Source organism: Mya arenaria, chromosome 12 (assembly GCF_026914265.1).
Source record: "Mya arenaria isolate MELC-2E11 chromosome 12, ASM2691426v1".
Classification (NCBI taxonomy): Eukaryota; Metazoa; Mollusca; class Bivalvia; order Myida; family Myidae; genus Mya; species Mya arenaria.
Genome location: NC_069133.1, coordinates 918,690 through 981,965, shown reverse-complemented (window position 1 = coordinate 981,965; position 63,276 = coordinate 918,690). Strand labels below are relative to the sequence as shown.

General features: G+C 37.3%; 2 protein-coding genes and 2 long non-coding RNA genes across 4 annotated transcripts; 2 read left to right on the top strand and 2 right to left on the bottom strand.

The window, feature by feature from the left end:
• Positions 1-3,354: 3,354 nt before the first annotated feature.
• Positions 3,355-18,110, top strand: LOC128212421 (uncharacterized). Its single transcript, XR_008257449.1, has 19 exons — positions 3,355-3,439; positions 4,085-4,212; positions 4,519-4,632; positions 5,787-5,898; positions 6,543-6,670; positions 6,977-7,090; positions 8,239-8,349; positions 8,994-9,121; positions 9,428-9,541; positions 10,699-10,810; positions 11,456-11,583; positions 11,890-12,003; positions 13,153-13,263; positions 13,909-14,036; positions 14,343-14,456; positions 15,608-15,718; positions 16,355-16,482; positions 16,789-16,902; positions 18,052-18,110. It is a non-coding gene; the product is annotated as an uncharacterized LOC128212421 (long non-coding RNA).
• Positions 18,111-18,834: 724 nt separating this feature from the next.
• On the top strand, positions 18,835-20,616 carry LOC128212422 (uncharacterized). The gene is made up of 3 exons (XR_008257450.1): positions 18,835-18,943; positions 19,250-19,363; positions 20,515-20,616. It is a non-coding gene; the product is annotated as an uncharacterized LOC128212422 (long non-coding RNA).
• A 2,513-nt stretch (positions 20,617-23,129) lies between these two features.
• LOC128212415 (acylpyruvase FAHD1, mitochondrial-like) lies at positions 23,130-29,365 on the bottom strand. Its single transcript, XM_052917872.1, has 3 exons — positions 29,266-29,365; positions 24,121-24,217; positions 23,130-23,824 (listed from the first exon to the last, which is right to left on the bottom strand). Exons 1-3 carry the CDS (start codon positions 29,334-29,336, stop codon positions 23,330-23,332), a joined length of 663 nt encoding a protein of 220 aa, XP_052773832.1. The 5' UTR covers positions 29,337-29,365; the 3' UTR covers positions 23,130-23,329.
• A 1,294-nt stretch (positions 29,366-30,659) lies between these two features.
• On the bottom strand, positions 30,660-31,922 carry LOC128211621 (uncharacterized). The gene has a single exon (XM_052916611.1). It carries the CDS (start codon positions 31,920-31,922, stop codon positions 30,660-30,662), a length of 1,263 nt encoding a protein of 420 aa, XP_052772571.1.
• Between the last annotated feature and the right edge of the window lie 31,354 nt (positions 31,923-63,276).

Below are 63,276 nucleotides of genomic sequence, written 5' to 3'. Positions count from 1 at the left end.
ATCAGGTGTAAATAAGCATCTTATAGACAATAGTGAAGTGCTGTACTCTGAATTTAATGCCAAATCTAGCCTTCAAAACAGATTCTTAAAGTAAATTTTTTTTAAAAATGGGCATAATAATGCTATCTCTGCATTTTCTACATCATGTAGCCACCTCATACATGAAAACACTAGCAGTTGTCATGAATCTTTAAGTTTTGGTGTGTTTTTTGCCATTTCCTTTGTTGCGCCATTTGTCCCGGAAGCCAACAATTTGGCATATAGTGTTGTCTAGACTGTCTATTAACACATTATCACTAAATTTCTTGTGTTAAACTGAACAGTTCTGTTACCTTTGTATATAAGTGGACCAGAAAAGCAAAATTTTGACAAGTTGAGGCATTTCAGTTGGGCTCTATGTCATTTTTTATATAAAACACTAAGCCGATGAAGTGGAAAAAGGCGCAGTATGAAATGCATACAACAAAGAAATAGAGTAATGCATACAACATAGGCAAAGAAGGGTTTTCACATTTGCATACAACATACACAAAGAAGGATGTTGAGAAACGCATACAACATAGAATAAGAACAAAAATATTGACACTGAAATAGTTTATTCACTTTATTTTTGAATTTTGCTTTTAAACTAAAACATAATTGGTTTGTTTTTCAATTTTTTTGTTTTGTTTGAATAGGGAAAAGAACCTTATATGAAATCATTAAAAATAGTTTAATAGCTTGAAGGAAACAAAAAGTTTATGAAAACTTTGCAATTGGATGAAATAAAGATTGTATTCATTGTGTATACTATATGAAACAGAAACATATCATGTCACACTGATTACAATACATCAAAAACTTTTTGTTAAGTTTTTGTCATTAACAGTCAAATTAAGGTTGACCAGCAAGAAACATTTCTGAAACTGGTTCATTATATTTCTTATATTTTCAAGATATACATATTAAGCTGTCACATTTTTCTTTTTCTGGTAATGGTTCTATTTTAGGGATTTTATGAATTCAATTTGCCTCAAACTTTAATTAAAAAAATCTTTTTTTCCTGCATTGGAGTCCTTGATGTTTAATTAGTAATTTTGGTGTTAATGCAGAGTAAAAAAGGTGTTTTTTGGATGGGGTCACTTATCCAATAAAATTAAGGGTCACTTGTCCAGTAAAATACCAGTTATTGTAGATTACTTATGTATATTGTCTGCCATAAGGTGTCCAAATGACATAATCATGATTCATTAATGACATAATCATGATTCATTATATATTTTTCATTTGTCACCTAACACCTATCTTTATGGCATCCCTTAAATTAAAAATGTGTGAATAAAGAACAAAAAACGATTGCATAGCACCTGCTCTCATGGATAATAGGAGTATTGTCTCAGAATTTTGGGGAGTTTATAATAAGGAAGTCAATAAATGAAATCAAAGGATTGTCACAATACAGCATATAGGTCAATAAAGATTAAGACCAATACACAGAAGCTGAGTAAGATACACAGATCAGAAGAAGATAAAGTCAATAAACGAAATAAAAGTTTCTACAGATTCTACACACATGGGAAACACACAACTTAACGATTTTGAATCATTCATGTTAAATTGCTCTAGAAAATCGTATATTTGTTATTTCTCAACTCATTTTATTGGAAAGAAAACACTATAACACGATTTATCCAAGCACTCTGACAAATATTTTGTCTGACTATGTCCTATCACTAAAGCCATTGTTTATAAAAAAAATGATAAATTTATTCCAATCACAAATATTGCAATCAATATAATATGCACATGTAATAACTACAAATTTAATCTAACAGAATAACGAAATTAACTACACGAAATATATATACCTACCCTTTTTACTCATTTTTCCTTTCAATTTATTATTTTAAAAGGATCATTTTATATATTTGGGATTGTTTGTACTGATAAATGTACTGGATACGGAAATATCAAATGCTGTTTTTTTGCATTAAAAGTTAAACTATTAAACAAATTTAACATCTGAGGTTTATCCCTTTACAAAATATATTAATAATTATCTATATTTCTCATTTTGCAATAATGGTAAGAACTTATAAATCCTATTTTCACCTATTACAATACAAATCATTAATTCAGACATTTTTACAATTACCAAAGAATGGTTTAATTTTTCATCTTATGATAAAATGAAAGTTATTAAAAGTAATTCTGTGTTTGGTTTTATAATCCTCATGCTTCTTCAGGTAATCTTAAAATTTCTATTTTGTTATTGTTGTTCCGTGTCTTTACTTTCCCCGATTGCCAAGTTTTCATAAAAGAAATAACAAATTGTTTCTTTATAAATCTAGATATTAAACCATTAAACCAATTTTAATGATTTGAAATAAGGTTATTTTCCCTATTCAAACAAAACAAAAAGTTTAAAAAACAATAAATTAGGTTTTAATTCTAAAAGCAAAATTCAAAAATAAAGTGAATTAACTATTTTTCACTTGACTAAACTCATTAACATAATAATTTATTGATTTAAACAATAAATTTTCACTGTCAATATTTTTGTTCTTATTCTATGGTGTATGCGTTTCTCAACATCCTTCTTTGTGTATGTTGTATGCAAATGTGAAAACCCTTCTTTGCCTATGTTGTATGCGTTAGACTATTTCTTTGTTGTATGCATTTCATACCGCCCCGTGGAAAAACCTTATTTTGCTTAGAAAAAATCTTAAAAGAGTAGGCAGGCCAGTTTTGTGGTGCTGTTCTATAGACACCATTAAAAGCTACAAGGAAAACTTTACTTGGTCAAATTATTCCAATGCATAAGGAAATAATGGCTCTTCAAAGGTTTGCGGCTTAACATTTGAGGGAAATGGCTGTTTCTGCTTTTTATGAAAATACCACAGGTGCTAATACTTGTCTCATTCATTTAGTGTTTGATATATCATTGCCAAACTTTCAGTATGTGTTGCATATAGCCTGAAGCTGAACTATAGGAGTTTTGAAGTCTGTTTCTGAAAAAATGTTGCTTAAATAAGAGGAAGCTTTTGGAGGGGTGGCCTATTTTAAATTGTTATAAATTCTTAATTTATACAGCTATCTGGTTGAAATTTGGCCAGTTGACAGTGCTTAGCCATAGAATATTGGTGTTTGAGTATGAAATGTGAAAATCTTATATTACATAATATAAATTAATAATATATAATTTTCTTATATATTTTTGACATTTTTAAAAAAAACTACTTTCACTTTCAATTTAATGTTTGGAAATAGTTCCAAATGATGGTAACTAATGAATGAAAGCCTCACTTTCAATTCCAAAGTATAAATGGAGGGATTTTTTTAACATAGGAAGCAGACCCAGGAGGAACTGTCTGTTGAAGACCCCCCCCCCCCCCCACCACCACCAAGCTGCCCACCAGAGGCCAAGCTGTACTTGGTGTTTGCCAACATGCTGTAATTTGTAAGTACTTCAAGATAATATATTAGAAAATGGTATCCAAACTGTAGTACAAAGTGAGACAGTTTGGTCATAAAAGCCCATTGAGACTGTTTGTTCCATTCCTAAATGAATTTCTTTCATGTTGTCAATCATTTCTGATGTGGCTTTGATAATAATATTATTTTCTAATGAAACTGCTGACTTGTATCAGTCTTTGGTCTGTATTGTGCATCTATTCACACATTTTGTTTGCTCTTTTAAGCAAACATTACAATAATTGCAAATTCTATAAGCAATTAAACAAAACTTACTGCACATAGGATGCAGAATGATGTTTTATTTAGTGTGCATATGATTTTCAGCTTATGGACAAGAAAACATATACTTTAACAATCACAGCAACACAATGAGATCCCAATTTTAAAGAAATAATGCCACCTTTCATTAATTCATTAATTCATTCTATCAATCATTCATATATATTCATTAATTCATTCATTTATTCAATTTATTCATTGAAAAAACTTGACATTTCTCAAGGCAAAATAAATAAAAAGTGAGCAGCTTTCATAAAGAATAGAGCCTTTTCCCTTAATGCATTAAAAAACACAACCTTAATACAGTATAAATGTTTTAAAAACCCTAATTTATTGCTTATTTTAATAGCCAGCCTGGTTGCTGTAGCCACAGAGGAATTTTCAAGGACAAGAACCAGTGCTGGTAAAACTGTGGTCTCTGTGGTTTTCCATACCGGCTCTCGGCAAGGATTTTCAAGAAAGGAATACCATCTCCAAGTAAGAAGAAATTCTAAGCATGTCTGGTTTGAATGCTTGCAAAATGCATCTGGGTACTCAATAAGATGAGGTTTACCTTTGAGTTGTTAAAAACTGATTGCAAAATGTCCAAAAGACTATATATTCTATTAAATTTGTCCTGAAAATCTTTGAATTCATGAACTTTTCTGCATATTTATCACATTTATGACTATATTAAAGGTTGTGTATGCCTCAAATGAGTGTTTACAGGCCTTTTTCAAACTTTAACAGTAGTGGCAGATAGTTTTATTTGTGTAAAACATTGCTTTTGTGTCTTGCTTGCAGATCATGATGTGCCAATAAGCTCCAGTTAGCTGCGGCCTTTTCCCCAGGCGGTAGTCCTGCAATCTGAATCCAGGAGATGCAGCTCTGAATCCAATATTTCAGAAGAATGAAGATGTTAGTCAACTCTGTAGTGCTTGTTTGTGTGTAAATGATTCCAATGAGTGAGATTTATAGCAAATCAGGTGTAAATAAGCATCTTATAGACAATAGTGAAGTGCTGTACTCTGAATTTAATGCCAATCTAGCCTTCAAAACAGATTCTTAAAGTAAATTTTTTTTAAAAATGGGCATAATAATGCTATCTCTGCATTTTCTACATCATGTAGCCACCTCATACATGAAAACACTAGCAGTTGTCATGAATCTTTAAGTTTTGGTGTGTTTTTTGCCATTTCCTTTGTTGCGCCATTTGTCCCGGAAGCCAACAATTTGGCATATAGTGTTGTTTAGACTGTCTATTAACACATTATCACTAAATTTCTTGTGTTAAACTGAACAGTTCTGTTACCTTTGTATATAAGTGGACCAGAAAAGCAAAATTTTGACAAGTTGAGGCATTTCAGTTGGGCTCTATGTCATTTTTTATATAAAACACTAAGCCGATGAAGTGGAAAAACCTTATTTTGCTTAGAAAAAATCTTAAAAGAGTAGGCAGGCCAGTTTTGTGGTGCTGTTCTATAGACACCATTAAAAGCTACAAGGAAAACTTTACTTGGTCAAATTATTCCAATGCATAAGGAAATAATGGCTCTTCAAAGGTTTGCGGCTTAACATTTGAGGGAAATGGCTGTTTCTGCTTTTTATGAAAATACCACAGGTGCTAATACTTGTCTCATTCATTTAGTGTTTGATATATCATTGCCAAACTTTCAGTATGTGTTGCATATAGCCTGAAGCTGAACTATAGGAGTTTTGAAGTCTGTTTCTGAAAAAATGTTGCTTAAATATGATATAGAGGAAGCTTTTGGAGGGGTGGCCTATTTTAAATTGTTATAAATTCTTAATTTATACAGCTATCTGGTTGAAATTTGGCCAGTTGACAGTGCTTAGCCATAGAATATTGGTGTTTGAGTATGAAATGTGAAAATCTTATATTACATAATATAAATTAATAATATATAATTTTCTTATATATTTTTGACATTTTTAAAAAAAACTACTTTCACTTTCAATTTAATGTTTGGAAATAGTTCCAAATGATGGTAACTAATGAATGAAAGCCTCACTTTCAATTCCAAAGTATAAATGGAGGGATTTTTTTAACATAGGAAGCAGACCCAGGAGGAACTGTCTGTTGAAGACCCTCCCCCCCCCCCACCACCACCAAGCTGCCCACCAGAGGCCAAGCTGTACTTGGTGTTTGCCAACATGCTGTAATTTGTAAGTACTTCAAGATAATATATTAGAAAATGGTATCCAAACTGAAGTACAAAGTGAGACAGTTTGGTCATAAAAGCCCATTGAGACTGTTTGTTCCATTCCTAAATGAATTTCTTTCATGTTGTCAATCATTTCTGATGTGGCTTTGATAATAATATTATTTTCTAATGAAACTGCTGACTTGTATCAGTCTTTGGTCTGTATTGTGCATCTATTCACACATTTTGTTTGCTCTTTTAAGCAAACATTACAATAATTGCAAATTCTATAAGCAATTAAACAAAACTTACTGCACATAGGATGCAGAATGATGTTTTATTTAGTGTGCATATGATTTTCAGCTTATGGACAAGAAAACATATACTTTAACAATCACAGCAACACAATGAGATCCCAATTTTAAAGAAATAATGCCACCTTTCATTAATTCATTAATTCATTCTATCAATCATTCATATATATTCATTAATTCATTCATTTATTCAATTTATTCATTGAAAAACTTGACATTTCTCAAGGCAAAATAAATAAAAAGTGAGCAGCTTTCATAAAGAATAGAGCCTTTTCCCTTAATGCATTAAAAAACACAACCTTAATACAGTATAAATGTTTTAAAAACCCTAATTTATTGCTTATTTTAATAGCCAGCCTGGTTGCTGTAGCCACAGAGGAATTTTCAAGGACAAGAACCAGTGCTGGTAAAACTGTGGTCTCTGTGGTTTTCCATACCGGCTCTCGGCAAGGATTTTCAAGAAAGGAATACCATCTCCAAGTAAGAAGAAATTCTAAGCATGTCTGGTTTGAATGCTTACAAAATGCATCTGGGTACTCAATAAGATGAGGTTTACCTTTGAGTTGTTAAAAACTGATTGCAAAATGTCCAAAAGACTATATATTCTATTAAATTTGTCCTGAAAATCTTTGAATTCATGAACTTTTCTGCATATTTATCACATTTATGACTATATTAAAGGTTGTGTATGCCTCAAATGAGTGTTTACAGGCCTTTTTCAAACTTTAACAGTAGTGGCAGATAGTTTTATTTGTGTAAAACATTGCTTTTGTGTCTTGCTTGCAGATCATGATGTGCCAATAAGCTCCAGTTAGCTGCGGCCTTTTCCCCAGGCGGTAGTCCTGCAATCTGAATCCAGGAGATGCAGCTCTGAATCCAATATTTCAGAAGAATGAAGATGTTAGTCAACTCTGTAGTGCTTGTTTGTGTGTAAATGATTCCAATGAGTGAGATTTATAGCAAATCAGGTGTAAATAAGCATCTTATAGACAATAGTGAAGTGCTGTACTCTGAATTTAATGCCAAATCTAGCCTTCAAAACAGATTCTTAAAGTAATTTTTTTTAAAAATGGGCATAATAATGCTATCTCTGCATTTTCTACATCATGTAGCCACCTCATACATGAAAACACTAGCAGTTGTCATGAATCTTTAAGTTTTGGTGTGTTTTTTGCCATTTCCTTTGTTGCGCCATTTGTCCCGGAAGCCAACAATTTGGCATATAGTGTTGTTTAGACTGTCTATTAACACATTATCACTAAATTTCTTGTGTTAAACTGAACAGTTCTGTTACCTTTGTATATAAGTGGACCAGAAAAGCAAAATTTTGACAAGTTGAGGCATTTCAGTTGGGCTCTATGTCATTTTTTATATAAAACACTAAGCCGATGAAGTGGAAAAACCTTATTTTGCTTAGAAAAAATCTTAAAAGAGTAGGCAGGCCAGTTTTGTGGTGCTGTTCTATAGACACCATTAAAAGCTACAAGGAAAACTTTACTTGGTCAAATTATTCCAATGCATAAGGAAATAATGGCTCTTCAAAGGTTTGCGGCTTAACATTTGAGGGAAATGGCTGTTTCTGCTTTTTATGAAAATACCACAGGTGCTAATACTTGTCTCATTCATTTAGTGTTTGATATATCATTGCCAAACTTTCAGTATGTGTTGCATATAGCCTGAAGCTGAACTATAGGAGTTTTGAAGTCTGTTTCTGAAAAAATGTTGCTTAAATAAGAGGAAGCTTTTGGAGGGGTGGCCTATTTTAAATTGTTATAAATTCTTAATTTATACAGCTATCTGGTTGAAATTTGGCCAGTTGACAGTGCTTAGCCATAGAATATTGGTGTTTGAGTATGAAATGTGAAAATCTTATATTACATAATATAAATTAATAATATATAATTTTCTTATATATTTTTGACATTTTTAAAAAAAACTACTTTCACTTTCAATTTAATGTTTGGAAATAGTTCCAAATGATGGTAACTAATGAATGAAAGCCTCACTTTCAATTCCAAAGTATAAATGGAGGGATTTTTTTAACATAGGAAGCAGACCCAGGAGGAACTGTCTGTTGAAGACCCTCCCCCCCCCCACCACCACCAAGCTGCCCACCAGAGGCCAAGCTGTACTTGGTGTTTGCCAACATGCTGTAATTTGTAAGTACTTCAAGATAATATATTAGAAAATGGTATCCAAACTGAAGTACAAAGTGAGACAGTTTGGTCATAAAAGCCCATTGAGACTGTTTGTTCCATTCCTAAATGAATTTCTTTCATGTTGTCAATCATTTCTGATGTGGCTTTGATAATAATATTATTTTCTAATGAAACTGCTGACTTGTATCAGTCTTTGGTCTGTATTGTGCATCTATTCACACATTTTGTTTGCTCTTTTAAGCAAACATTACAATAATTGCAAATTCTATAAGCAATTAAACAAAACTTACTGCACATAGGATGCAGAATGATGTTTTATTTAGTGTGCATATGATTTTCAGCTTATGGACAAGAAAACATATACTTTAACAATCACAGCAACACAATGAGATCCCAATTTTAAAGAAATAATGCCACCTTTCATTAATTCATTAATTCATTCTATCAATCATTCATATATATTCATTAATTCATTCATTTATTCAATTTATTCATTGAAAAACTTGACATTTCTCAAGGCAAAATAAATAAAAAGTGAGCAGCTTTCATAAAGAATAGAGCCTTTTCCCTTAATGCATTAAAAAACACAACCTTAATACAGTATAAATGTTTTAAAAACCCTAATTTATTGCTTATTTTAATAGCCAGCCTGGTTGCTGTAGCCACAGAGGAATTTTCAAGGACAAGAACCAGTGCTGGTAAAACTGTGGTCTCTGTGGTTTTCCATACCGGCTCTCGGCAAGGATTTTCAAGAAAGGAATACCATCTCCAAGTAAGAAGAAATTCTAAGCATGTCTGGTTTGAATGCTTGCAAAATGCATCTGGGTACTCAATAAGATGAGGTTTACCTTTGAGTTGTTAAAAACTGATTGCAAAATGTCCAAAAGACTATATATTCTATTAAATTTGTCCTGAAAATCTTTGAATTCATGAACTTTTCTGCATATTTATCACATTTATGACTATATTAAAGGTTGTGTATGCCTCAAATGAGTGTTTACAGGCCTTTTTCAAACTTTAACAGTAGTGGCAGATAGTTTTATTTGTGTAAAACATTGCTTTTGTGTCTTGCTTGCAGATCATGATGTGCCAATAAGCTCCAGTTAGCTGCGGCCTTTTCCCCAGGCGGTAGTCCTGCAATCTGAATCCAGGAGATGCAGCTCTGAATCCAATATTTCAGAAGAATGAAGATGTTAGTCAACTCTGTAGTGCTTGTTTGTGTGTAAATGATTCCAATGAGTGAGATTTATAGCAAATCAGGTGTAAATAAGCATCTTATAGACAATAGTGAAGTGCTGTACTCTGAATTTAATGCCAAATCTAGCCTTCAAAACAGATTCTTAAAGTAAATTTTTTTTAAAAATGGGCATAATAATGCTATCTCTGCATTTTCTACATCATGTAGCCACCTCATACATGAAAACACTAGCAGTTGTCATGAATCTTTAAGTTTTGGTGTGTTTTTTGCCATTTCCTTTGTTGCGCCATTTGTCCCGGAAGCCAACAATTTGGCATATAGTGTTGTTTAGACTGTCTATTAACACATTATCACTAAATTTCTTGTGTTAAACTGAACAGTTCTGTTACCTTTGTATATAAGTGGACCAGAAAAGCAAAATTTTGACAAGTTGAGGCATTTCAGTTGGGCTCTATGTCATTTTTTATATAAAACACTAAGCCGATGAAGTGGAAAAACCTTATTTTGCTTAGAAAAAATCTTAAAAGAGTAGGCAGGCCAGTTTTGTGGTGCTGTTCTATAGACACCATTAAAAGCTACAAGGAAAACTTTACTTGGTCAAATTATTCCAATGCATAAGGAAATAATGGCTCTTCAAAGGTTTGCGGCTTAACATTTGAGGGAAATGGCTGTTTCTGCTTTTTATGAAAATACCACAGGTGCTAATACTTGTCTCATTCATTTAGTGTTTGATATATCATTGCCAAACTTTCAGTATGTGTTGCATATAGCCTGAAGCTGAAGTATAGGAGTTTTGAAGTCTGTTTCTGAAAAAAATGTTGCTTAAATATGATATAGAGGAAGCTTTTGGAGGGGTGGCCTATTTTAAATTGTTATAAATTCTTAATTTATACAGCTATCTGGTTGAAATTTGGCCAGTTGACAGTGCTTAGCCATAGAATATTGGTGTTTGAGTATGAAATGTGAAAATCTTATATTACATAATATAAATTAATAATATATAATTTTCTTATATATTTTTGACATTTTTAAAAAAAAACTACTTTCACTTTCAATTTAATGTTTGGAAATAGTTCCAAATGATGGTAACTAATGAATGAAAGCCTCACTTTCAATTCCAAAGTATAAATGGAGGGATTTTTTTAACATAGGAAGCAGACCCAGGAGGAACTGTCTGTTGAAGACCCTCCCCCCCCCCCACCACCACCAAGCTGCCCACCAGAGGCCAAGCTGTACTTGGTGTTTGCCAACATGCTGTAATTTGTAAGTACTTCAAGATAATATATTAGAAAATGGTATCCAAACTGAAGTACAAAGTGAGACAGTTTGGTCATAAAAGCCCATTGAGACTGTTTGTTCCATTCCTAAATGAATTTCTTTCATGTTGTCAATCATTTCTGATGTGGCTTTGATAATAATATTATTTTCTAATGAAACTGCTGACTTGTATCAGTCTTTGGTCTGTATTGTGCATCTATTCACACATTTTGTTTGCTCTTTTAAGCAAACATTACAATAATTGCAAATTCTATAAGCAATTAAACAAAACTTACTGCACATAGGATGCAGAATGATGTTTTATTTAGTGTGCATATGATTTTCAGCTTATGGACAAGAAAACATATACTTTAACAATCACAGCAACACAATGAGATCCCAATTTTAAAGAAATAATGCCACCTTTCATTAATTCATTAATTCATTCTATCAATCATTCATATATATTCATTAATTCATTCATTTATTCAATTTATTCATTGAAAAACTTGACATTTCTCAAGGCAAAATAAATAAAAAGTGAGCAGCTTTCATAAAGAATAGAGCCTTTTCCCTTAATGCATTAAAAAAACACAACCTTAATACAGTATAAATGTTTTAAAAACCCTAATTTATTGCTTATTTTAATAGCCAGCCTGGTTGCTGTAGCCACAGAGGAATTTTCAAGGACAAGAACCAGTGCTGGTAAAACTGTGGTCTCTGTGGTTTTCCATACCGGCTCTCGGCAAGGATTTTCAAGAAAGGAATACCATCTCCAAGTAAGAAGAAATTCTAAGCATGTCTGGTTTGAATGCTTACAAAATGCATCTGGGTACTCAATAAGATGAGGTTTACCTTTGAGTTGTTAAAAACTGATTGCAAAATGTCCAAAAGACTATATATTCTATTAAATTTGTCCTGAAAATCTTTGAATTCATGAACTTTTCTGCATATTTATCACATTTATGACTATATTAAAGGTTGTGTATGCCTCAAATGAGTGTTTACAGGCCTTTTTCAAACTTTAACAGTAGTGGCAGATAGTTTTATTTGTGTAAAACATTGCTTTTGTGTCTTGCTTGCAGATCATGATGTGCCAATAAGCTCCAGTTAGCTGCGGCCTTTTCCCCAGGCGGTAGTCCTGCAATCTGAATCCAGGAGATGCAGCTCTGAATCCAATATTTCAGAAGAATGAAGATGTTAGTCAACTCTGTAGTGCTTGTTTGTGTGTAAATGATTCCAATGAGTGAGATTTATAGCAAATCAGGTGTAAATAAGCATCTTATAGACAATAGTGAAGTGCTGTACTCTGAATTTAATGCCAAATCTAGCCTTCAAAACAGATTCTTAAAGTAATTTTTTTTTAAAAATGGGCATAATAATGCTATCTCTGCATTTTCTACATCATGTAGCCACCTCATACATGAAAACACTAGCAGTTGTCATGAATCTTTAAGTTTTGGTGTGTTTTTTGCCATTTCCTTTGTTGCGCCATTTGTCCCGGAAGCCAACAATTTGGCATATAGTGTTGTTTAGACTGTCTATTAACACATTATCACTAAATTTCTTGTGTTAAACTGAACAGTTCTGTTACCTTTGTATATAAGTGGACCAGAAAAGCAAAATTTTGACAAGTTGAGGCATTTCAGTTGGGCTCTATGTCATTTTTTATATAAAACACTAAGCCGATGAAGTGGAAAAACCTTATTTTGCTTAGAAAAAATCTTAAAAGAGTAGGCAGGCCAGTTTTGTGGTGCTGTTCTATAGACACCATTAAAAGCTACAAGGAAAACTTTACTTGGTCAAATTATTCCAATGCATAAGGAAATAATGGCTCTTCAAAGGTTTGCGGCTTAACATTTGAGGGAAATGGCTGTTTCTGCTTTTTATGAAAATACCACAGGTGCTAATACTTGTCTCATTCATTTAGTGTTTGATATATCATTGCCAAACTTTCAGTATGTGTTGCATATAGCCTGAAGCTGAACTATAGGAGTTTTGAAGTCTGTTTCTGAAAAAATGTTGCTTAAATAAGAGGAAGCTTTTGGAGGGGTGGCCTATTTTAAATTGTTATAAATTCTTAATTTATACAGCTATCTGGTTGAAATTTGGCCAGTTGACAGTGCTTAGCCATAGAATATTGGTGTTTGAGTATGAAATGTGAAAATCTTATATTACATAATATAAATTAATAATATATAATTTTCTTATATATTTTTGACATTTTTAAAAAAAACTACTTTCACTTTCAATTTAATGTTTGGAAATAGTTCCAAATGATGGTAACTAATGAATGAAAGCCTCACTTTCAATTCCAAAGTATAAATGGAGGGATTTTTTTAACATAGGAAGCAGACCCAGGAGGAACTGTCTGTTGAAGACCCTCCCCCCCCCCACCACCACCAAGCTGCCCACCAGAGGCCAAGCTGTACTTGGTGTTTGCCAACATGCTGTAATTTGTAAGTACTTCAAGATAATATATTAGAAAATGGTATCCAAACTGAAGTACAAAGTGAGACAGTTTGGTCATAAAAGCCCATTGAGACTGTTTGTTCCATTCCTAAATGAATTTCTTTCATGTTGTCAATCATTTCTGATGTGGCTTTGATAATAATATTATTTTCTAATGAAACTGCTGACTTGTATCAGTCTTTGGTCTGTATTGTGCATCTATTCACACATTTTGTTTGCTCTTTTAAGCAAACATTACAATAATTGCAAATTCTATAAGCAATTAAACAAAACTTACTGCACATAGGATGCAGAATGATGTTTTATTTAGTGTGCATATGATTTTCAGCTTATGGACAAGAAAACATATACTTTAACAATCACAGCAACACAATGAGATCCCAATTTTAAAGAAATAATGCCACCTTTCATTAATTCATTAATTCATTCTATCAATCATTCATATATATTCATTAATTCATTCATTTATTCAATTTATTCATTGAAAAACTTGACATTTCTCAAGGCAAAATAAATAAAAAGTGAGCAGCTTTCATAAAGAATGGAGCCTTTTCCCTTAATGCATTAAAAAACACAACCTTAATACAGTGTAAATGTTTTAAAAAACCCTAATTTATTGCTTATTTTAATAGCCAGCCTGGTTGCTGTAGCCACAGAGGAATTTTCAAGGACAAGAACCAGTGCTGGTAAAACTGTGGTCTCTGTGGTTTTCCATACCGGCTCTCGGCAAGGATTTTCAAGAAAGGAATACCATCTCCAAGTAAGAAGAAATTCTAAGCATGTCTGGTTTGAATGCTTGCAAAATGCATCTGGGTACTCAATAAGATGAGGTTTACCTCTGAGTTGTTAAAAACTGATTGCAAAATGTCCAAAAGACTATATATTCTATTAAATTTGTCCTGAAAATCTTTGAATTCATGAACTTTTCTGCATATTTATCACATTTATGACTATATTAAAGGTTGTGTATGCCTCAAATGAGTGTTTACAGGCCTTTTTCAAACTTTAACAGTAGTGGCAGATAGTTTTATTTGTGTAAAACATTGCTTTTGTGTCTTGCTTGCAGATCATGATGTGCCAATAAGCTCCAGTTAGCTGCGGCCTTTTCCCCAGGCGGTAGTCCTGCAATCTGAATCCAGGAGATGCAGCTCTGAATCCAATATTTCAGAAGAATGAAGATGTTAGTCAACTCTGTAGTGCTTGTTTGTGTGTAAATGATTCCAATGAGTGAGATTTATAGCAAATCAGGTGTAAATAAGCATCTTATAGACAATAGTGAAGTGCTGTACTCTGAATTTAATGCCAAATCTAGCCTTCAAAACAGATTCTTAAAGTAATTTTTTTTTAAAAATGGGCATTATAATGCTATCTCTGCATTTTCTACATCATGTAGCCACCTCATACATGAAAACACTAGCAGTTGTCATGAATCTTTAAGTTTTGGTGTGTTTTTTTGCCATTTCCTTTGTTGCGCCATTTGTCCCGGAAGCCAACAATTTGGCATATAGTGTTGTTTAGACTGTCTATTAACACATTATCACTAAATTTCTTGTGTTAAACTGAACAGTTCTGTTACCTTTGTATATAAGTGGACCAGAAAAGCAAAATTTTGACAAGTTGAGGCATTTCAGTTGGGCTCTATGTCATTTTTTATATAAAACACTAAGCCGATGAAGTGGAAAAAACCTTATTTTGCTTAGAAAAAATCTTAAAAGAGTAGGCAGGCCAGTTTTGTGGTGCTGTTCTATAGACACCATTAAAAGCTACAAGGAAAACTTTACTTGGTCAAATTATTCCAATGCATAAGGAAATAATGGCTCTTCAAAGGTTTGCGGCTTAACATTTGAGGGAAATGGCTGTTTCTGCTTTTATGAAAATACCACAGGTGCTAATACTTGTCTCATTCATTTAGTGTTTGATATATCATTGCCAAACTTTCAGTATGTGTTGCATATAGCCTGAAGCTGAACTATAGGAGTTTTGAAGTCTGTTTCTGAAAAAATGTTGCTTTGATATAGAGGAAGCTTTTGGAGGGATGGCCTATTTTAAATTGTTATAAATTCTTAATTTATACAGCTATCTGGTTGAAATTTGGCCAGTTGACAGTGCTTAGCCATAGAATATTGGTGTTTGAGTATGAAATGTGAAAATCTTATATTACATAATATAAATTAATAATATATAATTTTCTTATATATTTTTGACATTTTTAAAAAAAACTACTTTCACTTTCAATTTAATGTTTGGAAATAGTTCCAAATGATGGTAACTAATGAATGAAAGCCTCACTTTCAATTCCAAAGTATAAATGGAGGGATTATTTTAACATAGGAAGCAGACCCAGGATGAACTGTCTGTTGAAGACCCCCCCCCCCACCACCACCACCAAGCTGCCCACCAGAGGCCAAGCTGTACTTGGTGTTTGCCAACATGCTGTAATTTGTAAGTACTTCAAGATAATATATTAGAAAATGGTATCCAAACTGAAGTACAAAGTGAGACAGTTTGGTCATAAAAGCCCATTGAGACTGTTTGTTCCATTCCTAAATGAATTTCTTTCATGTTGTCAATCATTTCTGATGTGGCTTTGATAATAATATTATTTTCTAATGAAACTGCTGACTTGTATCAGTCTTTGGTCTGTATTGTGCATCTATTCACACATTTTGTTTGCTCTTTTAAGCAAACATTACAATAATTGCAAATTCTATAAGCAATTAAACAAAACTTACTGCACATAGGATGCAGAATGATGTTTTATTTAGTGTGCATATGATTTTCAGCTTATGGACAAGAAAACATATACTTTAACAATCACAGCAACACAATGAGATCCCAATTTTAAAGAAATAATGCCACCTTTCATTAATTCATTAATTCATTCTATCAATCATTCATATATATTCATTCATTTATTCAATTTATTCATTGAAAAACTTGACATTTCTCAAGGCAAAATAAATAAAAAGTGAGCAGCTTTCATAAAGAATAGAGCCTTTTCCCTTAATGCATTAAAAAACACAACCTTAATACAGTATAAATGTTTTAAAAACCCTAATTTATTGCTTATTTTAATAGCCAGCCTGGTTGCTGTAGCCACAGAGGAATTTTCAAGGACAAGAACCAGTGCTGGTAAAACTGTGGTCTCTGTGGTTTTCCATACCGGCTCTCGGCAAGGATTTTCAAGAAAGGAATACCATCTCCAAGTAAGAAGAAATTCTAAGCATGTCTGGTTTGAATGCTTGCAAAATGCATCTGGGTACTCAATAAGATGAGGTTTACCTTTGAGTTGTTAAAAACTGATTGCAAAATGTCCAAAAGACTATATATTCTATTAAATTTGTCCTGAAAATCTTTGAATTCATGAACTTTTCTGCATATTTATCACATTTATGACTATATTAAAGGTTGTGTATGCCTCAAATGAGTGTTTACAGGCCTTTTTCAAACTTTAACAGTAGTGGCAGATAGTTTTATTTGTGTAAAACATTGCTTTTGTGTCTTGCTTGCAGATCATGATGTGCCAATAAGCTCCAGTTAGCTGCGGCCTTTTCCCCAGGCGGTAGTCCTGCAATCTGAATCCAGGAGATGCAGCTCTGAATCCAATATTTCAGAAGAATGAAGATGTTAGTCAACTCTGTAGTGCTTGTTTGTGTGTAAATGATTCCAATGAGTGAGATTTATAGCAAATCAGGTGTAAATAAGCATCTTATAGACAATAGTGAAGTGCTGTACTCTGAATTTAATGCCAAATCTAGCCTTCAAAACAGATTCTTAAAGTAATTTTTTTTAAAAATGGGCATAATAATGCTATCTCTGCATTTTCTACATCATGTAGCCACCTCATACATGAAAACACTAGCAGTTGTCATGAATCTTTAAGTTTTGGTGTGTTTTTTGCCATTTCCTTTGTTGCGCCATTTGTCCCGGAAGCCAACAATTTGGCATATAGTGTTGTTTAGACTGTCTATTAACACATTATCACTAAATTTCTTGTGTTAAACTGAACAGTTCTGTTACCTTTGTATATAAGTGGACCAGAAAAGCAAAATTTTGACAAGTTGAGGCATTTCAGTTGGGCTCTATGTCATTTTTTATATAAAACACTAAGCCGATGAAGTGGAAAAAACCTTATTTTGCTTAGAAAAAATCTTAAAAGAGTAGGCAGGCCAGTTTTGTGGTGCTGTTCTATAGACACCATTAAAAGCTACAAGGAAAACTTTACTTGGTCAAATTATTCCAATGCATAAGGAAATAATGGCTCTTCAAAGGTTTGCGGCTTAACATTTGAGGGAAATGGCTGTTTCTGCTTTTTATGAAAATACCACAGGTGCTAATACTTGTCTCATTCATTTAGTGTTTGATATATCATTGCCAAACTTTCAGTATGTGTTGCATATAGCCTGAAGCTGAACTATAGGAGTTTTGAAGTCTGTTTCTGAAAAAATGTTGCTTAAATAAGAGGAAGCTTTTGGAGGGGTGGCCTATTTTAAATTGTTATAAATTCTTAATTTATACAGCTATCTGGTTGAAATTTGGCCAGTTGACAGTGCTTAGCCATAGAATATTGGTGTTTGAGTATGAAATGTGAAAATCTTATATTACATAATATAAATTAATAATATATAATTTTCTTATATATTTTTGACATTTTTAAAAAAAACTACTTTCACTTTCAATTTAATGTTTGGAAATAGTTCCAAATGATGGTAACTAATGAATGAAAGCCTCACTTTCAATTCCAAAGTATAAATGGAGGGATTTTTTTAACATAGGAAGCAGACCCAGGAGGAACTGTCTGTTGAAGACCCCCCCCCCCCCCCCCCCCCCCCCCACCACCAAGCTGCCCACCAGAGGCCAAGCTGTACTTGGTGTTTGCCAACATGCTGTAATTTGTAAGTACTTCAAGATAATATATTAGAAAATGGTATCCAAACTGAAGTACAAAGTGAGACAGTTTGGTCATAAAAGCCCATTGAGACTGTTTGTTCCATTCCTAAATGAATTTCTTTCATGTTGTCAATCATTTCTGATGTGGCTTTGATAATAATATTATTTTCTAATGAAACTGCTGACTTGTATCAGTCTTTGGTCTGTATTGTGCATCTATTCACACATTTTGTTTGCTCTTTTAAGCAAACATTACAATAATTGCAAATTCTATAAGCAATTAAACAAAACTTACTGCACATAGGATGCAGAATGATGTTTTATTTAGTGTGCATATGATTTTCAGCTTATGGACAAGAAAACATATACTTTAACAATCACAGCAACACAATGAGATCCCAATTTTAAAGAAATAATGCCACCTTTCATTAATTCATTAATTCATTCTATCAATCATTCATATATATTCATTAATTCATTCATTTATTCAATTTATTCATTGAAAAACTTGACATTTCTCAAGGCAAAATAAATAAAAAGTGAGCAGCTTTCATAAAGAATAGAGCCTTTTCCCTTAATGCATTAAAAAACACAACCTTAATACAGTATAAATGTTTTAAAAACCCTAATTTATTGCTTATTTTAATAGCCAGCCTGGTTGCTGTAGCCACAGAGGAATTTTCAAGGACAAGAACCAGTGCTGGTAAAACTGTGGTCTCTGTGGTTTTCCATACCGGCTCTCGGCAAGGATTTTCAAGAAAGGAATACCATCTCCAAGTAAGAAGAAATTCTAAGCATGTCTGGTTTGAATGCTTGCAAAATGCATCTGGGTACTCAATAAGATGAGGTTTACCTTTGAGTTGTTAAAAACTGATTGCAAAATGTCCAAAAGACTATATATTCTATTAAATTTGTCCTGAAAATCTTTGAATTCATGAACTTTTCTGCATATTTATCACATTTATGACTATATTAAAGGTTGTGTATGCCTCAAATGAGTGTTTACAGGCCTTTTTCAAACTTTAACAGTAGTGGCAGATAGTTTTATTTGTGTAAAACATTGCTTTTGTGTCTTGCTTGCAGATCATGATGTGCCAATAAGCTCCAGTTAGCTGCGGCCTTTTCCCCAGGCGGTAGTCCTGCAATCTGAATCCAGGAGATGCAGCTCTGAATCCAATATTTCAGAAGAATGAAGATGTTAGTCAACTCTGTAGTGCTTGTTTGTGTGTAAATGATTCCAATGAGTGAGATTTATAGCAAATCAGGTGTAAATAAGCATCTTATAGACAATAGTGAAGTGCTGTACTCTGAATTTAATGCCAAATCTAGCCTTCAAAACAGATTCTTAAAGTAAATTTTTTTTAAAAATGGGCATAATAATGCTATCTCTCCATTTTCTACATCATGTAGCCACCTCATACATGAAAACACTAGCAGTTGTCATGAATCTTTAAGTTTTGGTGTGTTTTTTTGCCATTTCCTTTGTTGCGCCATTTGTCCCGGAAGCCAACAATTTGGCATATAGTGTTGTTTAGACTGTCTATTAACACATTATCACTAAATTTCTTGTATTAAACTGAACAGTTCTGTTATCTTTGTATATAAGTGGACCAGAAAAGCAAAATTTTGACAAGTTGAGGCATTTCAGTTGGGCTCTATGTCATTTTTTATATAAAACACTAAGCCGATGAAGTGGAAAAACCTTATTTTGCTTAGAAAAAATCTTAAAAGAGTAGGCAGGCCAGTTTTGTGGTGCTGTTCTATAGACACCATTAAAAGCTACAAGGAAAACTTTACTTGGTCAAATTATTCCAATGCATAAGGAAATAATGGCTCTTCAAAGGTTTGCGGCTTAACATTTGAGGGAAATGGCTGTTTCTGCTTTTTATGAAAATACCACAGGTGCTAATACTTGTCTCATTCATTTAGTGTTTGATATATCATTGCCAAACTTTCAGTATGTGTTGCATATAGCCTGAAGCTGAACTATAGGAGTTTTGAAGTCTGTTTCTGAAAAAATGTTGCTTTGATATAGAGGAAGCTTTTGGAGGGGTGGCCTATTTTAAATTGTTATAAATTCTTAATTTATACAGCTATCTGGTTGAAATTTGGCCAGTTGACAGTGCTTAGCCATAGAATATTGGTGTTTGAGTATGAAATGTGAAAATCTTATATTACATAATATAAATTAATAATATATAATTTTCTTATATATTTTTGACATTTAAAAAAAAAACTACTTTCACTTTCAATTTAATGTTTGGAAATAGTTCCAAATGATGGTAACTAATGAATGAAAGCCTCACTTTCAATTCCAAAGTATAAATGGAGGGATTTTTTTAACATAGGAAGCAGACCCAGGAGGAACTGTCTGTTGAAGACCCCCCCCCCCCCCCACCACCAAGCTGCCCACCAGAGGCCAAGCTGTACTTGGTGTTTGCCAACATGCTGTAATTTGTAAGTACTTCAAGATAATATATTAGAAAATGGTATCCAAACTGAAGTACAAAGTGAGACAGTTTGGTCATAAAAGCCCATTGAGACTGTTTGTTCCATTCCTAAATGAATTTCTTTCATGTTGTCAATCATTTCTGATGTGGCTTTGATAATAATATTATTTTCTAATGAAACTGCTGACTTGTATCAGTCTTTGGTCTGTATTGTGCATCTATTCACACATTTTGTTTGCTCTTTTAAGCAAACATTACAATAATTGCAAATTCTATAAGCAATTAAACAAAACTTACTGCACATAGGATGCAGAATGATGTTTTATTTAGTGTGCATATGATTTTCAGCTTATGGACAAGAAAACATATACTTTAACAATCACAGCAACACAATGAGATCCCAATTTTAAAGAAATAATGCCACCTTTCATTAATTCATTAATTCATTCTATCAATCATTCATATATATTCATTAATTCATTCATTTATTCAATTTATTCATTGAAAAACTTGACATTTCTCAAGGCAAAATAAATAAAAAGTGAGCAGCTTTCATAAAGAATAGAGCCTTTTCCCTTAATGCATTAAAAAACACAACCTTAATACAGTATAAATGTTTTAAAAAACCCTAATTTATTGCTTATTTTAATAGCCAGCCTGGTTGCTGTAGCCACAGAGGAATTTTCAAGGACAAGAACCAGTGCTGGTAAAACTGTGGTCTCTGTGGTTTTCCATACCGGCTCTCGGCAAGGATTTTCAAGAAAGGAATACCATCTCCAAGTAAGAAGAAATTCTAAGCATGTCTGGTTTGAATGCTTGCAAAATGCATCTGGGTACTCAATAAGATGAGGTTTACCTTTGAGTTGTTAAAAACTGATTGCAAAATGTCCAAAAGACTATATATTCTATTAAATTTGTCCTGAAAATCTTTGAATTCATGAACTTTTCTGCATATTTATCACATTTATGACTATATTAAAGGTTGTGTATGCCTCAAATGAGTGTTTACAGGCCTTTTTCAAACTTTAACAGTAGTGGCAGATAGTTTTATTTGTGTAAAACATTGCTTTTGTGTCTTGCTTGCAGATCATGATGTGCCAATAAGCTCCAGTTAGCTGCGGCCTTTTCCCCAGGCGGTAGTCCTGCAATCTGAATCCAGGAGATGCAGCTCTGAATCCAATATTTCAGAAGAATGAAGATGTACGTCAACTCTGTAGTGCTTGTTTGTGTGTAAATGATTCCAATGAGTGAGATTTATAGCAAATCAGGTGTAAATAAGCATCTTATAGACAACAGTGAAGTGCTGTACTCTGAATTTAATGCCAAATCTAGCCTTCAAAACAGATTCTTAAAGTAATTTTTTTTTAAAAATGGGCATAATAATGCTATCTCTGCATTTTCTACATCATGTAGCCACCTCATACATGAAAACACTAGCAGTTGTCATGAATCTTTAAGTTTTGGTGTGTTTTTTGCCATTTCCTTTGTTGCGCCATTTGTCCCGGAAGCCAACAATTTGGCATATAGTGTTGTTTAGACTGTCTATTAACACATTATCACTAAATTTCTTGTGTTAAACTGAACAGTTCTGTTACCTTTGTATATAAGTGGACCAGAAAAGCAAAATTTTGACAAGTTGAGGCATTTCAGTTGGGCTCTATGTCATTTTTTATATAAAACACTAAGCCGATGAAGTGGAAAAACCTTATTTTGCTTAGAAAAAATCTTAAAAGAGTAGGCAGGCCAGTTTTGTGGTGCTGTTCTATAGACACCATTAAAAGCTACAAGGAAAACTTTACTTGGTCAAATTATTCCAATGCATAAGGAAATAATGGCTCTTCAAAGGTTTGCGGCTTAACATTTGAGGGAAATGGCTGTTTCTGCTTTTTATGAAAATACCACAGGTGCTAATACTTGTCTCATTCATTTAGTGTTTGATATATCATTGCCAAACTTTCAGTATGTGTTGCATATAGCCTGAAGCTGAACTATAGGAGTTTTGAAGTCTGTTTCTGAAAAAATGTTGCTTAAATAGGCTCAAGACCACAGTTATCTGCCCCCCGTTGACCAAGATCCGGATGTGAATACAGAAACAAAGAGTGCTTGTGTTCAAGTATCAATATTTTATTAAAATTGAATGAAAAAGAAGCAAAAAATGTTCTTTTTGCAGAGAACTTGACTGAATTTGACACTCTATTGCAGAAATTGATAGTTTTCAATGTAAATATTGGAAAAATCATAGCTTGTGGAAGTCTGAAAATTAGTTGTTTGTAGCCGATTGACTCCCTGGCGGAAGGGTTATGTATTTGAACTCAATTTTGACAGTCGGGTCAATGGTCAACATGGTGTTTTCTTGTGATTATATTTTGTGTCTTGAATTGTTCTAGAGATGCCATGTCCTTGTTTTTCAATTGGGGTGTGTATAAAGTCAAAAGCCAGGTTAGTGTCTATATGAAACATATAGTAAAAATAACTGTGGTCTCACGCCAGATGCGGTAGAAGTAAACAACAAGTAAGTTTTTACAAGTGGAATTTTTTTCACACACAAAAACATTTGAACTATATGGAGGTGCTGTTGACAGACATAGCTGTACTCCAAGTATTCAGGTACCAAATGAGGTGTAGGAAACCATTCATATTCCTTAAACACCATAACAGCAATATAACTAATTGAAAACTAGATAAAAAAAACAGCAACAAGAGTTAAACTCTATTACTTCACCGAAAAGGTAAAGGATGTCAGAGCCTGACCGCCAGCCTCCAGGCCCGCGTCAATGACCTGGTCACGTGACACAGGACCAGCCCCCGCTGGCGACCCCGTCAACACGATATCACCGGGCTCCAGAGTGAAGTAGCGGCTCAGGTAGCTGAGCACATGCGGCACGGGGAATATCATGTCGGAAGTTGAGCTGTCCTGCTTCATGTCGCCGTCAACCTTCAGCCACAAGCGGGCGGCCGAGGTGTCGGGGATCTTCTCCTTGGGGATAAACTCACTCACTGGGCACGCGGTGTCGAATCCCTTCGCGAGCGCCCATGGCTGCCCGTCCGCCTTTGCTGCCAGCTGGAAGTCCATGGCCGTCATGTCTAGGCAGAGGGCGTATCCGGCTACATGTTTCATGACGTCATTCTCCGCCACGTCCTTGGCGCGTGTCCCTATGACGACGCCTAACTCAACCTCGTGGAAAAATTCATTACAGCCAGGTGGAATCTGCAATAATTATATTCTACAAAATGTTTTTTCTTTACCTATATTTTTTAGATGATGGGCATTGTACACTAAATAGTTTATGTACATACCTAAGTTATGAAATAACTATATACGCACGTTTCGATTTGATGTCATGCAACGATTTTTTTGAATTTGCATATTCAGCTATTCTCTTTAGGACAATCATTTATGGATTTCATTTTTTTTCAGAACAAATTTTTTACATATTTTCTCTGCAAAAAAATCCAGTCTTTCTTGAAAATACTCATTAAAGGGTACAAAATCCCAGAGCGTACCACGATATCTTGTCCAGGCTCTATGTAGGATGTTGTGGGCTTGAGGAACACGATCGGGCTCTCAGGGATCGGGTTGCCCTGCTCGGCTGCTAGCGCCCTGTTCACACACAAAAGTCAGGATCGAAATGCACTTTCATTACTATGACCTCATATAAAACGTCGATCAGAAGGGAAATTCCCTATGAAAGCGTCTATCGCATATACAGATGATCTGATCATGATTTCTTACAACACTTTCTTGTCGATATGACATGATACGACATGCTGCCTAATTTATGCCGAGTTGTTCACTTATTATCTAGATATATCGACATAAGTTTTGTCGACAAATCAGGCCTTAAAAAAATATATGTCTGTTCCGGGTAACCCGACCCTACCTATAAAAATGCGCCGACCCTAACTATTTTTTTCCGTTTCTGAGCAAAAAAATATTCGTTAGCGAATAGAGAGTCACGAAAGGCGGATAAATGCAGATTTTAATCAGAATTATTGTTTATATGATAAAACAAAGTCAGGCAATGACAGTAATGTAGGAACGACTGCCATGTGCAAGAAAACACTCTGAACTTACGACAGATTTTGAAAAAAAAATAATAAAAAAATCAAAAAAAATCCCGACCTACCCTACCTAGAAATTTTGGGAAGGTTACCCTAAACAAACATTTTATTTTTGGCCTCATGTGAATTATAAGTATGTTCAATTAGTGAGATTAGTTAATGAGAGGATACGTCGACATACCTTTGGCAACATGTCGTGTTATAACTCAACAAGTCGACGAGATTATATTATCACATCATCAGCATATTCAAATTACGCTTCCGTAGTTTTAAAGTGTGTACCGATGCTTATATATTCATTCGTCATTGCCGTGTTATAACTCGCCGACTCGTCAAGTCCAAATACAAGTCGACTAGACTATATTATCACATCATCAGTGTATTCGAAACACGCTTCCATTTTAAGATATTTACGCATGCTTGTTTGTAATAATTGCAACTTTTAACGTACATGTTATAAAAGCATTCGATCGAGCACTCGAGTACTCGGGTACTCGTTGCCATCCCTAAAAAGTAGTAATGACACACAAATGACACTATAGCATAAACATTATTTTTCTAACATACACCAATTGCCCGACCTTTCATTGTACGAGGGCATAGCCAGAAGTTCGTGGAAAAGCTTGATAAAATGAAAACAATATGCAGCATATCTTTAAAACTTTCATACAATAATAATCAGGTAATTTGAAATTAGGAATGCGAGTTTCATCGTATAGCATGTTATTACAACAACGTAGTGATCACTATGGAAACAGGTGGTCGCGCATTCCTCCGCAGTTGCTAAAATAACCCATGACAATATCTTGTTTTGTTGACCACTTACATTGAAACCAATAAAACGGTGCGAAAGTTTGACACATTTGACGTGACGTAAATTGGTTTATTTCAAAGGAAGCATTTTAGACTGAACGGTTCTATAGTTAAATTTTGTTTAAAATGACGCCAGAAGACAGACTGAAAAAACAGGCAGTGATACAGTTCTGTGTGAACCTAATAAAAACTCCATCGCAAACACTTAAACTGATGAATGAAGCATCGAGTGAAACTCCAGTAAAGCGAATGCTCGTGTACAAGTGGCACAAGCGGTCTGGGGGACCGGTTTCACAAACTACGGAGAGTGACGTCGAGGCCGTGAACAACATCGTTGACGCTGATCGTCGAGTCACTCTTCATGAAATATGCAAGTTGTTGGACATGAGTTATGGGTCTATACGGAAGATAATGAAAGACAGTTTGAAAATGAGTCGAGTGAGTGCGCGTTGGGTTCCACGGCTGCTGACAGAAGATGAGATGAGCAAAAAAGTACGGGAATTACGCCGATTCTTAGCTCGGTACGAAATGGAAGGAAACCGTTGTCTTGAGAAGATAGTCACTTGCGATGAAACCTGGCTGTTTTATTACGACCACTGAGACAAAACAGCAAAGCAGTCATTGGAAGACTACCGGTTCCCCGCCTCCGAAGAAGGCACGATCATCCCGCTCGATAGGAAAGCATATGTTCATTGTCTTCTTTGAAGTGCACGGTGTTATCCTACTCCATGCAGTTCCGCAGGGCCAATCTGTGACGGGTGCTTACTATTCTAAGGTAAAGTGATATATAAACAAACATTAGGATTTAATGAAGTTTGGTTATTTCAAACTGTTGGTGACGTTGATAAATTTATATATGAATTAAAGCAGCGACTGCAAGATGTTTATGTACATAACTGGTTTGCAGAAATTAATAACTCATCCAGAGCAAAATTATATGTGCTGTTTGCAGATTTTAAGTTACAATCTTACTTGTGTGATGTAAATATTATAAAATTTCTGAAAGCCCTTACGAGGTTATGACTCTCATCACATAGACTAGAAATCGAGGCCGGTATATGTCATAAACCTGAATCTATACCTGTTAGTGAACGAAAATGTCAAATTTGTAATATCCTCGAAGATGAGTTTCATTTTTGTTAGAATGTACATTGTATAATGATTTAAGAAAACAATACATCAGTAAATATTATTGGAAAAGATCAAATGTACTGAAATTTGTTGAACTTATTGCTAGTGATAGGAAATCTACATGTAGAAAATTATCGATGTATGTTTATATCTAACATATGTAATAAGTTTATATCTGTATAACAGCCACTGTCTCCTCACTGTGATAATATTATAGTATAATATATATTAAAGTTTGAATTATATAATAATATAGTGTTAGTTATTGTAAAAAAATCATTTTATCAATATTTAGTTCTTGATTAAATCTGTATAAAACAATGTTTAAAAAAGTTTATGATTAAACATATGGGATTGAATAAGTGAATTATATAATAATATAGTGTTATATATATAATATAATAATATAGTGTTATATACATATATATAACACTATGTTATTATATAATTCACTTAATATATATTAAAGTTTGAATTATATAATAATAACATTTTCGTTATACAAAATAGGTCCAAGTATATTGAGCATTCAATCAGATCTACAAAAAACTCTTAATAGTGTGAACTGTAGGTGTAAGACAAACAATATGTCAATCCATCCATCAAAAACCAAATGTATGATTCTATGTACTAATTATAAGGCAAAACATGCATTACAACTTGAACTATCAATAGATCGATTGTCAGTAGAAAACGTGAATTGTCAAAAGGTCCTCGGGTTGCATGTTGATCAGACATTGTCATGGCATACACATGTTAAGACTGTAATGAATAAGCTTAATTCAAAATTGGCACTTTAAGAAGAATAGCACATTATCTAACAGACGAGATGAAATTATTGTGTTATAATGCATATATCATGTCAAACATGGAGTACTGTTGTAGTGTCTGGGGACTTACACATCCCTCAGATACCACAAAAATCACTAATATTCAGAAAAGAGCGATTAAGCTAATAATGAAGTCGGGAACTAGCCACTGTGGAAACATATTCAAAAGGTCAGGGTTGCTCTCTTTTGAAGACAGGTGCTATTATCATCTTTCATTACTTGTTTTGAAATGTTTGACTCCTTCGTACTTCACAGAATTGTTAACATTTGCCAAAAATGAGCACTATAGCTTGCGTTCTTCAGAAAACAAGGATCTTTTTGTTGTAAAACCTAGAACAAACTATATCAAAAATACATTTGCTTATAAAGCAATGAAAATTTGGAATTCTCTTCCTACATACATTAAATGTAAAGATAAGCTACCAGCCTTTAAACATGCATTAAAAAGGCTACTTATTGGCAGAATAATTTTATCACATGAAAAACAATCTTGACACTTTATTTAATTCACATTGTAATAAAAAGTTCATTGTTTACAATCATGAATTGTGAATTGTGTTAATGTACGTATATGACATTCTTGCAACAACTTGTAATGGCTACTACCAAATATGTAAATGTTGAAAATATATTGATTGAATGTGGTTTTACTGAATATATCTATATTATTTACAGTATGAAATTATTGCAATTTATAATTGAGTTGTGTTTGTCAAAGAAATGTGTGATAGTGATAGTGTGATTGTATGTTTTGTATGTTGCTTAATATGTAACTTAGTACATGTGTTTTTGTAATACTTTTTGTGTGAAGGCCATGCTGGAAATAAGAAGTATGTCTGTAATGATTGTACACTTAGTATGTAACCTTCGATAAATAAAGTTGTTGTTATTATTATTATTATTATTATTATTATTATTATCATTATTATTATTATTATTATTAATATTATTATTATTATTATTATAATTATTATTATTATTATTATTATTATTATCATTATTATTGTTGTTGTTGTTGTTGTTGTTGTTGTTGTTGTTGTTGTATTGCGGCGAACGGCTCTTACTTTGAGAAGTTATGACGTTGACGTCAGATTCTGACGTTTGAACTGCGGGGGCTATACTGACTTCATGTTAATGAAAAAGCTGTAGTTTCCTTTATATTGTATGTATCAGTTTGAAATTTTATATGTCATTTAGAGCTGAAATAGATTTTATAGCGAGCTGACGTTCGTTGAAAAATGTTAAAATGTGTTGATTTTATTAAGCAATTCCACGAACTTCTGTCGTTTCTTAGAAATACTTAAATATAGCCTTCTTACAAAATCACGGAAATGATACGGTAATACTGCTATTACTGCTTCTGCTACTGCTACTGCTGCTGTTGATGCTGCTGCTACTGATGCTACTACTACTACTACTACTACTACTACTACTACCACCACCACCACCACCACCACCACCACCACCACCACCACCACCACCACCACTACTACTACTACTACTACTACTACTACTACTACTACTACTACTACTACTACCACCACCACCACCACCACCACCACCACTACTACTACTACTACTACTACTACCACTACTACTACTACTACTACTTCTACTGCTGCTGCTGCTGCTATTACTATTGTTGCTGCTATGTATATTGCTGTTATTGTTGCTGCTTCTTCTACTACTACTGCTGCTGCTGCTGATGGTGCTGCAGCTGCAACTTAAATATGCTAAGACCGTTATGAATGATATGAATTGAACGAACCTTTATATAATTGTAAAAAGAAATTAATTATGTGTTTTCACTTACTTATAATTTCGACCGACACATATGATTTTCTTTCCAAATTTCCTGAAATTGCTAATGTTTTCCGCTGACATTATTTGCTTTGAGTATACGTGAAGAGAATGAGGGCTCAGGTAGTTTGATACTGATAATTCATGTTTAATCTGAAACAAAACTGATAATGAAGTTTATTCCCTGATAAATGTAGTATCGTTGTGTATATGCTAGTGATATATACCTAGTTTTAAATACGGCCCATACACAAGTGTTTTGAATTGTACGCCGTTTTACTTTATTGAAATGTGGCTATGTGAAGGACTTTCATTGATTTGGTCTCAAAATGTTATCTGAGGTGGGATTGAGACGCGTCACCGCCCGAACGCAAACATTTAGTGAAATTACTATATACTCTTCGCATGTACCAGCATAAGACACGTTTTGAGGTTTTATTTCAAGATATCTTGCAGAATTGTTCAAATGTACCACCACTTAGCTTTCAATATTTATTCTTGATTTCGGGATTTAAGCATTTGCCATATTGCAGTTAATAAAATGTATGTGTACCAAAGGGCGTAATAGAGTTTTACAAGGCTAGGTACGCCCCTGCAACATAAACAAGTGAACGTACATTTCATTGGTGTCATGATATAATGCATACATGGCCTAAGAGTGTTCAACAAGCTCGTGTAATCGATTGTCATCATCATCATCATAAACATCATCATCAGCATCATAATCATCTTTTGGTGATATTATCTTCATCATTTTAATATTCCCAATCTTTGTTTTAATGTCCCAGTACCACTGACTTAGGCCTATCGGATGCATTATGGCTTGACCCCCGCCGTCACACCATCGCGACTTAAATTGTGTTTTAAATGCCATACATGACATTAGAGTGACGGCAATTCGCAATCAAATCAAGACATTGGAAGACTTGTAGAAACAGAGTGTGATACCATTTAAAGATCCTGTAGCGCTATCCTAGGACTTGGCGACGTGACCTCTTGGTTCTGTAACGTTCTCGCTGTAAAGCACCAATACACGGGATACAAGTTTCATGGGTTGAGTACACCAATGTAATTTTGTAATTTACCACATTTCTTTTATTTACTATGCGCAATGTAAGGACTCTCATTCCTTTGATTTATAACCGTTTTTCAAACAGTAAATGTTTTTTTACAAATTTACTCTGAACGTTTGCTATTTTCGATAAAACACACAAACAGCTTAAAAACAGCACAGTTTTTCCGTTTTCACCTGTTCAATTTGGTATATTTTAAGAGTTGGTACATATGGCGACGCGGCGTGGATTTCTAAAGCAGCATAATGAAGTATGAAACGTATAAAACACGGACGTCTACGGACATCTATTATTTCAAATATGTTTTAACTGTGTTACATTTTCATCTGTCACTCTACACACCAAAGCTTTCTTCATTGGCCCTGCTTAGTTCGCTGTTTAGGGACTTTCTTACAAAACACGGGCTCAATAACACCCTTTTCACTCTCGGATCATTCCCTGCCGACGACTCCGCGCTGGAAAACAGACATTTACAGGTAATCGCTCGAACAATCTCTGACCGGAAGTTGGCACTCATCAGCGCGTATATGAAAAACGTAAGCGGATATATGGTGTTCTGCCACAATGTGAATAAGGCTGACCAGCAGCCTAAAAACACCAACGGAAGCGTCTCATGCATGTGTACTGTGAGTTTGTAGGCTCTAATTAGCGCCATGGGTAGCTCGTGGGTGGATAATAGGAATGCCACGGCGAATATGAGCCACGAAGTTCGTCTGCTCTCCCGGTCCAGCTTTTCAAAGGCGGAGTCAACGCTAAACCTGCTCGTCTGCCCCCGAAACTTCCGCCGCCGCAACTGGATTAGTTTAAGCCTCACAGATTGGCCCTCGTTTTCACAGGCGTCTGGAACCCCGCCGGGTCGGTATACAGAGGAATGGAAACGTAGTGAAGACCGGCTCTGCTTGGCTTTCCATAAAACCCATAGAATGCTAATTGTCAGGTACAAAAGAATGCATGATGGAATAAGAGAATCGAGTAATACCTCCATCCATAGATGGATCTTCCGTGGAATGCTATACTTGCGATCTTTTAATACACACATGACGTCCGTTACGTTAGAATCTACGTACGTTCTGTTCAAAGGAACGATTTCGAAAATGAAAAACGAAGGTATGTGAACTGCAAGAACTAAACACACTACTCCTGTAATATAGCCAATTGCGTGACGATATCGGTGTGTACACTTGGCAGTAAACGGAGACTGTAAACACTTCCGCCTCATTAACGCCAACAGAACAGTGAACCACAGGGACATTGCGTTAAACATATCATGAAATATATTCACAAACGCAACCGTCCAGATGCAGAAGCGATAGGGGACTGGTCGCAGATAGCCGCTATCGAAGGTGAACAGCCAGATGTAGATGGATGTCGGCGACAGGATGGACAACACGTCAGCAAGCGCGATGAGCGTAAGGATGCACGTTGTCCGCGACCGGATATGCGGCTTGGTGAACAGAATCACGATGAATAGGTTGGCGACGGTGACTAGGGCCGCCTGTATGGGCGTGATGATCCCTAATATCAGTGAGTGCATTTCCTCGCAGTCCGGGTATAGGTCCTTAAAATATAACAACGTCACTTCCCCTTGTACATCCATTGCTGGAACCGTGCAAAAAAACTCGTGCCTTTCAAATTTTTTAAAAATCACCCTGTATGTTTTTTGTTTCCAAAATAAGTATTTGCAGCAGAGTTAAGGTGATAAACAGTTTAAGTTTCCGTTTGAGGTGTAAAAGAGACCCATTGTTTAACACAAAAAATTCAGAAATATACTTGGTAAACAAAACGTTGCTTTTACCGTAATCCCCTTTCTTTGATTCTTAGACACGTATAAGTGAATACAGATCGATCTGAATACCGACTTTCTCTCTGGCTCGCTCTTGCAAGTTGTCATAATTCCATCTCGTCAAGAATCTGCCTGGATAATCGCAGTTAATAAATAAAATCAAATTAGGACTATAAGTATCTATCATGTGTTACCGGTACGGATAGAAAAATCCGACCCGAGGGCACGTGCGTAAGCCGGTAACGAGGCTTGCCGAGTTACCGGCCACGCAGCGTGCCCGAGGGTCGGATTCTCTATCCGTACCGGAAACGCATGATTAATATTTTTTCTTGCATATCTTAATTTATCAATTTGTGGAAAAAAATGACGTTGAAAACGAACTTTTGTACAATTTCACCAAAAAGCGCGTGCGACGTTGTTTACTGACGTCATAGAGCGCAGTAATTTTAAATAACTAAAACTAGCGTTTTTTACGATTATTTATTTTCAATTTTAATTAAAAGTCTTGCAAACATATATATTTGACTGCGCTTAATTGAAATGGCATAATATACTACTCATAAATAATACAATAAAAGAAATAAGAAGTGGCGCGTTGTTGCGCGTGACTCATCTTACATGGGGTATGTAAGGTGGGTTTTTCCAGCACTGGTCACATGACCGGAAATACACGTCCGGTATGCAAGAATATAAGTATCTATCATGTGTTTCCGGTACGGATAGAAAAATCCGACCCGAGGGCACGCGCGTAAGCCGGTAACGAGGCTTGCCAAGTCACGCAGCGTACCCGAGGGTCGGATTTTTCGATCCGGACCGGAAAAACATGATTGATATTTTTTCTTGCATACCTTAAATTATGAATTTGTGGACGTAACGTAGGTGAGGCACGGCTTCCCCATTATCGTTGGTAAGGCATGGCTTCCACGCTTTCGCGTTATCGTATTTGAGGCCCGCCGTCCGCATTATCGTTTGTGATGCACGGCTTCCGCGTAATCGTAGGTGAGGCATGGCTTTCCCGTTAACTTTGGTGAGGTACGGCTTCCCCGTTAACGTAGGTGAAGCATGGCTTCCACGTAATCGTTGGTGAGGCACGGCCTCCGGGTTATCGTAGGTGAGACAAGGCTTCCCCGTCGTCGTAGGTGAGGCCCGGCTTCCGTATTATCGTTGGTGAGGCGCGGCTTCTACGTTATCGTAGGTGAGTCATGGCTTTCACGTTAACTGTGTTGAGGCACGGCTTCCCCGTTATCGTAAGTGAGACACGACTTCCCTGTTATCGTTGATGAGGCACGGCTTCCCCATTATCGTTGGTGAGGCACGGCCTCCTCGTTATCGTAGGTGAGGCACGGCTTCCGCGTTATCGTAGGTGAGGCACGGCTTCCCTGTTAGCGTAGGTGAGGCACGGTTTTCCCATTAGCGAAGGACAGGCACGGCCTTTCCGTTATCGTAGGTGATGCACGGCTTCCCCGTTAGCGTAGGTGAGGCACGTTTTCCCCGTCATCAATGGTGAGGCACTGCTTCCGCGTTATCGTAGGTGAGGCATGACTTCCGCGTTTTCGTAGCTGAGGCATGGCTTCCCCGTTATCGTAGTAGAAGCGCGGTTTCCCCGTCGTCGTAGGTGATGCGCAGCTTCCGCGTTATCGTAGGTGAGGCACGGCTTCCCCGTTGTCGTAGCTGAGGCACATCGGTGTTGAGGCAAAGCTTCCGCGTTATCGTAAGTGAGGCACGGTTTCCCAACCATCGTAGGTACCATTATACTTGATAGCTTCCTTTCTCAGCTTTCTACAGTTGTTCTACAGCTTCTTCCTTTCTGCTTCTCTGTCCTCTTGTCGCACTCATCTAGTGTTTTTTTTACTTAATGTCGTTTGCATTATATTTCAGTGTGTTGCTTCGTGCCTCATGCTTCATGGTTCATGTTGATACACGATTCCTTTGTATAGAAACGAAGAGTAAACTATGGAAAACAACTTTCGTTAGTTATCGACACTAGGACATAAAATGAACCTCGACCGGCTTGGTCTTATACTCGTCATAAGTAATCACTATTATATGATCTTAATAAAGGTCAGGGTAAAGGCCAGCCCATTATACAAACAAGAGCCGGATTTAACACATTCAATTGATGAAATTTGTTTTTCCACAATACTGCTCAAAAACTCAGTAAGCTAACTAAAACTGATCCAAGAATGAATTAGTAAAAGACTAAGGATTGAAAATCCATTCTGTACACTGTTTCCTTATAAAAAGGGCGTCATCTTCATGCAAAGCCAACACTGGTGTGGGATGTTGTCCTTGAGCCTCGATTCATGTCTTAGGCCAATATAAATTAATTATTAAATTTTCATCCTTTTCCTAGTGACTGTTTCCTTTACTATCTGTTCATGCTCTTTCTTATTGCACAATGGACCGTGTACACGTGCTTCTAGACAACCAATGAGCACAATGGACCGTGTACACGTGCTTCTAGACAAACCACGAGCACGGATCGTATCTCCTTTATTACATGTGAATGTAATTATTTTACATTGACATTTTAGATATGAATAAATGCCGTTTCAGGACAGTACAGGACCGATGAAAATCTAGCAATTAAGGCATAGTTTAAAGACATCTGTGAAAATATCTGTGAAGAAATCTGTGAGGTCATCTGTCCATGGTTCAAGCTCTTGATTGTGGTTTACAAACTTCGTTTCACTCTTTATTCCATGCAATACAAATTGTTTTAGAATATTAAACATATGCATATCAATTGCATGAAAAGTGCTCATTAGTATTGTGATTTAAACCCTGAATTTAGAGGGACATAAAGTTGGTAAAATGCATGTTTTTAAAATTAATTTAAGAGCGATTAAGATTGACAAATCATTTATAGTGTCAATTTTAAATGAAGATGGGATGAACCCTCTAACAAAACTAATAATGATATCGCTCAAATACCTGTCCGAGTTCGAACCCACGACCTTTCGATCTGCAGGCTGACATTCTACCGCGTCGCTATAAAAGCTAGCTCTATAGTGTGACAGTATATGTGCCCCTATATACACATCGTAAACCCGGTTACACATTCCCCTCCATTTTGAAATTAGTGCATTTTTAAATTATTAAGAAAGCCCGTACGACGCCATACCACCTATGCGGGAACGGAAGTGCAGAAAGGTTCAACCATATTTTATTAAAGATGCTTTGCACTTTAACAGAAGACGGACTGATGACATATATCGGACCTTTGGTACAAGCGTACAATGCCATGAAACACGAATCGATTGTTTTTCCCCCACACTATTTGATGTTTGGATGGCACCCCAGATTGTCCATCGATGCTTATTTTTGAAAAAGACCCTACAGGGAGTCAAAAGGGTGGTCAACCCGACATTTTTACAACACAAGTCGTCTACGTGAACGGATGCGCTACCCATACAGGGTTGCGGGTAATATTGCTGGCAAGCGGGCTATGTTAAACAAGAAACGGTACGACTCTAGAGTTTAACAGAACTGTCGAGATGTTGGTGACGTTGTCAACGTGCAGAAGGTTGGCTTGATGGGCGGGAACAAAATGGCTGATAAGTGGGAAAGGGATCATTACGTCATCATTAACATTACCGATCCGGATGTTCCTGTCTATCAAGTTCAGCTAGAGACTCGGAAGGGACCTGTCCGCACAGTACATCTTAATTTATTACTCCCATTTGTTTCTCTCCCACAGGAGGAAATTACCCACATTTCCTCGCCAACAAACTGCCGAATATGCATCGTAGGCCGCAAACCCGAGCATTTCCTCGCGATGAGAGTGATTCGGGGACCGATTCGGATTCTTACGACGACAGCATTACTCGCTATGTGATTCCGCAACGGAGAAACACAAACGTTGGACGGAAACAAATCGTGCCCCGGACACATCTTACATTAGAGATGGAACTGAGGGACTTTCCTGTTACACCTCAGCCTGCCCCCTCACCGATTGTCCCAGCTGATACGATTATAAGGCTCGACGCAAGTCGTGAAGACACAGCAGTGAGATCTTGTCATTCATCAGGGTTGATTCGGCCCCTACAGGGCAATCCACGTGAGGTATCCACAGAAAACCATAGCCAACCCAACCACAACCGGATATTGCTGTATTATCACCGGCGCAACTTTCGGTGCGTTCTTCTCGTCTGCCACATTAAAGGAGACCCTGATCGCTATGGAGAATAGGTTTCGCAATGTACGTTGCAAGAGCATGTTTATTACGTTCAACTTATTTTCTCAGGTGTTAATATAAACCCAATCTCAGGAGATAAATTAATGTTCTGTTATGTTTCAGGTTGTAGTATAAGTTTATGATCTAATAATGATTTTATTTCAGTGTTCATATTTTATTTATTTGAGCGTATATCTTTAGTTCTCTGAGCTTGTAATTGCATTCAATGATGTTTAGAAATAGATTCTTGTTTTGCGACTCAGATGCGCATGCATGAAATTTTCACATTGTTTAGTATTTGTATGTTTAGCCATTTAGATGCACCTGTCGCGGTGCCCGGGATGATATTTGGTCAGCGGTTTCGAACGCGTCAACGTATGACCAAATTCGCGACATTTCGTACTTTTCAACGTACTGGGGTACCAACCCGGTACGGTACGGGGACGCAAATCTCGACGACATCTACGGAACCACAAATGATAGGAGGTCCGTACTGGTCCTGAAATTTAGCACTCTCGATTTCCTACGTTACGCCACCGTCGGCGCATCTCTGACGTTATTGTGTCACCGTTTCCATTCGCCAACAAGGCTCTTAAATGCAGCGGAAAATGCCTTAAAATTGGTGTCGAAGAAATCTCAGCATCCCTGCACTTGCCGCGGCTGGGACCAATTTTGCCATTTAGAAAACTCTCTACCCTACAAGATGCACCTATCGGGGTGCCCGGGATGATATTTGATCAGCGGTTTCCAACGCGTCAAAGTGTGACCAAATTCGCGACATTTCGTACTTTTTAACGTACCCAAACCGGGGACGCAAATTTCGACGATATCTACTGAATCACAAATGATAGGAGGTCCGTACTGATCTTGAAATTTAGAACTCTCGATTTCCTACGTTGCACTACCATCGGCGCATCTTTGACGTTATTGCGTTACCGTTTCCATTCGCCAACAAGGCTATTTTATATAATTAAAATGCAGCAAAAAAAAATGCCTAAAATTGGGGTGGGCGGTGTCGAAGATATCTCAGCATCCTTGCACTTGCCGTGGCTGGGACCAATGTAGCCATTTAGAGAACGCCCTACCCTACAAGATGCACCTGTTGAGGTGCCCGGAATGATATTTGGTCAGCGGTTTCCAACGCGTCAAAGTATGACCAAATTCGCGACATTTCGTACTTTTCAATGTACCCTAACCTACCCGGTACGGGGACGCAAATCTCGGCGATATCTACGGAACCACAAATGATATGAGGTCCGTACTGGTCTTGAAATTTAGCACTCTCGATTTCCTACGTTACGCCACCGTCGGTGCATCACTTACGTCATTGTGTTACCGTTTCTTTTCGCCAACAAGGCTATTTTATACGCCCATATCTCCTGCTATCCCCGGTATACCCACGGACCAGGAGGGGGGGGGGATGAGGCGTGGTTACAATTGACTGGTGTATTATTTCAGTGTTATTTGTAGAAAATGTTAATAATGTGCTGATTTTCATATATTTATTTCTTTGAGGATTTGTTTTGGTACCTCTTCGATTTAGTATTCAATGTTCCATATTCAGTAAAAATTATGATTTTGCTTAAGTTATATTTATTTCTCAATTCATATTTATGACCGTACATCTGCATGTTCTGACTGGCAGATATTTTACTGCATTTATAAATATATTAAAATATATGTTCAGTTAATAGTATAAGGGAGAATACTCAAATATTCTGTCTACATTCTCTGCAGTGCAGGACTAGCCCTTGTTATATTTAGTTAGGTTATCGTATACATTTCATCAAAAAATATTTAAAAAAAATTAACTTGAATTTTCACATAATTTTGTAGTTTGAATACACATTTAGGCGTTTTAGTTAATTAAAGTTTCAGCTTAATGGATTATGAGTCTTCATTATTTTATAAGTTTTTTTTGTTATTTTAAAGTTTTATAAAATCTCGGAGTCATTTTAATCTGCTGTATGTAGACAGGTGTATTATTTCTCCCCTACTTTTAAATTGCAGTAGTATTGACATTTATACATGTCAAATGACAACTGTCAGTCACATGATAACTGTCAAAGTCACATGACTTCATGGTACTGTGGGATTGTTTTCCATGTGTATATGTGCCTGTCCACCATGTGGTCAAGCTCTGTCCTTGTCTCTTGTCCAATCAGATGTATTGTTTTGCTAATTTGTAATTGGATGAAAGTGACCAAAGCATCTAAGACTCTTTGGTTTTCAATTTCTGAGGCAGATCCGTGGTCTAGTGGTAACACACTTGATTATCGATCCAGGGGTCGCAAATTCGATTCCTCGTCGCAACTCTAATAAATACTAATCGTCTCCGGGAGGGACGTTAAATGGGGGATCCGTGTGACAGTGCTATACAAAGATTCAGGGTAACTCAAACCAAGGTTATATTCTGTCTGTACACTATGCTCCAAAAACCTAAAATGACAAACCCTCTTAACCCTCAAATCTTAACGGAGCAATCGTCGAATGGACAAGGCCCGAGTGCGAGTATAAAAAGGCGCACGCACGCACGCACGCACGCACGCACGCACGCACGCACGCACGCACGCACGCACGCACGCACGCACGCACGCACGCACGCACGCACACACACACACACACACGCACGCACGCACGCACGCACGCACGCACGCACGCACGCACGCACGCACGCACACACACACACACACACACACACACATTTCTATGAGTATATCATTACTTTAACAATTAACGCTTTATTTCAAATTGAAAGATTTGAGATTTGTCTTTCCATGTGCATGCCACGTGCACCATTTTATGCCACATGTTAATACTATGTAATCTTGTAATGCTTGAATTGTTTATTATAATTGCATTTTGTAGTAATGCAGGTTTTTAAGTTGTGTTGTTGGAATAAACAAAATAATCCGAATCCTGTTTGCACGTGTGTGGTTGTGAACCTCCCCCCCCAACCCCCCCCCCCCACGGTCAAGACAAACGAAAGATCTAGCTACATACATTTATTACGTATATTATATATTGTATTATTTTGCACTCCGCAAAAACAGTTATGGCGTAATACCTCAAACTTCAAAACAAACCAGGTAAAACAGAGCAATGAAATATACCGACAATACCAGTGCTCTTTAACTGATAATTATCTCTTTATTAGGCAATAAATAGCATGTCATACCGAGATTCGTCATCTGATTTTCACCTTATCTGGTATCAGATAAAGTGATACCGCGTACCGGGCGATTGGATTACGGGTTTTACCATAACCCCCTATCATGACATGGAGCGTCTAAAGATTTTGAAGATTATCTAAATAAAAACATAATCGGATTCCCTTTTTTCATAGTATATATATCATTATCAATGTATAATTTGTTTCGAAGACCCCAAATAACGTGTCCCTTTTGACAAGTTGAATATTCCATGAACGGAACGTTTATAATATAAAAAATACACAAGTGAGCGATTTTGGGCCTTAAGTTAATTGTACTGTTTAGCTATAATTATGAGCGTTCAAGACACCATAGATATAACATCGTCAAAAGACTCGTTGACGGCCATTTTAGATGGACTATGATGCTCTTGGGAAAACCTGAAATAAATTACTTTTATTGGTATCACCAGGGCCAGACATACCGATCTGAACTATAACTACTTAAACATTTCCAAAACATGTAATTTGATTCACAGGAATTGTTTAGTCCGAAATGTGTCCATTCCTGTTATCATTTGGTTTCATTAGTCCTAGGCACAACAATCGTAAAGGACATGTTTATGCAAAAAATAACAATTTATTTAGTGCTTTGTAAAACAAAAAACGAAAAACGGTTTTAATGAATCAATTTCTTGTCTTGATGTTCTGGAGTAAAAATGAAATCATAGAAAAGAAAAAGCCTATATTAGTTTTCTATTCAGTCATTAGAAAAACGAAAAATGATTTGAATGTTCCTTTTTCGTTTTTTACTTTCAATCATAAAAAAAACGAAAAACGGTATATACAGGATAGCTTGTTTTTCGTTTTACACTTTGTAAAACGGTATTCCGTGGTAATAATTAAAAAAAAACGGAAAGGAAAAAAAAAACACTATCACTTTGGGTTTTCTCTTCAATCATTAGAAAAACAAAAAAGGATTTGAATACTCCTTTTTCGTTGGTTTTTTACTTTCAATTGTAAAAAACGAACAGACGGTATATACACGGACCCTGCTAAACATCGTGAAAAGACTCGATCTTAGTGTTTATAAATATGGACTAGATTGAGCCCAAAACCACTTGAGACTGCCATATGTGTCAAGTGCTGAAACTGCAATTATCACAAAAATCTAGCATTATGTAAACATTGTATTACTGCCTAGAGGTTGTGATAAAAAACATGCAATCCTTTACAAAGTTTAGTTTGCAATCATATTATGATAATGGCTATTACAGGCGCGTAGCTGCCTATAGGCGATTACGCGCCTGAATCCACATGATTCTGACAATTTAAAAAGAATAAATCATCCAAAGTTGCAGTATGCGTACTTGACTACATGATCCTAAAACTATCCATTTTTCAGTAATAAATAAAGCACCTCAAAATGCCCAAAATGCACCAGAGTGCACCGTGGTCTTCAAATCTTTTCGAGGGGGCATGCCCCCCCCCCCCCTTACACAATTATGTTGAATCCACATGTATGAGGGAAACATGGCCCTGGATTAATGTCCATTGCATTTATGAACATTTAAGAACAATTAAGGCCAAAAGTTGATCATTTTTCCACAAACTAATGTCGCGTAGCTGACTGTACGCAAATGCGCACTTTCGTAATGAAATTTTAACAGGTCAAAGTGTTTGCCATACCAAAACCCCGAATTTGAAATAAAAACAGAAGGGGGTAGGGGGTGAAGGGGTGAATAAGCTGTCTGTCATCGATCTGCGTAATCCCAAATTGGCCCTGGCTTTGCACCTGACTGCCCTTTATATACAGCAGCTGATCAGGGAGATCTTAATATTTTTAGCTCGACTATACGAAGAATAAGGAGGGTTATACTACTCGCCCCAGTGTCGGCGTCCGGTAAAAGTTATAGGGCAAACTGGGATTTTCACTTATAACTTCAATACCATTCATTCAATCACATTCATACTACAAACAGTTTTTCAGGGCCATCGAACAATTAGGTTGCATTACTCCATAGTATCCTAAATACAAATTATGGTCCTTGATCGACTTAGAAAGTTTGGTGAAAGTTTTAGGGCAAGTTGGGATTTCCATTCACAACTTCAATACCCTTGATTCAATTCAATTCATACTCCAAGCATTAGTTCAAGACCATCACCCAATTAGGTTGAATAACTCCATATCATCCTAGATTTTAGCCCAAATTATAGCCCCTGACTGACTTAGGAACTAAGGTTAAAGTTTTAGGGCACATTGTGAACAGTTAAAGTTTTAGGGCAAGTTGGGATTTTCACTAATTACTTCAATACCATTCATTAAATTCACTTAGTATTTTAAAAAATTGTTTAGGACCATCACACAATAAGGTTGCATTACTCCATATTATCCTAAATACAAATTATGGTTCAACTTCATTCGATTAAATTTATACTTCACGCAGTTGTTCAAGACCATCACACAATTAGGTTGCATTACTCCATATCATCATAGATAAAAAACCTTATCATCAGGTAAAAACGGTATGACTAAAATACGAAGATAAAGTTATTTTCGCAAAATAGGTTATTTTTTACCTAAGTTAATTTTTTTGTTGTTGCAAAAATAAGATTTAAAAAAAACAACAACAACTGTAACATAAAAAACGTATTGTTCTAAAACAATGAGACAGTATTTTTGCCGATAACTTAGATGTATTATAAACTCTCTGCTGTTTACAATTTAAGAACTGAGGCGATCGTATTTTCATTATATATTATAAGGATTTGAACCAGTTTGAAACATGTGCTACCAAAGACATTTAGACTTTCGCCAGAAGGACATGGACGGGTAAAAATACTGGACCCTGTTATCCACTCGTAAATTACCCGCGTGTATCCGTATATGCATTAACCCTGGTACAAACTCGCCATTTACTCGCGTGTGTCCGTATATGCATTAACCCTGGTACCCACTCGTCGATTACCCGTGTGTTTCCGTATATGCATTAACCCTGACCCACTCGTCAATTACCCGCGTATATCCGTATATGCATAAAACCTGGTACCCACTTGCCATTTACGCGCGTGTGCCCGTATATGCATTAAACTTGACCCAGACGCAAAATACCTGCGTGTTTCCATATATGCATTTACCCTGACCCACTCGCAACTTACCCGCGTGTATCCGTATATGCACTTAACCTGGTACACACTCGCCATTTATCCGCGTGTGCTCGTATATGCATTAACCCTGGTACCAACTCGCCATTTATCCGCGTGTGCTCGTATATGCATTTACCCTGGTACCAACTCGCACATTCCTCGCATGTATCCGTATATGCATTAACCCTGATCCACTCGCAAATTACCCGCGTGTTTCCGTATTTGCATTAACCCTGACCAACTCGCTAATTACCCGCGTGTTTCCGTATATACATAAACCCTGACCCACTCGCCAATTACCCGCGTGTGCCCGTATATGCATTAACCCTGACCCACTCTCCAATTACCCGCGTGTATCCGTATATGCATTAAACCTGGTACCCACTCGCCATTTACCCGCGTGTATCCGTATATGCATTAACCCTTGTACCCACTCGCCAATTACTCGCGTGCATCTGTATATGCAATAACCTGGTACCCACTCGACAATTACCCGCGTGTGCCCGTATAGGCATTAACCATGACCCACTCGCCAATTAAACGCGTGTTTCTGTATATTCATTAAATCTGACTAACTCGTCAATTACCCTCGTGTTTCCGTATATGCATATACCTTGACCCACTCGCCAATTACTCGCGTGTTTCGGTATATGCATTAACCCAGGTACTCACTCTCCAATTACTCGCATAAATACGTATATGCATTAACCCTGGTACCCACTCGCCAATTACTCGCTTGTATCCGTATATGCATTAACCCTGGCCCACAAGCCAATTACCCGCGTGTGCCCGTATATGCATTAATCCTGACTCACTCGCCAATTACCAGTGTATTTCCGTATATGCATTTACCCTGGTATATGCACTCGCCAATTACCCGCGTGTGCCCGTATATGCATTAACCCTAATACTCACTCGCAAATTACCGCTTGTGCCCGTATATGCATTTACCCTGGTACCCACTCGCCAATTTACCGCGTCTGTCCGTATATGCATTAACCCTAGTACCCACTCGCCAATACCCGCGTGTTTCCGTATATGCATTGAACCTCGTATACGCACTCGCCAATTAACCGCGTGTGCTCGTATATGTATAAACCCTGGTTCCAACTCGCCAATTAACCGCGTGTGCCTGTAAATGCATTAGCCCTGGTTCCCACTCGCCAATTACCCGCGTGTTTCAGTATATGCATTAAGCTTGGTACCCACCAGCCAGTTACCCGCGTGTTTCTGTATATGCATTAACCTTGGTACCCACCCGCCAGTTACCCGCGTGTTTCCGTATATGCATTGACCCTGATACCCTCTCGTCAATCAACCGGGTGTGCCCGTATATGCATTTACCCTGGTACCTACTTGCCAACTACCTGCGTGTATCCGTATATGCATTTACTCTGGTATACGCACGTGCCAATTACGCGCGTGTGCCCGTTTATGCATTAACCCTGGTACCCATTCGCCAATTACCCGCGTGAGCCAGTATATGCATTTACCCTGTTACCCATACGCCATTTACCCGCGTGTGCCCGTATATGCATTAACCCTGGTACCCACTTGCTAATACCCGCGTGTGCCCGTTTATGCATTAATTCTGGTACCCTCTCGTCGATTACCCACGTGTGCCCGTGTATGCATTAGCCCTGGTAACCACTCGCCGATTACTCGCGTGTGCCCGTATATGCATTGACCCTGGTACTCACTCGCCAATTGCCTACGTGTGCCCGTATATACATTGACCCTTGTTTACGCACTCGCCAATTACCCGCGTGTGCCCGTATATGCATTAACCCTGGTACCCACTCGCCAATTACTCGTCCGTTTTCTTTTATGCATTAACGCTGAAGAATAAGCTCGACATACAATGTATAATAGTTAAAATGTAATCAGGAACGAAACGGGCTCGGCTCGCCGGTACCTGGCCTTCACCTATTTGCCAGTTGAACTAGGTAAGACCGTACTCAGTTTTGGAAGGTGTACAAATTACCTTTATTTGCTTTCCGGTTATACATTTTCATATTGAAGGGATATTGTCTCGAAAGAAGTTTTCATCTAACTGTATGTGGAGTTTCATCGACATAAACATCGATTTTCGGCTTAAAATATTATAATTATACTTAGATTATGTTTTTGCATTCACATGAGATCACATAATTTATGCACAACGGGCTTCAAAACGATAATGTTTTCCCAAGTACAAAGTGGCTTATTTATAAATAAAGTTAAAATTTGTTCAAATTTACTTGATCGAGTGCAACTTTTAAACAAAGTGAGCACATCCGTTGATTATAAACCAGCCATCAAACAAGTGGCAACAGACCCCGATGTCACGATGAAACAAGGGGCAACTATGTCAGAGAGACAGACAGACATGTATTAACAGTTTAATGACAAAACGTAATTTGTTTCAGAATACGAACTTCACCTAAGCACCTGTCATAGTTCACAAAGCAGACTGCTTTAGGTAACACGAATAAATAAAAACCTCTTTTTATAAGCGAATATTGGACTCCAAAACCTTTCTTTCGTTTAAAAGTTTAGTAACATGGAAATGAACTTGTTCAACTCATTTGTTTTTAATTTTAATGGCGCTTCTGTCTGAGGGGATACCATTACGATCAGATAACAACGTAACACTATCTTAGTAGCAAAGAATACCATGTTAAATATATGGAAGCCCGTCTGTCAGGCAATAGGTTATTCGAAGCAATTGTATTGCGAGCAGTTTTTGAAATATCACCCAGGTGCGTTTATCATGATCAAAACAGATGACAAATCTAGCCGTACCATCAGCGAAACTGAAACCTTTCTGCCGGAGTTTTTTTGTCATAAAACTTGCAAAATAATGAATTTCTGTGTTCTTTTGTTCGTGATTGCAAAACAAATACACTGTTTTTAATCTAGAATTACATAATCTTACAAAAAATACCTCATGTAATATAACCATGCCATTTAAATTTTCAAAAGTATTTGATCAACTTCAGTGGACAAAGTACAGGTTCGCAGCGGCGGCCAGTGAGCAGGGCAAACCAATAGACATAGCCAACATTGGCTTAACATGGGTAGACAAATTGGCACATCTTAAAGGGCCTGCATTCCGTATGATGAAATAGCGAAAAAAAAGGAAAACAGGCGAAAACTGACATAAACTTAGTATCGATGTGTACAATGCATTGAAACTTATTGACTGAAGTACCACATAGTTTACAATTAATTTATTTTTCGCAGTTTTTTCGTATTTTTAAATTAAAAAAAAACACTACTAGTATGTCTACCTAGATGAATTCCTTCCTTATGCGTGATTGGCTAGTCGATGTTATCACGTGATATTACCAAGTAAAGAATATAGATTAAATATTCCAATCGTTCATCATCTCCGTGGCCTAGTGGTTAAGGCCCCGCCTATGGAGCGGGAGGTCGTTTGTTCGATCCCGGGCCGCGTCCTACCGAAAGACGTTAGAAGTTGGTACAAGTAGCTCCCTTGCCTGGCACTCGGCATTTAGAAAGGGTAGTGCTTGGAAAATTTGGTGTACTCAGTACTGGTTCAACCCAGGAAAGTTGTATCCCGTGTATCGATGCTTTACGCCGAGCACGTTAAAGAACCAAGAAGTCTCTTCGCAAAGAGCTAGGGTATCGCACCCGGATCTCTTGTATCTCACTCTGTTCCTTCAAGTCTTCCAATGTCTGGATTTGACTGCGAATTGCTGTCACTTCTAACTCATGTCACTTATGGCATTTAAACACAATTTAAGTCGTAATGGTGTCACGGCGGGGTCAAGCCATAATGCAACCAATGGGCGCGGGCAGACCTTGATAAACTTAAATAAAACAAACGTTTACTGTAAGCCTTCGTAGCACAGTGGATATAACCATGGACTGCAGTTTTCGCGACACCGGTTCGAACCCGATCTTTTTTTTACCATTTTGATATCAAAGAGTAAAACATTAAATTAAAAAATTGTCCTGAGATTCGTTACAGAAAAGTTTTTTTTGCGCCAATCTGGTGTATAGTCCCTTTAAAGCTGCTCTCTCACAGATATACCAACTTTTTTTATTTTTTATCTTGGAAAGAGCAATTTTTTGCGTATATATCTACAAAGTAATGATATAAGAGTGCTGAAAAAGATTTTCATATTTCCGTTCGAAATAAATGTTTTATGGCTTAACGGTGTAAGAAAAATGCATAAAACATCAATTTTTGAACTTAAATATAAAAAATTGCGATCTAATTTTTTGTTATATGACTGGTTTTCGCACAAAATGGCTCGTTCCAAGACAAAAAATAAAAAAAAGTTGTCAAAACATTCAATATGTGAGAGTGCAGCTTTAGAGTGGAAAAGTGCTAACAAAAGTGGAAGTTTCTTTTTCAAGATACCTTTAACCTTTTTAACAAGTAACCATTACATTAAATAGTTGGAAGTGTGCTATTTTACTATACTTTATAGAGGGAAGATATTTTCGTTCTTTTTTTGTAATTCAATGTTTTTTTCCATAAAATAAGTAGGGTGTATGTTGTTGTGTTTTATCTGCCACTAAAATTACCAGAATTTTAAGCAAAAAATTGACTATAATTCAATAACGTTTGAACGTCTTTGTGTGGTCATCAAACTTGGTAATAATATTGGGTATGGTAAGTAGATGACCCTATCGATTTATGGGTCAAAGATCAAGGTCATGGTGATCGTGACTAGAAAAGTTGTAAGCGCTTGTTTTTTTGAGTAATTACTTTTGAAGGACCTTGTGTAGAGTCTACAAACCTGGTATGGACATTGTTCATGGTGACCTTTACATGTAAAATATGTCACTAGCGGATTCGAAAGAAGAGGTAAGGGATTCTCGCGGCGCCAACCCATCAATATTTGAATCTTTAATCTTTCACGTTATAAACAGATTCTAAAAACATTGACATATGTGAAGAAAAAAATATTTTGCCGAGATTTCCAATGAATGGATAGTAACCGTTATGTACTATGTCTTCCCAAAAAGAGGGTTGAAGACATTTTTGTATCTGTGCTGGCCAACTGATGAATGTCAAAAAAATGTTAACACTTAATACCTCCAAAACTGCTCGTGGGCTTTTGAAACTTCACAGGAATGACAAATACCAACCATTGTCGTGCATTAATATTGGCATAGTTCGCTCAGGTTATTGTTGTGGCCATTTGACTATTTACATAGAGTGCACATACTCTGTCCACGCTGAATATCCAAACCTTCTTGATGAATTTTAATAAAACCTGATAGAAATGATAATGCAATGACATCGGAATGTGCTTCTCACGTTATGAGCCTTTGATGTTTTACATAATTATAGTGCACCGCACGTAACATCCAGAACATGAGCTTATGAATATCCGTCTACCTTCGCACATCGACTGAACATTATGAATAGATGAGTGCAACATGAATCGTTTTCAACTGTAATTAAAACAAAAACTGTCGTTTACGATGTGGCATAAAAAAACTAAATGGCGTGATCATACACGATACAAAACTTACAAAACAAAAGACTGGCGTCCCTTAAAACTTGTTTTTATTTGCATTATTTGGCTGTTCAATGCTCATGTCCGTAAAATGGGCAGCATGGCAGCGTAATGTTGGTTCCTGGTAGCGAAATGTTGGTTTCTGACAGCGTGATGTTGGTTTTTGGCACCGTGTATTTGGTTTCTGGCAGCAAGGGTACTCCTAGCAGCGTGATATTCTAGTCTGGAGTTCTTCACCCTAACACTATCGAAGTCTAGAGTTCCCTGCCCTAACACTATCCGTAATGTATGGAATATCAGTACGCAGGGAACCAGACAACGTGATCCTCGTTCATGTCAGTGTGAGATACTTGTAAAGTATGTCTTTAAATTACACGCATGCTTGACTATCGGTAAGCAGAGAACCAAACATCGTGATGTTCGTTCCTGTCAGAGCGAGATATTTTGCAAAGTATGCTTTTAAATTACACGAATGCTGGAAAATCAGTAAGCAGGGAATCAGACAACGTGGTGTTCGTTCCTGTCAGAGTGAGATGTTTGAAAAGTATACCTTTAAATTACACGAATGCGTGGAAAACACAGTATATAGTACAGTCTTTAATATCGGCACGATGAAGTATATTGTCAGCATGACATACACAGTGAAGCATTGAGCAGCCTTGGAAAGCCTGGCGAGCCAGAATAGATGAAATAGCCAAACTGTCAATAAGATTTTTATATTTCATGTCATTAGATGCAGTGAACACCTTGGCAATATATGAATTGTATGAGTCATTCTTGGTTTCCCCTTTTTAATTTATTGGCATTTTAATCAGTTGTCACTCAAGGGTTCGGCACAGTCCTGGTACCAGTACGAGGCCAGGGTGTTATACTGCATTATAATACACCGTACATGCATATGCTAACGTTCTGGCGGATGTAAAACATGAAATACACCGTTATCATATGTTAACGTTCTGACGGATGTCCGACATGAAATACGCCGTATATGCATATGCTAACGTTCTGACGGATGCCCTATATGAAATACGCCGTATATGTATATGCTAACGTTCTGACGGATGCCCGACATGAAATACACAGTATATGCATATACTGACGTTCTGATGGATGCCCGATATGAAATACACCGTATATGCATATGCTAACGTTCTGATGGATGCCCGATATGAAATACACCGTATATCCATATGCTAACGTTCTGATGAATGCCCGATATGAAATACACCGTATATGCATATGCTAACGTTCTGATGAATGCCCGACATGAAATACACCGTATATGCATATGCTAAAGTTCTGATGGATGCCCGACATGAAATACACCGTATATGCATATGCTAACGTTCGGATGGATGCCCGACATGAAATACACCGTATATGCATATATTAACGTTCTGATGGATGCCCGACATGAAATAAACCGTATATGCATATACTAACGTTCTAATGGATGCCCGACATGAAATACACCGTATATGCATATGCTAACGTTCGGACGGATGCCCGACATGAAATACACCGTATATGCATATGCTAACGTTCGGACGGATGCCCGATATGAAATACACCGTAAATGCATATGCTAACGTTCGGACGGATGCCTGACATGAAATACACCGTATATGCATATGATAACGTTCGGATGGATGCCCGACATGAAATACACCGTATATGTATATGCTAACGTTCGGATGGATGCCTGACATGAAATACACCGTATATGCATATGCTAACGTTCGGATGGATGCCCGACATGAAATACACCGTATATGCATATGCTAACGTTCGGATGGATGCCCGACATGAAATACACCGTATATGCATATACTAACGTTCAGATGGATGCCCGACATGAAATACACCGTATATGCATATGCTTACGTTCGGATGGATGCCCGACATGAAATACACCGTATATGCATATGCTAACGTTCGGATGGATGCCCGACATGAAATACACCGTATATGCATATACTAACGTTCTGATGGATGCCCGACATGAAATAAACCGTATATGCATATACTAACGTTCTGATGGATGTCCGACATGAAATAAACCGTATATGCATATACTAACGTTCTAATGGATGCCCGACATGAAATACACCGTATATGCATATGCTAACGTTCGGACGGATGGCCGACATGAAATACACCGTATATGCATATGCTAACGTTCGGATGGATGCCCGACATGAAATACACCGTATATGCATATGTTAACGTTCGGACGGATGCCCAACATGAAATACACTGTGAATGCATATACGAACGTTCTGATGGATGCCCGATATGAAATACACCGTATATGCATATACTAACGTTTGGATGTATGCCCGACATGAAATAAACCGTATATGCTTATGTTAACGTTCGGACGGATGCCCGACATAAAATACACCGTATATGCATATGTTAACGTTCTGATGGATACCCAACATGAAATACACCGTAAATGCATATGTTAACGTTCGGACGGAAACCCAACATGAAATACACCGTAAATGCATATGTTAACGTTCTAACAGATGTCCGACATGAAATATACCTTTATGCATATGTTAACGTTCTGACGGATGCCCGACATAAAAAAATACACCGATATGCATATGATAACTTTCTGGCGGATGTAAAACATGAAATACACCGATATGATGACGTTCTGACGGATGCCCGACATGAAATACACCGTTATCATCTGTTACGTTTTGACAGATGCTCGACATGAAATAAACCGTTATGCATATGTTAACGTTCTGACAGATATCCGACATGAAATACACCCTTCAGCATATGTTAACGTTCTAACAAATGTCCGACGTGAAATACACCGTATATGCATATGCTAACGTTCTGACTGATGCCCGACATGAAATACACCGTATATGCATATGTTAACGTTCTGACTGATGCCCGACATGAAATACACCGTATATGCATATGCTAACGTTCTGATGGATGCCCGACATGAAATACACCGTATATGCATATGCTAACGTTCTGATGGATGCCCAACATGAAATACGCCGTAAATGCATATGTTAACGTTCTAAAATTTGTCCGACATGAAATACACCGTTATGCGTATGTTAACGTTCTGACGGATGCCCGACATGAAATACACCGTAAATGCATATGATAACGTTCTGGCGGATGTAAAACATGAAATATACCGATATGATAACGTTCTGACGGATGCCCGACATAAAATACACCGTTATCATATGTTACGTTTTGACGGATGCCCGACATGAAATAAACCGTTATACTATATTAACGTTCTGACGGATGCCCGACATGAAATACACCGTTATGGATATTTTAACGGTCGGACGGATGCCAAACATGAAATACACCATAAATGCATATGTTAACGTTGTGATGGATGCCCGACATGAAATACACCGTTATGCATATGTTAACGTTCTGATGGATGCCCGACATGAAATAAACCGTTATACATATGTTAACGTTCTGACGGATGTCCGACATGAAATACACCGTTATTCATATGTTAACGTTCTTACAGATGTCCGACATGAAATACACTGTATATGCATATGCTAACGTTCTGATGGATATCCGACATGAAATAGACCGTATATACATATGTTAACGTTCTGATGGATGCCCGACATGAAATACACCGTTATTCATATGTTAACGTTCTTACAGATGTCCGACGTGAAATACACCGTAAATGCATATGTTAACGTTTTGACTGATGCCCGACATGAAATAGACCGTATATACATATGTTAACGTTCTGATGGATGCCCGACATTAAATAAACCGTTATACATATATTAACGTTCTGACGGATGTCCGACATGAAATACACCGTTATTCATATGTTAACGTTCTTACAGATGTCCGACGTGAAATACACCGTTATCGTATGTTAATGTTCTGACACGAATGCCCGACATGAAATACACCGTTATGCAAATGTTAACGTTCTAACATAGGTCCGACATGAAATACACCGTTATGCATATGTTAACGTTCTGACGGATGCCCTACATGAAATACACCGTTATGCATATGTTAACGTTCTGACGAATGCCCGACATGAAATACACCGTTATGCATAAGTTAACGTTCGGATGGATGCCCAACATGAAATACACCGTAAATGCATATGTTAACGTTCTGACGGATGCCCGACATGAAATACACCGTTATGCATAAGTGAACGTTCGGATGGATGCCCGACATGAAATACACCGTTATCATATGTTAACGTTCTGATGGATGCCCGACATGAAACACACCGTTATGGATATGTTATGGATGCCCGACATAAAATACACCGTTATGGATATGTTAACGTTCTGATGGATGCCCGACATGAAATACACCGTTATGGATATGTTTACGTTCTGATGGATGCCCGACATGAAATACACCGTTATGGATATGTTAACGTTCTGACGGATGCCCAACATGAAATACACCATAAATGCATATGTTAACGTTCTGATGGATGCCCGACATGAAATACACCGTTATCATATGTTAACGTTCTGATGGATGCCCGACATGAAACACACCGTTATGGATATGTTAACGTTCTGATGGATGCCCGACATGAAATACACCGTTATGGATATGTTAACGTTCTGATGGATGCCCGACATGAAATACACCGTTATGGATATGTTAACGGTCGGACGGATGCCCAACATGAAATACACCATAAATGCGTATGTTAACGTTCTGATGGATGTCCGACATGAAATACACCGTTATGGATATGTAAATGTTCTGATGGATGCCCGACATGAAATACACCGTTATGGATATTTTAACGGTCGGACGGATGCCCAACATGAAATACACCATAAATGCATATGTTAACATTGTGATGGATGCTCGACATGAAATACACCGTTATGCATATGTTAACGTTCTGATGGATGCCCAACATGAAATACACCGTTATGGATATGTTAACGTTCAGATGGATGCCCGACATGAAAAACAACGGTATCAATATGTTAACGTTCTGATGGATGCCCGACATGAAATACACCGTTATTGATATGTTAACGTTCTGATGGATGCCCGACATGAAATACACCGTTATGGATATGTTAACGGTCGGACGGATGCCCAACATGAAATACACCATAAATGCATATGTTAACGTTCTGATGGATGCCCGACATGAAATACACCGTTATGCATATGTTAACGTTCTGATGGATGCCCAACATGAAATACACCATAAATGCATATGTTGACATTCGGACGGATGCCAGACATGAAATACATCATAAATGCATATGTTGACGTTCGGACGGATGTCCGACATGAAAAACACTGTAAATGCATATGTTAACGTTCTGATGGATGCCCGACATGAAATACACCGTTATGGATATGTTAACGTTCTGATGGATGCCCGACATGAAATACACCGTTATGGATATGTTAACGTTCTGATGGATGCCCGACATGAAATACACCGTTATGCATATGTTAACGTTCTGATGGATGCCCGACATGAAATACACCGTTATGGATATGTTAACGTTCTGATGGATGTCCGATATGAAATACACCGTTATGCATATATTAACGTTCTGATGGATGTCCGACATGAAATACACCGTTATGGATATGTTAACGTTCTCATGTATGCCCGACATGAAATACACCGTTATGGATATGTCAACGTTCTGATGGATGCCCGACATGAAATACACCGTTATGGATATGTTAACGTTCTGATGGATGTCCGATATGAAATACACCGTTATGGATATGTTAACGTTCTGATGGATGCCCGACATGAAATACAACGTTATGGATATGTTAACGGTCGGACGGATGCCCAACATGAAATACACCATAAATGCATATGTTAACGTTCTGATGGATGCCCGACATGAAATACACCGTTATCATATGTTAACGTTCTGATAGATGCCAGACATGAAATAAACCGTTATACATATGTTAACGTTCTGACGGATGTACGACATGAAATACACCGTTATTCATATGTTAACGTTCTTACAGATGTCCGACGTGAAATACACCGTATATGCATATGTTAACGTTTTGACTGATGCCCGACATGAAATACACCGTATATACATATGTTAACGTTCTGATGGATGCCCGACATGAAACACACCGTTATCGTATGTTAATGTTCTGACGGATGCCCGACATGAAATACACCGTTATGCAAATGTTAACGTTCTAACATAGGTCCGACATGAAATACACCGTTATGCATATGTTAACGTTCTGACGGATGCCCTACATGAAATACACCGTTATGCATATGTTAACGTTCTGACGAATGCCCGACATGAAATACACCGTTATGCATATGTTAACGTTCGGATGGATGCCCAACATGAAATACACCGTAAATGCATATGTTTACGTTCTGAAGGATGCCCGACATGAAATACACCGTTATGCATATGTTTACGTTCTGACGGATGCCCGACATGAAATACACCGTTATGCATATGTTAACGTTCGGACGGATGCCCGACATGAAAAACACCGTAAATGCATATGTTGACGTTCGGACGGATGCCAGACATGAAATACATCATAAATGCATATGTTGACGTTCGGACGGATGTCCGACATGAAATACACTGTAAATGCATATGTTAACGTTCTGATGGATGCCCGACATGAAATACAGCGTTATGGATATGTTAACGTTCTGATGGATGCCCGACATTAAATACACCGTTATGCATATGTTAACGTTCTGATGGATGCCCGACATGAAATACACCGTTATGCATATGTTAACGTTCTGATGGATGTCCGACATGAAATAAACCGTTATGGATATGTTAACGTTCTGATGGATGTCCGATATGAAATACACCGTTATGCATATGTTAACGTTGTGATGGATGTACGACACGAAATACACCGTTATGGATATGTTAACGTTCTCATGGATGCCCGACATGAAATACACCGTTATGGATATGTCAACGTTCTGATGGATGCCCGACATGAAATACACCGTTATGGATATGTTAACGTTCTGATGGATGTCCGACATGAAATACACCGTTATGGATATGTTAACGTTCTGATGGATGCCCGACATGAAATACACCGTTATGGATATGTTAACGGTCGGACGGATGCCCAACATGAAATACACCATAAATGCATATGTTAACGTTCTGATGGATGCCCGACATGAAATACACCGTTATCATATGTTAACGTTCTGATGGATGCCCGACATGAAATAAACCGTTATACATATGTTAACGTTCTGACGGATGTCCGACATGAAATACACCGTTATTCATATGTTAACGTTCTTACAGATGTCCGACGTGAAATACACCGTATATGCATATGTTAACGTTTTGACTGATGCCCGACATGAAATACACCGTATATACATATGTTAACGTTCTGATGGATGCCCGACATGAAACACACCGTTATCGTATGGTAATGTTCTGACGGATGCGAGACATGAAATACACCGTTATGCAAATGTTAACGTTCTAACATAGGTCCGACATGAAATACACCGTTATGCATATGTTAACGTTCTGACGGATGCCCTACATGAAATACACCGTTATGCATATGTTAACGTTCTGACGGATGCCCGACATGAAATACACCGTTATGCATATGTTAACGTTCGGATGGATGCCCAACATGAAATACACCGTAAATGCATATGTTAACGTTCTGACGGATGCCCTACATGAAATACACCGTTATGCATATGTTTACGTTCTGACGAATGCCCGACATGAAATACACCGTTATGCATATGTTAACGTTCGGACGGATGCCCGACATGAAATACACCGTAAATGCATATGTTGACGTTCGGACGGATGCCCGACATGAAATACACCATAAATGCATATGTTGACGTTCGGACGGATGCCCGACATGAAATACACCGTATATGCATATGTTAACGTTCTGATGGATGCCCGACATGAAATACACCGTTATGGATATGTTAACGTTCTGATGGATGCCCGACATGAAATACACCGTTATGGATATGTTAACGTTCTGATGGATGCCCGACATGAAATACACCGTTATGCATATGTTAACGTTCTGATGGATGTCCGACATGAAATAAACCGTTATGGATATGTTAACGTTCTGATGGATGTCCGATATGAAATACACCGTTATGCATATGTTAACGTTCTGATGGATGTCCGACATGAAATACACCGTTATGGATATGTTAACGTTCTCATGGATGCCAGACATGAAATACACCGTTATGGATATGTCAACGTTCTGATGGATGCCCGACATGAAATACACCGTTATGGATATGTTAACGTTCTGATGGATGTCCGACATGAAATACACCGTTATGGATATGTTAACGTTCTGATGGATGTCCGACATGAAATACACCGTTATGGATATGTTAACGGTCGGACGGATGCCCGACATGAAATACACCGTAAATGCATATGTTAACGTTCTGATGGATGCCCGACATGAAATACACCGTTATGCATATGTTAACGTTCTGATGGATGCCCGACATGAAATACACCGTTATGGATATGTTAACGTTCTGATGGATGCCCGACATGAAATACACCGTTATGGATATGTTAACGTTCTGATGGATGCCCGACATGAAATACACCGTTATGGATATGTTAACGTTCGGACGGATGCCCAACATGAAATACACCATAAATGCGTATGTTAACGTTCTGATGGATGTCCGACATGAAATACACCGTTATGGATATGTTAATGTTCTGATGGATGCCCGACATGAAATACACCGTTATTGATATTTTAACGGTCGGACGGATGCCCAACATGAAATACACCATAAATGCATATGTTAACGTTGTGATGGATGCCCGACATGAAATACACCGTTATGCATATGTTAACGTTCTGATGGATGCCCAACATGAAATACACCGTTATGCATATGTTAACGTTCGGATAGATGCCCGACATGAAATACAACGTTATGGATATGTTAACGTTCTGATGGATGCCCGACATGAAATACACCGTTATTGATATGTTAACGTTCTGATGGATGCCCGACATGAAATACACCGTTATGGATATGTTAACGTTCGGACGGATGCCCAACATGAAATACACCATAAATGCATATGTTAACGTTGTGATGGATGCCCGACATGAAATACACCGTTATGCATATGTTAACGTTCTGATGGATGCCCAACATGAAATACACCGTTATGCATATGTTAACGTTCGGATGGATGCCCAACATGAAATACACCGTAAATGCATATGCTAACGTTCTAACATAGGTCCGACATGAAATACACCGTTATGCATATGTTAACGTTCTGACGGATGCCCTACATGAAATACACCGTTATGCATATGTTAACGTTCTGACGAATGCCCGACATGAAATACACCGTTATGCATATGTTAACGTTCGGATGGATGCTCAACATGAAATACACCGTAAATGCATATGTTAACGTTCTGACGGATGCCCGACATGAAATACACCGTTATGCATATGTTAACGTTCGGACGGATGCCCGACATGAAATACACCGTAAATGCATATGTTGACGTTCGGACGGATGCCCGACATGAAATACACCATAAATGCATATGTTGACGTTCGGACGGATGCCCGACATGAAATACACTGTAAATGCATATGTTAACGTTCTGATGGATGCCCGACATGAAATACACCGTATATGCATATGTTAACGTTCTGATGGATGCCCGACATGAAATACACCGTTATGGATATGTTAACGTTCTGATGGATGCCCGACATGAAATACACCGTTATGGATATGTCAACGTTCTGATGGATGCCCGACATGAAATACACCGTAAATGCATATGTTGACGTTCGGACGGATGCCAGACATGAAATACATCATAAATGCATATGTTGACGTTCGGACGGATGTCCGACATGAAATACACTGTAAATGCATATGTTAACGTTCAGATGGATGCCCGACATGAAATAAACCGTTATACATATGTTAACGTTCTGAATGATGTCCGACATGAAATTCACCGTTATTCATATGTTAACGTTATTACAGATGTCCGACGTGAAATACACCGTATATGCATATGTTAACGTTTTGACTGATGCCCGACATGAAATACACCGTATATACATATGTTAACGTTCTGATGGATGCCCGACATGAAATACACCGTATATGCATATGTTAACGTTCTGATGGATGCCCGACATGAAATACACCGTTATGGATATGTTAACGTTCTGATGGATGCCCGACATGAAATACACCGTTATGGATATGTTAACGTTCGGACGGATGCCCAACATGAAATACACCATAAATGCATATGTTAACGTTCTGATGGATGCCCGACATGAAATACACCGTTATGCATATGTTAACGTTCTGATGGATGCCCGACATGAAATACACCGTTATGGATATGTTAACGTTCTGATGGATGCCCGACATGAAATACACCGTTATGGATATGTTAACGTTCTGATGGATGCCCGACATGAAATACACTGTTATTGATATGTTAACGTTCTGATGGATGCCCAACATGAAGTACACCGTTATGGATATGTTAACGTTCTCATGGATGCTCAACATGAAATACACCATAAATGCATATGTTAACATTCGGACGGATGCCCGACATGAAATACACCGTATATGCATATGTTAACGTTCGGACGGATGCCCGACATGATATACACCGTTATGGATATGTTAACGTTTGGACGGATGCCCAACATGAAATACACCGTTATGGACATGTTAACGTTCTGATGGATTCCCGACATGATATACACCGTTATGGATATGTTAACGTTCGGACACGATTTCCTCGAGGCAAAATTGATCACATTTGATGAACAGTTAAGCATGAAACTGTATTCGTAAGCCATGAAAAATAATCATTATTTTTAAACCCTCTTTCATGGTCTAATAATAATCGTTGAATATGTATAGGATAGACAACGAGTGGACATATCTATGACATATATATACTCGAACGTATCGAGGGTATATTTGTCAAAGATACGTCCACGAGGTGTCTATCCGACTTAGACCACGTGAACTAAAGCGAGGAGGTTTGGTTCTTGTTCTTCAATCTAAAGACTCATAAAATCTAAATACCATTTAACTTTGCATACCGCAGACAATGTGAATTTTAATTTGGCTCAATCACGAATTTTCTAACGTTATAGAATTAATGTTTACAGTACACATTGCAATGCAACAAGTTAAATGGTATTTGGATTTTATGAGCAATATAGACATAATAATGCCAAACTTTACTGGAAAATGTTGAAACAGTCAGCGCATGTAAAACCTCCAGACATATCATTGTTGTCCTTTGAAGTGTATTTTAAATCAGGCAAATACTATCAAACGTATTCATACACAGTATTGCAAACGCATTCTTCAGGTAAAACGCTGTTCACAGAATGATTTTGTTTACGGTGCACTCGGTAGATTTGATTTAGCTTACAATAGATATATTAAAATTGTAAAGTACTGGCTAAAGATTATAACTAGTAACGACTTGAAAAATTGTAAAATTGTCTACGAAGTTTTAAAAACTGATGCTGATTTGCTTCCTTATAAAGTGCCGTATGTAACATTACTTCAACATTTCTTGAAAAAGTTTACAAAGATAAACTACCTTTATTTTTCAGTTTTTTTTGGTTATATTATGTTGCGTTACATATCATTTATGTATTGGTAAATTTATTCTTTGATTTGTATGTATTGAAGATTGATATTCTTGTCTTTGAAATGTGTTATGTATAATGTGTAAAAAGTTCAATTTTCTCATATTCCTCTGTTACACTATGCTGGCACTGTATGTATTTAAAGGTATATGAACACCTTCTCCGTATATGATGTCGACTTGCACCTTTAGTATTACGTTGTATCTAATCATGTCCTTCGTTACCTGTAAAATCTTTCGTAAAATTTAAGCTATCCTTACATACTCCACTTGCTATGTCATTTGTAAATGTTAATTCCTGTATTTTGTTTTTCTCACATGTGGCTTATTGAACCTGTATTCTAAATAAACTATCAATCCTGTATTTGGCGCCATTTCGCCCTACAAATTAAGCATAAAACATAATACCTTAAAGGAATAAAAATGGCCCATTTTAGTGAGTCAATACGCCATGTGATAAACGTAATCTAACATCATTTGCTATTTCATGCAAACGTTTATGAATCTCGTTACGGAAAAGAAATAAACCTCGCTTAGTTGTGCATTAGATGGCAACTCATCATAAAAAGGTGATAAACGGCAAGCGATATTTGAAACTACAGCAAAGAAAATCTTTTTTAAGTCTTTATTGAGTTGTATACATATGTCACGTTACCATGTAAATACACATGCCATATTTAAAGTGAATTATTGTGTTAAGACGATGTACGTTTGTACAGGTCTTAATGTAATGTCTGTCTGTCTTGTTAAGTGAGTTTCCTCTGCTAGTTTTAAATTACGCCTTCTCATCCGCTCTCACGACGACATAAGGCATTCCTCCGCTATCATTACGATGAGCAAAAGAATACACTCGCCCTTAAAACGAGTCAAGACATTTATCCGCTTGCATGATTTGTCAAGGCATTCATCTGCTCAAACGACGAGTTTATACGTTCATCCGCTCTCAGGACTAGTCAAGACATTCATCCGCTCTATCGACCAGTCTGTACATTCATCTGCTCTTACGCCTAGTCAAGACATTCATCCGCTCTATCGACAAGTCTGGTCTTACGCCTAGTCAAGACATTTATCCGCTCTATCGACAAGTCTGTACATTTACCTGCTCTTACGCCTAGTCAATACATTAATCCGCTCTAACGACGAGTGAAGACATTCATCCGCTCTCACGACGAGTCAGGAATTCATCTGCTCTCAAGAAGAGTCAAGGCATTCATCTGCTCTCACGACCAGTTAAGGCATTTATTCGCTCTCACGACCAGTCAAGGCATTCATCTGCTCTCACGACCAGTTAAGGCATTTATTCGCTCTCATGACCAGTTAAGGCATTCATCCGCTCTCACGACGAGCCAATGCAATCATCTGCTCTCACGACCAGTGAAGGCATTCATCCGCTCTATCGACCAGTTAAGGCATTCTTCTGCTCTCACGACCAGTTAAGGCATTTATTCGCTCTCAAGACCAGTTAAGGCATTCATCTGCTCTCACGACCAGTTAAGGCATTGATCTGCCCTCACGACCAGTCAAGGCATTCATCTGCTCTCACGACCAGTTAAGGCATTTATTCGCTCTCACGATCAGTTAAGGCATTCATCTGCTCTCACGACGAGCCAATGCAATCATCTGCTCTCACGACCAGTGAAGGCATTCATCCGCTCTCACGACGAGCCAATGCAATCATCTGCTCTCACGACCAGTGAAGGCATTCATCCGCTCTATCGACCAGTTTATGCATTCTTCTGCTCTCACGACCATTTAAGACATTTATTCGCTCTCACGACGAGTCAAGGCATTCATCTGCTCTCACGACCAGTTAAGGCATTTATTCGCTCTCACGACCAGTCAAGGCATTCATCTGCTCTCACGACCAGTTAAGGCATTTATTCGCTCTCATGACCAGTTAAGGCATTCATCCGCTCTCACGACGAGCCAATGCAATCATCTGCTCTCACGACCAGTGAAGGCATTCATCCGCTCTATCGACCAGTTAAGGCATTCTTCTGCTCTCGCGACCAGTTAAGGCATTCATCTGCTCTCACGACCAGTTAAGGCATTCATCCGCTCTTACGACCAGTAAAGGCATTCATCTGCTCTCACGACCAGTTAAGGCATTCATCCGCTCTCACGACCAGTTAAGGCATTCATCTGCTCTCACGACCAGTTGAGGCATTTATTCGCTCTAACGACCAGTTGAGGCATTTATTCGCTCTCACGACCAGTTGAGGCATTCATTCGCTCTCACGACCAGTTGAGGCATCCATCTGCTCTCACGACCAGTTAAGGCATTCTTCTGCTCTCACGACCAGTTTAGGCATTCATCTGCTCTCACGACCACTCAAGGCATTCATCTGCTCTCACGACCAGTTAAGGCATTCATCTGCTCTCACGACCAGTCAAAATCGAATGTTGTGCTGGCACGACATTGGACATTGGACATTCAAAAGTGAATGTCGTGCTAGCACGACATTGGACATTGGACATTCAAAAATGAATGTCGTGCCAGCACGACATTGGTCATTGGGATTTCAAAAGTGAATGTCGTGCTAGCACGACATTGGACATTCAAAATCGAATGTTGTGCTGGCGCGACATTGGACAGTCAAAATCGAATGTTGTGCTGGCACGACATTGTACATTGGACATTCAAAAGTGAAAGTCGTGCTAGCACGATATTGGACATTGGGCATTCAAAATCGAATGTTGTGCTGGCACGACATTGGACATTGGGATTTCAAAAATGAATGTCGTGCTAGCACGACACTGGACATTGGACATTCAAAATCGAATGTTGTGCTGGCACGACATTGGACATTCAAAATCGAATGTTGTGCTGGCACGACATTGGACATTGGACATTCAAAAGTGAAATTCGTGCTAGCACGACATTGGACATTGGGATTCAAAATCGAATGTTGTGCTGGCACGACATTTGACATTGGACATTCAAAAGTGAAAGTCGTGCTAGCACGACATTGGACATTGGACATTCAAAATCGAATGTTGTGCTGGCACGACATTGGACATTCAAAAATGAATGCCGTGCCAGCACGACATTGGACATTGGACATTGGGATTTCAAAAATGAATGTCGTGCTAGATATTGTCTTAAAATTATTTGAAAAGGGTTAGAGATCACAAAAGCAATGACCCATTATATATTTATAAACACCAAGAGCATGATTCAGATATACATGATGTCCCAGATGCAGAGAAAGATTCATATGAATATACTTATGAATAGTCGTGGATTATATGTAGACAAACAGTGATAACGCTTTCGAAATGGCATACTCTTAATAAGATTAATTGTTTACACACCACTGCTACACATCCAGTACCATTTATAAACGAAGTGAAGATAATTATATTCACAGTATTGTAGTATTTCACTTTTGAAATCCCAATGTCGAATGTTGTGCTGGCACGACATTCGATTTTGAATGTCCAATGTCCAATGTCGTGCTAGCACGACTTTCACTT

Bases quoted from the DNA above. Each gene is read 5' to 3' on its own strand.
- LOC128212415 (XM_052917872.1), bottom strand. From the start codon at position 29,336: ATGTCAGCGGAAAACATTAGCAATTTCAGGAAATTTGGAAAGAAAATC. The intron at 24,218-29,265 runs GTAAGTGAAAAC...GTGTGTGAACAG, and splicing joins TGTGTCGGTCGAAATTATAA to GGCGCTAGCAGCCGAGCAGG. The intron at 23,825-24,120 runs GTACGCTCTGGG...TAATTATTGCAG, and splicing joins AGCCTGGACAAGATATCGTG to ATTCCACCTGGCTGTAATGA.
- LOC128211621 (XM_052916611.1), bottom strand. From the start codon at position 31,922: ATGGATGTACAAGGGGAAGTGACGTTGTTATATTTTAAGGACCTATAC.